The following is a 72,089-nucleotide window of genomic DNA, read 5'->3' on the forward strand; positions in this document are numbered from 1 at the left end:
CACTTCTTACACTATTGAAATGCTGAGAGTCACTACTTGTGGTGCTGGTACTATATACTGTAGGCGTGCCCCATTTGTCTAAGATGGCCATGCATGCGCACAGCTTTCTTTGTCTATATTTATGCCCGTATTTGCCATTCTACAAAACATAGTGGCGCAATGACATTTGTAACAGATTGCCAATCACCTTCACCCTTATTTACAAGCTGGCCAACGCCGTGGGCCGTTAATAATGTAAAAAGTGTAGCGCCGGTACTATTTATAGCATATTACCAGGCAGATCTGCCAGGCTCAGGAAAATTAACCGAGAAAAGTTGTCAAGCAAAAAACATTATTGTTTACCAACAGATCCATCACGTAGCGACGAGCGTGAGCTGCGCGTTCCTTTATATTGCATTTATCTGCCGTGACAGATGCTTTCAATACAAGCCGTGTTTTATTACAACGGTGAGCCGTGCCAGTCACACGATGAGTCAAATAATATTAAATCATTATTTCTGCTTTCATATCCAGCTCAACAAAAAAGCACCGAGAATATTTCTGTTTTTGTTTTATTCAGTTCGATAGTTCCGTAAGCCGACCAAAGTCGTGTAAGAGAGGAACACCACGGGCTGGTGTGACATCATGAAGCGTGATAGGGTTGGACTCACTTAAAGAGAACCCGAGGCGGTTCGAGGGGGGGCAGATGGGACAAGTCATGTTCTCTGCCTCATGACATACCTCTGTGTCCCCCCACCGCCACTCTTGCCATCACCCCCCCCCCCCATGGCCGTGCTATAGCCCCCCAAGATTAGCGACAATCAGGGTTGCTCGTAAACTACGCCAGTGCGAATCTACACGTCATAGTCTGCAACTACGCATCGTAGCTCATAGACAAAGTTTAAAAAAATTGTGTACGTATTTCCGTGTAGTCGTAGTACCGCTATGCGAAGCTTCGCCCACTACGCGTAGTTGATGTATGTATTGCGAAGTCAACTACACGTGCGGTAATTGCGGATTATTGGAGACATTTTTCCGCATAAGGGCATAAGCATCCGCATACACTACGCTTCGCACTACGCGAAGCTTCCGTATTTTAACGCGTAGTCTACGAAATGCAAACATAGCGAAGTATCTGATTTCAAAACCGTAGTTTGCGAAGCGTAATTGCGTAGAACTACGCGTAGTTCCAGCGTAGCGAAGTTGGCTGACTACGATCATCCCTAGCGACAATATTTGTTGCTATCTTGGAGGGCAATGGGAGGAGAGGGATTCCCTGCTCAAAATGTCCACTAGGGGCATTCCTGCAGGCTTTCAAGAGCTGCCCTGCCTTCCTGCACACTGCTGTGAGACAGAGATCTCTGTCCTTCCAATGTCATGACCCAGAGAATACGAAAACAAAAGTGGGGCAGTGCGGGCCTCAGGACGGTGGAGAGCAGCAGTTTTGGAGGCTACTTGATCCGCCCAGTCCCAAGACTTCCTACGGATAGAGGAAAAACACAGAGAGAGACCAAGAGCCCCTTATGGTGTAGTACATTAATGTCAAGTTCTGGATACATAAAAAGTGATGAGGTACTCACAAAGATGGGCTATGAGACCAGCAACCACAGTATAAAAACCAGTGAGGTAATCCCCAATCAGGTTCTTTGTTTTCAAATGTGTGGATCGCACTCAAGAAAAAAAATGATTGTTTGGTTAAAAAAAAAACAATTGACAGCAACCACTAATAGCTAGGGGGCTGTAAACAATATCACTGGGCGGGAGAAGGCGCCCCAAAAAATTACCATGGATGTAATAAAAATAAAATGGCTTACCTCTAAGAAGAAGGGGCAAAGCCAATATAAGAAAGAAATTTTAATAATCAGACACAAAAACAATAACGCATTTCGCAGAGCACAGTCCGCTTCCTCAGATTAAATAAAGCAGTGTCTGGGTAGGCAAGGTGCGGAGCTTGGAGCGCCTTATCATTTTTGTGTCTGATTATTAAAATGTCTTTCTTATATTGGCATTACATCCATGATTATTTTTAGGGGTGCCTTCTCCCTCCCAGTGACATCATGTAGAAAAAAAGTTTTTTTGTAATTTTATGAGCCCACCTCGGGCTCTCTTTAAGCCCAACCTCATGCACTGATGTCTTCCTGTTCCTGTGACAAGTGGCAGAGCCCATTTTATAGGTGTATTTGAGCTATACAAAAAAAGACGGACTCCCAGGAAGTCAGACCACAGTCATCTCAGAGAGATCAGTCTATGCTCCACCCCCACAATTGAACAGCATGATGATGCTGTGCTGAGTAAAGATTGCCGGTGAGAGGTTGGTAATTCTCTAATTACAGGTCAATGTAATGCAAATTCTAAATGCACAGACAGGTGATTGCTCTTTCCTCACCGCCTCCGAGATGGGCCCTGCAGTGGTGTAGCAATAGGGGTGCAGAGGTTGCGACCACATCGAGGCCCTTGGGCCAGATGGTCCCCAAGGGGCCCGCCCTCAACTGCCGTACAACCATTCACCATGTGGCTTCTGTAGCCTGTGATTGGCTGTAAGGTGCTTGTACACAGAAGAGGAGTGACGAGGACCTTCCCAACTCCAGAAGCAGGTCATGTATAATGCTCTGCTGCCCCTGCTGCTCTGCATTAAGTACAGGAGTGGGCCTCCCCAGACCACGGGCTATTGTTATGCATACATAAAATAAAAGCGCCTGGAATAAAGGACGTAGGGGATTGCGGCTAGTAGAATATTGCTAAAATCAGTGATATTGTAGTGCTGGATTCTGATAGTAAAATATCAGTAATGTTTACCGATATTTTACTATGGCCAAACCTATTCCTACTCTCACACAGAACCCCCCTCTACCGATGCCTAATTCTAATACCCCCCGGTGGTGCCTGACTCTAAACCCCCTCCCCCCCCATGGTGCCTAACCCTAAGACCCCCCTGGTGGTGCCTAACCCTAAGACCCCCCTGGTGATGCCTAACCCTAAGACCCTCCTGGTGGTGCCTAACCCTAAGACCCCCCTGGTGATGCCTAACCCTAAGACCCCCTGGTGATGCCTAACCATAAGACCACCCTCCCCCCGTTGGTACTTAACCCTAAGACTACCCTTGGTTGTGCCTAACCCTAACACCCCCCTGGTGGTGCCTTTCCCCAAGACACTCTCCCCCGGTGGTGCTTAACCCTAACACCCCCCCTGGTGGTGCCTAACCCTAAGACCTCCCTGGTGGTGCCTAACCCTAAGACTGCCCCTGGTGGTGCCTAACCCTAAGATCCCCCTGGTGGTGCCGAACCCTAAGACTGATTCCGGTGGTGCCTAACCCTAACCCCCCCGTGGTGCCTAACCCTAAGACTGCCCCGAGTGGTGCCTAACCCTAACACCCCCTGCATAGGTAACCTCAAACGTGGCACCTATGCAGCAAAGAAGGTACATCTAGCCGCAAGCAAGGTAAATTTTGGCACCAGGAAGCGCCCGGTAGAATTGCGGATGCTGGGGGGGTTTGCAGAAAAATGCAAATTGCAGCATTATATGAAGCATCTGTGTAAGCCCCTGGCGTTCAATAGAATCTATTCTATCGGGCGCCTGCTGAAATGTACTTTCTTTGCTGCACATTGTGGCTATTATAAAAGCTACGATTTGTGGCAAAGAAGGTAAGTTTCAGCGCCCGAGGGTGCTTGATAGCGGCCGCTGCCGCACCCAGACAGAAGGTATGTGAAATCTTTCCTACGGGGACGCAAACAATAACAAAAGGGACAAAAATATTCCAAAGTTACTCACACACATCCTGGACTGTCAGGTTCCCGCTGTAAGCTGACATCCTGCAACAATGCGATGCAGCAATCAGCGACGCCATACGTCCCCCTCCATAATTCACACCAATTAGATCCCCCTTTGTTTGGTTTTATTTTGAACAATAACCCGATGGTGTAGCCTAAGTAGCACCGCGGTGTCCTCTATCAGGGAGAGAAGTAGGCCAGATCTCCGAGACGGTGCACCGAAGTCAAAAGCTAACAATAGCGTGCAGCTTTCATTTCCCTATTACCTCTTCAAAGGCCTCTCTCCATCCCCGGCCTTTTATTTCATCTCCCCGGGTCCCGTTTGCGTTCACTCTGTCAACAATTATTCTGACAACTACACCCATTTTCCCTTTTAGTACACTAACAATATACAAAACGTAATATTATTACCCTAGGTGTCGAATAATAATAAGGGCTTTTTTTCCCCTCTCTTTATTTGAGGTGCCAGAAGGAGCAGAGGCTAGCGCAGGGCAAGACTGCCATCTATTGTAAGGCCGAGGTGAACGCGTTACTGAACACCAGCAATTCAAGGGTTGAAAAACAGAAGGTTTTGAGGCTTATTATGGGCTCGGTTCGAGAAGCATGTGAGGTATTTCTGAAATCATAACAATTCGCTTTTCACACCCGCTGCGTAGAATTACAATAATCCACGTTTGTTGATTAAAATAATCATAGCAAAAAAACAACAACATCAACAGAATCTCCTCCTCAGCTCAGATGTACTGTATTCATAGCTCCCAACTGTTTCTCTTTTAGAGGGACAGTCCCTCTTTGGGAACCAATTCCCTCTGTCCCTCTTTCACCCTTTATTTGTCCCTCTTTCAGGACGTACATATTTACAGATCTATGTAAATATATGTATTTCTCTACTGAAAAATGTATTGAAAGAGACTCCGAGCTCTAAATAAAAACGAAATTGGTACTCACCTGGGGCTTTCCGCAGCCCACCGTAGGTCGGGAGGTCCCTCAGCGTTCATCTGGCTCTTCTCCCAAGGCCTGGTCAGAAATGGCTCCCCGGCGGCTCCCGGCGACACTGGGCCCGAGTGTTGGGCTCCTTCTTCCTGAAACGTCACGTCTGTGGTCACCACGCCGGCCGCCTCGCGTCATCACGGCTGCCGGCGTGACAGTACTGCACATGCGCGATTAAACCGCGCATGCGCAGTACTGTCACGCCGGCCACCGTGATGACGCGAAACAGCCGGCGTGGTGATGACAGACGTGACGTTTCAGGAAGAAGGAGCCCGACACTCGGGCCCAGTGTCGCCGGGAGCCGCCGGGGAGCCATTTCTGACCAGGCCCTGGAAGAAGAGCCAGATGGACGCTGAGGCACCTCCCGACCTATGGTGGGTTGCAGAAAGCCCCAGGTCAGTACCAATTTTGTTTTTATTTAGAGCTCTGAGTCCCTTTAATGTACTCTAGATGTTATTTCTATTGCTTAAGGCTTCTTGCACACCAAGACGTTGCGGTAGGTGGCACGTTAAGGTCGCATAACGTGCACCTAACACAACGTATGGTGCTGCAAGAGCCGACGGTAGAGTGAGCCGCGTTAGGCGGCTCGATTCCTATAATGTCTCCCAGAGTGGCGCTGATTGGCATCACGTGGTCCCGCCAGCCAATCAGCGCCCGCCAGTGCAGTGAATATTAAGTAGCCATGTGCGCGGCTACTGTAGCTGGCTCTCCCTGCCTCCTCTCCGCCCCCCACTGCGCATGTGCAAACAGTCTAACGCGGCTATAGCCGCTCCAACGCCGTAGCATGCTGCACTTTGCGGAGAGCGTGCAGCGTTACATGTAACGCAACGTGGGCTGTGTGAACAGCCCACTTGTGTTACATTGCTGTGCGTTGGGGGAGCGTTACAGGCGCACTAACGTGCGCCTGTAGCGTCTTGGTGTGTAAGCAGCCTAAATTGATAGAGTTCTTATTTTTAAATTCTAAATGTAATTTCTATTGTTTAAATTGATATATTTCTTATTTTGAATTTTTTAGAATGAAGGAGAACTAATGATGATGGAAAGCCCCCGTACCCCCAATGCACAAAACCACAAACCTACGACCCTGCGGCAGAGTGCGCCAAAGGGGTCATATGCATATCGTCCCCTCCACCAGCACACCGCTCCCCTCCCAGTCATACCATACGTCTTGCTGGACAGGAAGTACATCACTGGGCTTCCTAAGTTTCCTCGTTGCATTCCCATCATGTAGTGCATACGCACTGCACTGCCACCGCCAACATTTTTCAAATGTATGCATCGCCCATTTACTTGCATTACCACCGCCACTGCATAGCCGCAGAAGTCGACCGGCAACACACTGTTCACATCCGGTGCAACGCTACGCAGTAAGGGCTTGGTTCACTAAGCCATGATAACTCAACTATCACACCTTATCAAAGATATCACACCTTATGAAAAGATATCACACCTTATGAAAAGATATCACACCTTATCAAAGTTAACACGCCTTATCAGAGTAGTACAACGAGCGCTACGAACCCGCAGGGGCTCAGTGCAGGACGAGTGCCTGCAATTAGCAGGCATAAGTTCATAGCGCTCGTTTTGCTACTCTGATAAGGCGTGTTAACTTTGATAAGGTGTGATATCTTTGATAAGGTGTGATATCTTTTCGTAAGGTGCGATCTTTGATAAGGTTTGATATATTTTCATAAGGTGTGATGTTTGATAAGGTGTGTGATATTTGAGTTATCACGGTTTAGCGAATCAAGCCCCAAGTGTGAAAGGCCCCATTGCCTTGCATTGTTGTTGTGTTACCCTGCGGTAAAGCAGGGTAATGCAACGCAGGTTTACAATGCAAGTGCAAAAGGGGCCTGAAGTGAAGAATAGTACACACTGTGGGCCCGTTCCATTTCACCTTTTCTCTTAAGTTTTCTCCATCAGGAGAGGATTGGGGAAGCCTCTGCATCATCGGCAGGCTTCCCACTACTGAGGTTAGTATGCCAAACTACCTATTGCCCAACTTTATCCCATTTCTGCTGAGTTGAATATACGTACGTGACATCATTTTACGGGTACATGGTGTCATCTCCGATGCGGCGGCATGGGATGCAGCGGCATAGCTAGCATAGTTGCCGCAGTATAGGGAGTTTAGTTGCCCAGTATACTGCCCAGTATAGCTAGTATAGTGCCCAGTATATAGCTAGTATAGTGCCCAGTATATAACTAGTATAGTGCCCAGTATATAGCTAGTATAGTGCCCAGTATATAGCCAGTATAGTGCCCAGTATATAGCCAGTATAGCGCCCAGTATATAGCTAGTATATAGCTAGTATAGTGCCCAGTATAGCTAGTATAGTGCCCAGTATATAGCTAGTATAGTGCCCAGTATATAGCTAGTATAGTGCCCAGTATATAGCCAGTATAGTGCCCAGTATATAGCCAGTATAGCGCCCAGTATATAGCTAGTATATAGCTAGTATAGTGCCCAGTATAGCTAGTATAGTGCCCAGTATATAGCTAGTATAGTGCCCAGTATATAGCTAGTATAGTGCCCAGTATATAGCCAGTATAGTGCCCAGTATATAGCTAGTATAGTGCCCAGTATAGCTAGTATAGTGCCCAGTATATAACTAGTATAGTGCCCAGTATAGAGCTAGTATAGTGCCCAGTATATAGCTAGTATAGTGGCCAGTATAGAGCTAGTATAGTGCCCAGTATATAGCTAGTATAGTGGCCAGTATATAGACAGTATAGTGTCCAGTATAGCTAGTATAGTGCCCAGTATATAGCCAGTATAGTGCCCAGTATAGTGCCCAGTATATAGCCAGTATAGTGCCCAGTATATAGCTAGTATAGCGCCCAGTATATAGCTAGTATAGTGCCCAGTATAGCTAGCATAGTGCCCAGTATATAGCAAGTATAGTGCCCAGTATAGAGCTAATATAGTGCCTAGTATATAGCTAGTATAGTGCCCAGTATAGAGCTAGTATAGTGCCCAGTATATAGCTAGTATAGTGGCCAGTATATAGACAGTATAGTGCCCAGTATAGCTAGTATAGTGCCCAGTATATAGCCAGTATAGTGCCCAGTATATCTAGTATAGTGCCCAGTATATAGCCAGTATAGTGCTTAGTATAGCTAGTATAGTGCCCAGTATATAGCCAGTATAGTGCCTAGTATAGCTAGTATAGTGCCCAGTATATAGCCAGTATAGCTAGTATAGCACCCAGTATATAGCTAGTATAGTGCCCAGTAATACGCCCTAGTATGGGTAGGTAGTGCCCGCCCACCACCGGCGGCCGTCGCTCTGGTTACCTTATGGGCTGGCGGCCGCTTGTCCGTATCCGCTCTCCTCTTAGCCGCATCTCCTATTACAGCAGCGCGTCACACGACTGCTGCAAGGAGGAAGAAAGCAGGGCGCTGCTTCTTGTAGCGGCGATATGCATCGCCGTTACCATGGGAACCGCTGCCGATTCCTTCCTCCTTTCAGCAGCCGTGTGATGCAATGCTGTTGAAGCTGCTGCAAAAAGGAGAGCGGCTATGGGGAATATAAGGAAGCGGCCCCGCTCATAAGGTAACAGGAGCGGCGGGAGGGGGAGAGGGAAAAAAGGCCAGATCCGCCGCTGCCACCCAAAAAACTAGCCACGGACTGATTAATCTCAGTGTGAACAGGCCTAATCCTTTTACTACCTGATTGACATGTACATACGCCGGACGTTTTAAAGTACTTAATTCCACAAATTTAGGAATGTACTGTAATTTCTGCCCTTTAGAGATTAAAACACGACTCTGTGTCAACTACAGCGGGATGTGAAAGTTTTGGCAACCTTGTTAATCGTCATGATTTTCCTGTATAAATCGTTGATTGTTACGATAAAAAATGTCAGTTAAATATATCATATAGGAGACACACTCAGTGATATTTGAGAAGTAAAATGTTGTTTATTGGATTTATAGAAAGTGTGCAATAATTGTTCAAATAAAATTAGGCAGGTGCAGAAATTTGGGCAACACAAAAAATAAATGAAATCAATATTTAGGAAGCCTCTGAACGTTGCCTGTAGGTTCCAATGAGAGTCTGGATTCTGGTTGAAGGTATTTTGGACCATTCCTCTTTACAAAACATCTCTAGATCATTCAGGTTTGATGGCTTCTGAGCATGGACAGCTCTCTTTAACTCACACCTCAGATTTTCAATTATATTCAGGTCTGGGTACTGAGATGGCCATTCCAGAACATTGTACTTGTTCCTCTGCATGAATGCCTTAGTGGATCTTGAGCAGTGTTTAGGGTTGTTGTCTTGTTGAAAGATCCAGCCCCGGCGCAGCTTCAGCTTTGTCACTGATTCCTGGACATTGGTCTCCAGAATCTGCTGATACTGAGTGGAATCCATGCGTCCCTCAACTTTGACAAGGTTCCCAGTCCCTGCACTGGCCACACAACACCACAGCATGATGGAACCACCACCATATTTTACTGTAGGTAGCAGGTGTTTTTCTTGGAATGCTGTGTTGTTTTTCCTCCATGCATAACGCCCCTTGTTATGCCCAAATAAATAATAATAATTATTCCAAAATGAAGCTGGCTTGTGCAAATGTGCTTTAGCATACCTCAAGCGGCTCTGTCTGTGTTGTAGGCGGAGAAAAAGCGCTTCTGTTTATCCAAGATTTTTCTTGGTCTGCCACTTTGAGCCTTAACTTGAATTGAGCCTGTGGTCTTCCATTTCCTCAATATGTTCATAACTGTGGAAAAAGACAGCTGAAATCTCTGAGACAGCTTTCTGTATCCTACCCCTATACCATGATGAGGAACAATCTTTGTCTTCAGGCCAGAGTTGTTTTGAGACCCCCATGTTGCTACTCTGTCTTCAGAGAAAATTAACCTCCTTGCCGGTTATCCCAAACTCAGTTCGGGGTAACCTGCGCAGGAGGATTTCTCAGGCCCCGCTGGGCCGATTTGCATAATTTTTTTTTTGTTACAAGCAGCTAGCACTTTGCCGCCGATCCGCCGCAATCCGCCGCGCTGAGTCGCTCCCCCCCGCCCCAGACCCCTGCGCTGCCTGGCCAATCAGTGCCAGGCAGCGTTGAGGGGCGGATCGGGATTCCCTATGACGTCCCGACGTCCATGACGTCGGTGACGTCATCCCGCCCCGTCGCCATGGCGACCAGGGAAGCCCTGCAGGAAATCCCGTTCTGAACGGGATTTCCTGCTTACTTTGATCGCCGAAGGCGATCGGAGTAGGTGGGGGGATGCCGTCGCTCAGCGGCTATCATGTGCCCTAGGCTCGCTACATGATTTAAAAAAAAAAAAAAAAACTCCTGCGCTGCCTCCTTGCCGGAGGAATTGAACCGGCAAGGAGGTTAAAAGAGGAGGGAAACTTACAATTGACCCCCTTAAATACTCTTTTTTTAATAATTGGATTCACCTGTGTATGTGTAACGATTGTGGAACTTCCTCCGTGATCAGCGCACAACGCGAGCGCTGATACGGCGGAAATCCTCCACAAGCGTATAATTGCAGGAACCCAGCAAAAGGTGCTACGCATCCGTAGAGGGAAATTCCTGTCGGCAGGTGGAGCTGTGGAGTGCAGAGGAACAGCTCCTCTGCCCTACCACACACGCCAGACAGGAATTGTACGAAGCGCAGAACGCAATCGCAAGAGAAGCGATTGCGAATGAGAACGAGCAAAGGGACAGGTTGTATGTGTGTGCACCAAACTAGTCGCCAACCCGCGACGGTGCACACACCACAGCAGATATGAAGTAGGAACGCGATCGCGAGAGGTGCGATCGCCAGACGTGACACAAGGTTACAGCAAAGCAGAGCACGAGAGTAGCAAAGGCACAGCAAATCATACAATGAGGAGATACGGAAAATAACAAACGCTAACTGAACGCGAACACCGCACTCATTCGCAACAGTGCACGCGTTCGTGCGCGGTCTCCACGTGATAAGCACAATAGAGACAAGCACGCCTAACTAACCACCGACAGACAAACATGAAACAGAGGACGCGAGCGCTTGCTTAACGGTTACCTCACCGAGCCTCCAGCAAGTGTTCGTAGCGGACAAGACAGACACACGAAAACAGGACCAAGCGAGATAGGATCCACAGCACTAGCGAAAAGAGGCCAGCGCGATCCAAGGAGACAGAACAGAAGGATCCACAGCGCTAGCGCAAGATGCTAGTGCGATCCAAGTGAGACAGATCAGAAGAGATAGCTGGTAGCAACCGCTGCACCAGCTATACTCCAAGAACAGAGATCAGAACGATTTCCTGTCGACCACCACTGGGACAGGACAATCGCAACAGAACAAACAAAACAGATAAGCAATCCTAACTGCACTAGGGAAATCTGCCTAAATGCAGTCCCAGGAATTACTCTTAAGCTGATCTTCAAACAAAGAGCAAGGCTGACACTCCTCCAGGAGTGTTTCACAGGAAGAATCCTTATGACCAGCCAAGCACTGTGGGAAACACATAGTACTTATAGTACACGCCTCCAATGAATGTGGCCAGGCAATTTGCATGACAACGTATGCAAATTCCTCAGCAAGCACAAGCTGCAAAACTGACAGAAGGTCTCCTTTCCAGAGTCCTGCAGCATGCAAACCTAAACAATGGTCAAAAAGCTGCCTGCCTGCACAGGCAGTTGAGCAGATCATTACAGTATGTAGGTCAGGGGCCACAGAGCTTACCAAGCCAATTTGTGTTCCAATAATTAGTTCTAAAGTTTTTGTTATCAATAAAATGACAACAGTGATCAAATGTATGCACCTGCCTAAGTTTATTTAAACAATTATTGCATACTTTCTGTAAATCCAATAAACTTAATTTCACTTCTTAAATATCAGTGTGTGTGTCTTCTATATGATTTATTTAACTGACATTTTTTATCGTAACAACCAACGATTTATACAGGAAAATCATGACGATTAACAAGGTTGCCCAAACTTTCGCATCCCACCGTACATAATTTTTTGTGGAACTTATCCATGGATTCCCCTTTGGCATGCCACTGTCCAGGTGTTAGGGCCTTTTAAACAATTTTTCCATCTGTTTTGTGGCCAGAAGCAGCTCTTATAGATTTTAGAATTCGCCTGGCCATTAAAGTCTATGGTGGTTTGCCCATTCGTGAACATTTGTGGAAGATTTGCATTCGCGAACCGGAAATTTGATGTTCATGACATCACTAGTTAGGATTAGGTGGGGGGGTTAGTGTTAGGAGTAGGTGGGAGACTCAGTGTTAGGCATAGGGTAGAGGGGAGGTTATTGTTAGCCATAGGTGGGGAGGGGGTTAGAGTTAGGTATGGATTGGAGAGGGTCAGTGTGATAGAAAGGTCAGGGAAGCTGATCGGCAATAATTTTCAGTTTACCGGGTCATTTTTTTTCACATGTACTTTTCCTCACTCATTCTTCCTGCGTGCAACTGAGTTAAGACATAGTATGAATGACAGAATGGCTAAGCTGTACTAAGCTGTCAAATGTACCATCATTCCTCCTGACAGCGGAGTTCCTCTTAAACCTATAAACCAGCTCAGTAGCACAAACACGGGAATGGCTCTGGGAATTAAGCTGTAACCCACGTCTGGTTAATATCACGCCATAAACATGCATTTTTCATGCATACGTTTCATTTAAAAAACAGAAAAAAAAACATCTTTGCCCCCCCGATGCTGCCGTTGTGGAACACTCTGCTGGTGATTTAAGCCTGTCTTCCACCGCATTAAAGAGACACACAATTATTCTTTGTCAAATAAATAACAATTCCCAACAAGGGTCAGAGAGCCATCACTCTTCAGCAGCATCCCGAGAAAATGGCTTTTCTGCTGCGGGGCCATTCATCACACCTGATAATAGCACCGCTGTTTTCTGCTGTTTTATGATGGCTTTTGATGCACGTCAGAACGTGAGCGAGCGAGCCAGGGCACCTGATTATCGATATGAACTAACAGAAGACGCGAAGACCCCACCGCGCCGCCATAGAGGGCTGAACACCGCTGCTGCCGCTGCTGCTGCTGCTAGGGCAGGAATGCAAATGAAAGTTAATCTGCTTGCAAATGTAAGAATACCATTAAAGGACCAATAGCATGAAAAGTTGTGAAATTTAAAGGATAACTGAAGTGAGAGGCATATGGAGGCTGTCATATTTATTTCCTTTTAAGCAATACCAGTTGACTGGCTGCCCTGCTGATCCTAATGCTTTTAGCCATAGCCCCTGAACTAAAATGCAGCAGATCAGGAGTTTCTAACATTATCGTCAGATCTGACTAGAGATTAGCTGCATGCTTGGTTCTGGTGTGATTCAGACACTACTGCAGCCAAATAGATCAGCAGGACAGCCAGGCAACTGGTGTTATTTAAAAGGAAATAAATATGGCAGCCTCCAATGTATTCTTCTCACTTCAGTTGGCCTTCAAAATACAATACGTACATCAAAAATTTGCATTTCTCCTGGAGTGAAATGCACTATAAATCACTTTTTTTTTCCTATGTTGCGGTTGCTTGCTTATAGTAGGTAACAAAAAATCTGACAGATCTGTTACATTTTGTACTAGTTCATCTCCACGCAAGAGATTCTCAGACCATGGCTGGATTTGAGGGAAGGCCACAAAGGCCATGGCCTAGGGCTTCAGAAAGCAAGGAGCAGACAGTGGGCTGGCACAGTCAGGCAGTTAAACTGCCAAACATGTTAACTGCAGCAGTCACAAATTCCCAACAAGGATCAGAGAGCCAGCTGTGATGATCCGCTCAGCTGGCTGCACAGGCAGACAGCTGTTTGTCCATTCCTCTAGTCTGTGGGCTGCAGGTCTCTGGAACAGAGACCTGTCTTTTCATTGCAAGTTTCTGTTCTGTTCTCTTGCTGGGGAATTTGCATACATTCGTTATGCAAATCCCCTACCTGCCTTCTTTGATGACTGGCACTATAAGAGCTTTATGTTTCCCAGAATGCTTTGCTGGTCATTTCCCTTCCTTGCTCAGTTCCTGATGGACACTGCTGGAGTGTCAGCCATTGCTATCTAGTATAGTTAATTCCTGGGGGTTGCTTTTGGCTCCCCTTCTAGCCCAGTCAGGTTGTATTATCTGTATTGCCTGTTCTGTCTTGTCTTGCCTGTTTGCCATTGTCCTGTCCCTATGGTGGTTGACAGGAAATGGTTCTGATCTATGTTCTTGGAGTATAGCTGGTGCAGCGGTTGCTACCAGCTATCTCTTCTGTTCTGTTTCCTGGGATCGCGCTAGCTACTTTGTGCTAGCGCTGGGGATCCTTCTGTTCTGTTTCCTGGGATCGCGCTAGCTACTTTGTGCGAGCGCTGGGGATCCTTCTGTTCTGTCTTGTCGGTCGCGATTGCGCTGTCACCAACGGCGGTTGATAGCGAATCGTTCTGTCTTGCTGAGATCGCACTAGCCGCTAGCGTTAGCGGCTGTGGATCTTTCTGATCTATGTTCCTGCTTGGATCACACTTGCTCTGGCGGAAGAGCGGTGGATCCTTCCTGCCTAGTTCTTGTTTTTCGTGTGTCTGTCTTGTCCGCTGCGCTTGCTACAGGCTCGGTGAGGTAACCGTTAAGCAAGCGCTCGCGTCCCCTGTTTCATGTTTGTCTGTTTATGGTTAGTTAGGCGTGCTTGTCTCTATTGTGCTTATCACGTGGAGATCGCGCATAACCGCGTGCACTGTTGCGAATGAGTGCGGTGTTCGCAGTTAGCTAGCGGTTGTTATTTTCCGTATCTCCTTATTGTATTTGCTGTGCCTTTGCTACCCTTGTATTCTATTCTGTTCTGCCTTGTGTCACGTCTCGCGATCGCACCTCTCGCGATCGCGTTCCTATTTCGTATCTGCTGTTGTGTGTGCGCGGTCGCGGAGTGGCGACTGGATTGGCGCACACACATACAGCCTATCCCTTTTGCTCAATCTCATTCACAATCGCCTCTCTTGCGATTGCATTCTGCGCTTCGTACAATTCCTGTCTGGCACTTGTGGAGGTACAGAGGATTGGTTCCTCTGCACTCCCCAGCGCCATCTGCCGACAGGAATTTCCCTCTACAGGTGCGTAGCACCTTTTGCTGGGTTCCTGCAAACTATACGCTTGTGGAGGATCTCCGCCGTGTCAGCGCACGCGTTGTGCGCTGATCACGGGGAAAGTTCCACAGTCGTGACACCAGCACTCTTCAGCAGCATCCCGAGAAAATGGCTTTTCTGCTTCGGGGGCCATTCATCACACCTGATAATAGCGCCGCTGTTTTCTGCTGTTTTATGATGGCTTTTGATGCACATCAGAATGTGAGCGAGCCAGGGCACCTGATTATCGATATGAACTAACAGAAGATGCGAAGACCCCACTGCGCCGCCATAGAGGGCTGAACACCGCTGCTGCCGCTGCTGCTGCTGCCAGGACAGGAATGCAAATGAAAGCTAATCTGGCTGCAAATGTAAGAATAGGAATAAAGTACGACAAAAGTTGTGAAATTTAACCACTTAAGGACCAGGCTATTGTTGTCTGATCTGTGCTGTGTGGGCTCTCCAGCCCACAGCACAGATCAGGTTTCAGCCAGGGCGATCAGACTTCCCCCCTTATTTCCCCACTAGGGGGATGTCCTGCTGGGGGGGGGGGGGCTCAGATCGCCGCCGGCTATGTTGTGTTGCGGGGGGGCTCCTCAAAGCCCCATCCGCAGCGTTTTCTGCCCTCCCTTCCTCTCCCTCCCTCTCCCTCTGGGCTACGCAGGACGGAAATCGGTCCTGCGTTGCTTAGGATAGGCTTCAGCCTATCAAGTGCCGGTGATCCCCGGCCAATCAGAGGCCGGGGATCGCCGATCTCCTTTACGGAGCTGCTGCTGCGCAGTGTCGTATGATGTAAACAGCGGGGATTTCTTCCCCACGTGTGTACATTTAGCCTGCGAGCCGCGATCGGCGGCTCGCAGACTGTTCACGGAGACACCCTCCGTGAACTGACATGGAACGGCCGCTTGTTCGAGCAGCCGTTTCCATGGGAAACCACTAACGACCTGCCGGCGCCTATCGGCGTTAGGCGGTCATTAAATGGTGTTAAAATACATCAAAAACATTTCTCCTAGAGTGAAATGCACCATAAATTACTTTTTTTTTTCCTATGTTGTGGTTGCTTACAGTAGGTAACAAAAAATTGACAGATCTGCTCAATTTTTGACTAGTCCATCTCTGCACGCAGGGCCGGTTCTAGACTTTTGCTGCCTAAGGCAAACTTGTGAGGATGCCCCTCCCCCCCCCCAAAAAAAAACTGCTCACCCTAAGTCAGCTTTCCTCCATTCCTCCTCAGTCAGGACAGCAGTGCCTCCTCCCTTCTGCTGGGCAAGTCAAATGAAACACTGCTGCTCTCCTGCCTCCCCCCTCCTCACTCACTGTCACACTCCTCACACAGCACAACAAGCTGCCTTTCCCAAATGATGACCTCTTCACCCCGCTCGCTCTCCTCTTGCTTCTCTTTCTACTCTGACTGCATGCTGTTAGTGTAAACACAGTACAAACATGCTGCCCCTGTAATCTCTGCCGACCAGATGCAAATGTTTCACCTTGCTTCATGATAGAGCCGGCTCTGTCCGCACGAGAGAGTCTCAATATTACCTTTAGACTTTGCAGGGCCAGGCTGAGGCACTGAGGGTGCACCCAAAGCACATTTAACATTTATATTGCGCTTTTCTCCAGGCGGACTCAAAGAAATTTGATCTGAAGCCACTAGGGGGTGCTCTATAGGTAGTGGCAGTGTTAGGGAATCTAGCCCAAGGACTCCTAACTGAATAGGTGCTGGCTTACTAAATAGAAAGAGCTGAGATTTGAACCCTGGTCTCCTGTATCAGAGGCAGAACCCTTACACCATCCAGCCACCCAATATAGAAACTAATCAGCTACTCACAGCTGTAAATCTTGAGATTGACTACTGTTTGGCAGCCCGCTAGTCGAGTGGTTAGTATCACCCAAAACCACTAGTCAAACTAGTGCTAGCTACAGGGGCGTATCTGGGTAATATAGCGCCTATGGCAAACACTGAAATTGCGCCCCATATCCATACTGGAGGTCTTCCTTCAGTATGGATATCCAGAGTTGTGTCCACCCCAGTATAGGTAGCAACAGGTGCCCCCCTCCCGGCATAGATATTTAGACGAGTCTCCCCCCCATGTAAGTAGCTTCCGGAGTAAAGGTTGCTAGAGTTAGCCCCCCAACTATAAGTAACAAGCGGCATCCCTCAGTATGGTAGTGGAGCACGAGAGAGGAGGGGGCAGAGGGAGGAAGGGACAGCCATGGCGCCCATGGTGCTGTGGCGCCCATGGCATGAGCCATGCCTGCACCCCTCTAGATACGCCTCTGGCTAGCTAGTAATAGTTGGCTTAGTCTAAAAGATGCCCAGAATTCTCTTCTTTCTGTTTGTCTTATGGGGTTGAATCACAAAACTATGTGAAAATTGGTGGGCAGAAGCAGCGCGCAGAAATTTTATCATTACTTATGCCAGTTACAATAGTGCAAATAAAGCAAATTGCAGAAGGAAGCTGTTATGGGGTAATGGCCATTTTCAAAATGGAGGACAGAGAATTCCATTGATCACAGTGGACAAACGGGATGCAGGAGAGCAGAAAGAGATTGAGGAGCAGATTGATTATCTACACAGGAGGTGAGTATGACCCGTGTATGTTCATTTTGACTTTTTATTTTCAGTTCAGGTTCTCTTTAAATGATCCAAAAATATATATATAAAAAAATTCTTGCATGCAGATGTGTGACCAAAGGCATATTCAAGTAAAACTGCTACAAACTGTTGCGTATGTAAGAGTTGCGGTGTCAGCAGCGCACTTTGCCCCTCGCTGGGCACCGTCGCAGTGACGTGATTGTGACCCCACAGAACCTCTTCAGTCCAGGAATCTCCAGAGAACAGTGAGTCATGGAGCTGTCCAGCTAACGGCGGACAACTATGGCCAGCATCCGTGTCTAACACAGCAAGCCATAATACACAGTGACATGGGATGACGGCTGCATCGAGGGCAATGGTGATTTACAGACTGGAAGATTTTGTGATGTCTGCACTCTACACACAGGGTGCACATTTTTATCTTTGAAGGGTATTGATGCAGGTAAAGCGTCCAATTGTTGTATCGTGCCTTCACTTGTAGTGTACACAGACCAGCTGCCCACAGGAAAACTCTGTCCTGAACACAGTCACAGCAATGGTGAATAAGCCCTGTAGCGATGTGTCTTTGTAAACAGCACATACAGTGAAATGACACTTCATACTTCTCTGCTGCTTGCTGCCAGGTATCTTCCTCTCTCTTGCCTCTACCTCCAGCCTCACAGGTTCTCAGGGCTCAAACCCTCTAGCAGCCTTTTCCAAGCGTTAGTGATGTGAAAAAGCTCTAATGCAATGCTATGGGGGATTATTATAAAATCATATCCCTCTAGTGGGATCACACCCATAGCATTACATTAGCAAGAGCTTTTCAAATCACAAGCAGGGATGGTCGTAGTCAGCCAACTTCGCTACGCTGGAACTACGCATATTTTTACGCAAATACGCTTCGCAATCTACGGCTCCGAAATCAGCCACTTCGCTACGTTAGCATACCGTAGACTAGTGTTGGGCGAACAGTGTTCGCCACTGTTCGGGTTCTGCAGAACATCACCCTGTTCGGGTGATGTTCGAGTTCGGCCGAACACCTGACGGTGCTCGGCCAAACCGTTCGGCCATATGGCCGAACTAAGAGCGCATGGCCGAACGTTCCCCGAACGTTCGGCTAGCGCTGTGATTGGCCGAACGGGTCACGTGGTTCGGACCCGAACGCGCTCTGATTGGCCGAACGGTCACGTGGTTCGGGTAAATAAATACCCGAACCACGTCATATCTCCGCCATTTGTCTGTGGGTTTAGCTTTGGGTAGGCAGGCAGGGTAGTTCGCGCTCCAGCCACGCTAGCCAGGGTCCCCCCTGTCATTGTGTCACTGCTGGGAACAGTAGTACACCGCTTGCTCAGCCACACTATATAGCATTCTGTTTACTGCCACTCTGTGTACCTCGCTCAGCCACACTATATAGCATTCTGTTTACTGCCACTCTGTGTCTGCTGGGAATAGTAGTACACCGCTTGCTCAGCCACACTATATAGCATTCTGTTTACTGCCACTCTGTGTACCTCGCTCAGCCACACTATATAGCATTCTGTTTACTGCCACTCTGTGTCTGCTGGGAATAGTGGTACACCGCTCGCTCAGCCACACTATATAGCATTCTGTTCACTGTTCTGTGTCTGCTTGGAATAGTGGTACACCGCTCGCTCAGCCACACTATATAGCATTCTGTTTACTGTTCTGTGTCTGCTGGGAATAGTGGTACACCGCTCGCTCAGCCACACTATATAGCATTCTGTTTACTGTTCTGTGTCTGCTGGGAATAGTGGTACACCGCTCGCTCAGCCACACTATATAGCATTCTGTGCACTGTTCTGTGTCTGCTGGGAATAGTGGTACACCGCTCGCTCAGCCACACTATATAGCATTCTGTTCACTGTTCTGTGTCTGCTGGGAATAGTGGTACACCGCTCGCTCAGCCACACTATATAGCATTCTGTTTACTGTTCTGTGTCTGCTGGGAATAGTGGTACACCGCTCGCTCATCCACACTATATAGCATTCTGTTCACTGTTCTGTGTCTGCTGGGAATAGTGGTACACCGCCCGCTCAGCCACACTATATAGCATTCTGTTCACTGTTCTGTGTCTGCTGGGAATAGTGGTACACCGCTCGCTCAGCCACACTATATAGCATTCTGTTCACTGTTCTGTGTCTGCTGGGAACAGTAGTACACCGCTCGCTCAGCCAGAGTATATAGCATTGTGTTTACTGCCACTCTGTGTACACCGCTCAGCCAGACTATATACCATTGTTTACTGACACTCTGTGTACACCGCTCAGCCAGACTATATACCATTGTTTACTGACACTCTGTGTACACCGCTCAGCCAGACTATATACCATTGTTTACTGCCACTCTGATTCTGCTGGGAACAGTAGTACACCGCTCGCTCAGCCAGACTATATAGCATTGTGTTTACTGCCACTCTGTGTACACCGCTCAGCCAGACTATATACCATTGTTTACTGACACTCTGTGTACACCGCTCAGCCAGACTATATACCATTGTTTACTGAAACTCTGTGTACACCGCTCAGCCAGACTATATACCATTGTTTACTGCCACTCTGATTCTGCTGGGAACAGTAGTACACCGCTCGCTCAGCCAGACTATATACCATTGTTTACTGACACTATATAGCAGACTATATAGCATTGTGTGTACACCGCTCAGCCAGACTATATACCATTGTTTACTGACACTCTGTGTACACCGCTCAGCCAGACTATATACCATTGTTTACTGCCACTCTGATTCTGCTGGGAACAGTAGTACACCGCTCGCTCAGCCAGACTATATACCATTGTTTACTGACACTCTGTGTACACCGCTCAGCCAGACTATATACCATTGTTTACTGCCACTCTGATTCTGCTGGGAACAGTAGTACACCGCTCGCTCAGCCAGACTATATACCATTGTTTACTGACACTATATAGCAGACTATATAGCATTGTGTGTACACCGCTCAGCCAGACTATATACCATTGTTTACTGACACTCTGTGTACACCGCTCAGCCAGACTATATACCATTGTTTACTGCCACTCTGATTCTGCTGGGAACAGTAGTACACCGCTCGCTCAGCCAGACTATATACCATTGTTTACTGACACTCTGTGTACACCGCTCAGCCAGACTATATACCATTGTTTACTGCCACTCTGATTCTGCTGGGAACAGTAGTACACCGCTCGCTCAGCCAGACTATATACCATTGTTTACTGACACTCTGTGTACACCGCTCAGCCAGACTATATACCATTGTTTACTGCCACTCTGATTCTGCTGGGAACAGTAGTACACCGCTCGCTCAGCCAGACTATATAGCATTGTGTTTACTGCCACTCTGTGTACACCGCTCAGCCACACTATATAGCATTGCGTACTCTGCCAGTCAGTGTGTATATTGCTGGGATCAGTAATACTCCACTCACCGTCAACCACTATATGAGCTCAACATGAGTTCCCCAGAGACCTCCGCTGTGAGCAGCACTCCCAACAACAGCAACAGCCAACGCCCCACGCAAGCTATAACATCCACCCCAGCAGCCAGTGGTCAGCAGCAGCCCTCCCCGGAGGAGAACGTTGTGTCCATCAGTCCGTCGCCAGAGCGATTAATGAGGGCTGCCATTGAGGAGATGATGGGGCCTGATGTGGAGGAGGAGGTCTGGCTCAGGCCAGCATCCCAAGTTAATGTTGAGGACGATGAGGGGTCTGTGTCTGGGGATGTTGGGGTGGCAGAGGTGGTGGGTGGGTCAGACTCAGGAGAAGAGTTGTATGATGAGGATGATGATCGGGACCATCTGTATGTGCCTCAGAGTCCGACCCCGGAAAACATGTTGTATCGTGTGTTTAGGTACTAAAATCTGCGTTCCCTCCCAGTAGTGTTGGGCGAACAGTGTTTGCCACTGTTCGGGTTCTGCAGAACATCACCCTGTTCGGGGTGACTATATAGCAGACTATATAGCATTGTGTTTAATGCCACTCTGTGTACACGGCTCAGCCACACTATATAGCATTGTGTTTACTTCCACTCTGTGTCTGCTGGGAACAGTAGTACACCGCTCACCCGCCACTGTATAGCATTGTGCTCTGTGTCACTGCTGACAATAGTGGTACACCGCTCACCCACCACTGTATAGCATTTCTGTACTGCCACTGTACTGCTGCCAGTCAGCGTGTACTTTAAGGATAAGTGAAATGAGGAAGAAATCCGGTGAAAGAGGGAGGGGCAAGGGAAGAGGTGTTTCCCCTGACGGTTCACGTACAGGCCACAGGGGAGCACCCAAGAAAACCCACTCAATACTGCCCATGTTGTCCAGGACAACAACCCTCACAGATCCAAAAGAACAGGACCAGATAATTACTTGGATGACCTCTCAAGCGTCCAGCAGTGGGTTAAGCAGCACCAGCACATCACGCACGAGGTCCGAGTCCTCAGCCAGTTAAAGTCTGGGCTTTCTTTGAAGACTGCACTGAGGATGTTACCATGGCGATTTGCAAGGTGTGCAAGACCCGCCTGAGCAGGGGGAAAAGTATTAACAACCTCTCCACCACCAGCATGAGCCGCCACATTCTATCCAAACATCCCACTCTGTGGGCAAACGCGGCAGGACAGGGTACCACCAGCAACACTGCCTCCCTTGGGTTCACCAGACTCACCACCAGACCCGCCTCAGCAGCAGCAGTAGCCCAGCCATTGCGTGGTTCACAACATTCACAAACATCAGACGATGCTGACACTGTCACTTTCCGGACTAGTGCTCTTGAGGTCTCCCAGTGTTCATCAAACACAACAACCAACAGCCCTTCGGTGTGCAGCGCTACGGTTGAGTTGTCTGTCTCTGAGATGTTTGAGCACAAGAGGAAATTGCCAGCAAATGACCCCCGGGCCGTGGCAGTAACAGCCAGCCAGCATAGCCAAGCTTCTGGCCTGCGAAATGCTGCCATATCGAGTGGTGGAGACAAACAGCTTCAAGGGCATGATGTCAGTGGCCATCCCACGTTACGTTGTTCCCAGCCGCTACCACTTTGCGCGCTCTGCAGTGCCTGAGTTGCATGAGCACGTGGTCAGCTAAATAACCCGAAGCTTGAAGAATGCCGTTGCCTGCAAGGTTCACCTCACCACTGACACCTGGACGAGTGCGTTCGGCCAGGGTCGATACATCTCCCTTACCGCGCACTGGGTGAACCTTGTGGAGCCTGGCAGCGATTCCTCACCTGCTACGGCGCGGGTGTTGCCCACGCCGCAAACAGCTGGATAACAACAGCAGCACCTACCTCTCTGACTCCTTCTCCTCCAACGCATCTCAAAGCTGTACCTCATCCGGAAATGCTAACCCAGCACCAGCAGCAGTAGGATCGTGGAAGCAGTGCAGCACAGCTGTTGGCATGCGTCAGCAAGCGTTGCTGAAGCTGATCTGCCTTGGGGATAAGCAGCACACAGGGGAGGAAATTTGGAGGGGAATAAAGGAACAGACGGATTTGTGGCTGGCACCGCTGGACCTGAAACCGGGCATGAAGCTAGACACCTGGCACGAACTGGCAATGTACGCAATAGAGGTGCTGGCTTGCCCGGCAGCCAGCGTTATGTCGGAACGCTGTTTCAGTGCTGCCGGAGGCATCATCACAGATCGGCGTATCCGCCTCTCCACAGAAAATGCAGACCGTCTGACTCAAATTAAAATGAATCAATCCTGGATTGGAAACGACTACGCAACACTCCTGGACCCCAACCAAGTAACATGACCGATGAACATCTGGGATGGTTTAGCGTTTCCGGTCCCTGTTTATTGAACCTCTCATCTGTATTACATTTATGACTGCATGGCGGCAAAAAGCATTGCTGCTATATCCGCACGCTTTTTGTCCTCATGCAAGGCCTGGGTTGTTGTGTCTCACAAAGCGTGGCCTTCTCCTCCTGCGCCTCCTCCTGTTCCATCACGTGTGCTGCTGCTGCTGCTGCTGCTGGGTTAGCGTTGCCGGTCCCTGTTTATGGAACCTCTTATCTTTATTACATTTATGACTACATGGCGGTACAAAGCATGCTATCCGCACGCTTTTTGTCCTCATGCAAGGCCTGGGTTGTTGTGTCTCACAAAGCGTGGCCTTCTCCTCCTGCGCCTCCTCCTGTTCCATCACGTGTGCTGCTGCTGCTGCTGCTGCTGGGTTAGCGTTGCCGCGTGGTCCCTGTTTATTGAACCTCTTATCTTTATTACATTTATGACTACATGGCGGTACAAAGCATGCTCTCCGCACGCTTTTTGTCCTCATGCAAGGCCTGGGTTGTTGTGTCTCACAAAGCGTGGCCTTCTCCTCCTGCGCCTCCTCCTGTTCCATCACGTGTGCTGCTGCTGGGTTAGCGTTGCCGCGTGGTCCCTGTTTATTGAACCACTTATCTTTATTACATTTATGACTGCATGGTGGTACAAAGCATGCTATCCGCACGCTTCTTGTCCTCATGCAAGGCCTGGGTTGTTGTGTCTCAAAGCGTGGCCTTCTCCTCCTGCGCCACCCTCCTCCTGTTCCATCACGTGTGCTGCTGCTGGGTTAGCATTACCGGTCCCTTTTCCTGGAACCTCTTATATGTATTACATTTATGACTGCATGCCGACAAAAAGCATGTTACCTGTGCAAAGAAAACAGACATTTCCCGCATTTAAAAGACAGTTTTCCCTTTGAAACTTTAAAATCGATTTTCTCAAAAACTATAAGCTCTTTTTGCTAAATTTTTTTTCCTCTTGTACCCACTCCCAAGGTGCACATACCCTGTAAATTTGGGGTATGTAGCATGTAAGGAGGCTTTACAAAGCACAAAAGTTCGGGTCCCCATTGACTTCCATTATGTTCGGAGTTCGGGTCGAACACCCGAACATCGCGGACATGTTCGGCCTGTTCGGCCCGAACCCGAACATCTAGATGTTCGCCCAACACTACCGTAGACTACACGTTAAAATACGCAAGCTTCACGTAGTGCGTAGTGTAGTTGATGCGACCGCTTATGCCCTTATGCGGAAAAATTTCCGCAATAATCTGCTAACTATGCGCATATATAAACTAATGTAAGCATACATTCCACCATCAAATGCGGACTTGTATGCGTATAAAGGGCAATAAAATGTCTGCGCATGCGCAATGATCCATATAGATGCAGTTACCGCACGCGTAGTTGACTTCGCAATACATACCTCAACTACGCGTAGCAGGCGAAGCTTCGCATAGCGGGACTACGACTACGCGGAAATGCGTACATGTAGTTCTTAAACTTCGCCTACGAACTACGATGCGTAGTTGCGTACTATGATGCGTAGATTCGCGCTGGCGTAGTTTACGAGCAACCCTGACCACAAGTGCTTACATAGAGCTTAGAAAAGCGCTGCTAGTGGGCTCCAGGCCTCACACATACATGAAATAAAGGCACCTGGAAAAAAAGGGTGCAGGGGATTGCCGCTAGTAGAATATTGCCACAATTACCGATATTCTACTGCTGGATTCCGATATATCGGTAATTTTTACAGATTATTTACTAAGTCTAGACCTAGACTTACATCTGCAGGTCCTCCCAATTAGGCAGTATTTGCTTCCCATTTCCGTGCTATGAGCGAGCGGGCATAACCTCTATATACAGTATACACTACAGTATAGCTCTCATCCCAGATGACGGCAAGAACCGAAACCGGGCGGACTGAGAGCGTTCACCATTGTATTGTGAAAGTATACAAGTACCACAGAGGTGGGAAGCAAGCATATACTTGCATTATCCTGCATAGGGATACTCATTCTGAATTTCCACATTTCCGACTGGAAACCGGAATTCCACAGAAATCAGACCTACCACAATTTGGTAAATTTAGCCCAATCACAGAACTCAGAAGCATTGGACCAATCAGAGAATGCAGAATTTTTCTGCAATTTTTTTCTTTCAGACCAATCACAAGATGTTTTCCGATTTTCGTTTTTCCTAATTTTTTTTTTTTCATTTTTTGCATTCTCTGATGCAAAAAATGACTAATAAAATACTTCTCGAAAATCTGAAAAATGGACAATCAGAAATCGGAATTTCTGCAGAATCGGGACTAAGCATTTTGACAATCCCTAATCCTGCAACTACTTGGAATTGGGCTAGGTCCACACTTGTCCGTTCAGGATCAGATCCGTTTCAAATGCTACATGCATATGCCCAGCCATGGGGGGAGAGGCAGCCGCCATGCTGGAGGGGTATAGCAGGCAGGATGGGGGTGGCAGCGGTCAGCGAGGAGGGGGGACGCCCCCCTCACCTGGGTCCCCCACTCCCGCAACCCCTCAGGCGGGGAGATTACCTTCTCTCCTCTTCCTCCGCTTGCCACGTCACTGCCTGCAATGCCGCCCTCTATATTTAGGAGGGCAGCATTGCAGGCAGTGACGCGGCAAGCAGAGGAAGTAGGAGGAGAAGGTAAGCTCCCCGCTCGCTGCTGCTGTACATATTAACAAGTATTGCGGCGAGCATGTAGCTGGAGGGGGTAGTGGGGACGGGGGGCCCAGGTGAGGGGGGAACTCCCCCCTTCCCGCTGACCGCTGCCACCTCTGTTCTGCCTGCTATACCCCTCCAGCATGGTGGCTCCGTCTCCCCCCACAGGCTGTGACACAGAAACGGATCCGTTTCTGTGTCCAAATCTGCCTGTGTAGAGGGGGATCCATTTTTCTATTGCCTACCACTACCCCTGCGTGTATCAGGATCCAAATCCGTTGCGTGAAAATGCAGAAGATCCGGACCTTCAGGTTTTGAAATCGGGTCCCCACAAATGCAGACGGATCCTTTTTTTTGTTATGGGTGAAGACAGCTGCTATCTAAAACACTGGTTTCCATGGCTCTGGTTTTGATCCGGCCTGAAAAACGGAGCCACGGCTATGTTTCCGGACCTAGTGTGAACATCTTACTGACCATCTTTACTGCTAAGTAGAGTCAGTCAATAAACTGCCCTCTAGTGGTGTGTATCCATGTAATGTCAGTAAAATTGCTGTTCCGGTCGTTCATGTCAAGCTCTGGCCCTCTCGCTATGGAAAAATAAACAGTCCAATCCTTAGTTATCACACTAAACCTATCAGCTATAAACCATCCTTTCTATTGGCATAGAGGTTGATTGATTGTGGATGAGTGGGGGTGTGGCTAACATGGGTTTGCTGCATATGCCGTGGGCAGCACGGTGGCGTAGTGGTTAGCTCTCTCGCCTTGCAGCGCTGGGTCTCTGGTTCGAATCCCAGCCAGGGCACTATCTGCAAAGAGTTTGTATGTTCTCTCCGTGTCTGCGTGGGTTTCCTCCGGGCACTCCGGTTTCCTCCCACATTCCAAAAACATACGGATAAGTTAATTGGCTCCCCTAAAAAAATTAGCCCTAGACTACAGTACTTACACTTCATAAGATAGACATATGGCAATGGTAGGGATTAGATTGTGAGCTCCTTTGAGGGACAGTTAGTGACAAGATATATATATACACTGTACAGCGCTGCGTAATATGTCGGCGCTATATAAATACTAAATAATAATAATAATAATATGACTCAATGTGGAGAAAAGGAGAATTTGATTTAAATGGAGGGATTGAGATCTGTAAGTGTTGGTTTACACTATGAGCGTTTTGAGCTTTTTAAAAATCGTTAGTGTTTTGAAAAGCTCTGTAATTGCGCTTGTGTAATGAAGTCCTACATGAGTCTTCTCACATGAGCCATGAGCTTTCTTTCTAATCACAAACACGGGTCCTGCACCAGCTTATGAGGGTTTGTGCTTCATTGCAAGGTATAGGGAAATTGCAAATCGCTTATAAAAGCATTTAGAATATCGATTTTGGGTGCGTTTTTCAAAAAAAGTAGCAGTATAATCACAGTCTTGGAAAACTTCATTTGAAGTCCCAGGGCCGTGACTACACGTCCTCAGTAGCGGGCGACCGCCGCACGCTCCCGTCGCTCCCGTTAGCGGGGAGATGAATGAATGGAAACGTGGATCCCATTCATTAATCTAAGTCCCCAAGTCAATGTACATCGGGCATCTATTAGATGCCTACTTCATTGTATCTTCCTGGAGTTACACTGCCACATATTACTTCCAATTCACGTACTCACGTACGCGAATCGGAATCAGAAATAATACACGAAATAGTAAAACTACATGTAAATACATTTTATTTAATAAAAATATCAACACATGCTTCTAAAATTAACTATTTCCCTCCCACACTCCACCATAGTACCTAAACATATTTTCTGTATAGAAAAAAAATAAAAATATGTACATAAAAAAATACATAAATAGTTACCTTAGGGACTGAACTTTGTTAATAGTTATGTCAAGAGGGTATATGACTGTTATTTTTTAATTTGCGGGCTTGTAAGTAATGATGGACGCAAAACTGAAAAAACGCATCTTTATTTCCAAATAAAATATTGGAGCCATACATTGTACTAAAGAAATATTTTAAACATTGCAAATGGGCAAATAAAATGTGTGGGTTTTATCCACAGTAAAACGTTTTATTTTAACACTGTAATGGGCGAAAATTTAGAAATAATAATTTTTTTTTCCATTTTTTTCTTATTATTCCAATTAAAATGCACTTAGAATAAAATAATTCTTAGCATAATGTACCTCCCAAAGAAAGCGTAATTGGCGGTGAAAAAAAACAAGATGTAGATCATTTTGTTGTGATTAGTTGTGATTAAGTTATTGGCAAAAGAATGGGAGGAGCGCTGACAGGTGAAAATTGCTCTGGTCCTAAAGGGGTAAAAAACCCTCAGTGGTCAAGAGGTTAAAATACATTCAGTGCCAGGTCAAATATTGCACTTCCAGTTTGTCTGCACACAGAAAATAGCTTACAAAATCACTTGCAACAAACCACAAATCGCACAAAAAACGCAGATAATAAATTCAAAAAATCGTTCACCAAAACACTTAGGGCCCGTTCAGATCACAAATGCGGATGGCCATGCGTGCGGAACGCATGCAGAAACGCAACGCGTACGAACGCACGCCATCCGCGTTTGTGTGCGTTGCGTGGCTGATCCCATCACTGAAAAGTGAATGGGACAGCCACGCGTTTTAGCAAAATCTGCGTGCAGCATGCGTTCCCGGACCGCACAGGTCCGGAACGCATGCAGTGTGAACATCAGACATTGCACTCTATGCAATGTCTGATGTCGTGCGTGTCGGCCACCTGCACGCGTTTCCAAAACGCGGCTGGAAACGCGTGCAGTGTGAACGGGGCCTTAGTGCTTTCTATTTGTAGAGTGAACTAGGCCTTACACTGTGGACAGGTAGCTTCTTCTCTAATGACAATCAGCTGAAACTCCACTCAGAGGCTGGAGGAGAATCTTAAAGAGAAACCATAACCAAGGATTGAACCTTATCCCAATCAGTAGCTGATACCCCCTTTCCCATGAGAAATCTATTTCTTTTCTCAAACGGTTCATCAGGGGGGTCTGTATGGCTGATATTGTGGTGAAACTCCTCCTACAGTGTGATGTCAGGGCCATGGTGCTGACATCACACTGTGGGAGCCTTGTTGCATTGTGGAAAATAACAGCTGTTTCCAACTGCCAAAAAAGCAGCATGTCCCTCCACAGACATCACCTGCCAGCAGTAAAAATGTCGCCATGTGATAAATGTCAGAATGTATATCAGGAAGAGGAAAGATTTTACAATGAGCAAACACTGACTAAATCATTTATACATTATTATTGTAAAAATTAAGCACTTTTGGTCACTACATTATTTTCACTGGAGTTCCTCTTTAACCTCTTGAGCACCAAAGTGCTAAACCCCCCTAAAGACCAGTCTGTTTTTTTTGTTTAATTGGCCACTGCAGCTTTAAGGCCAAGCTGCAGGGCCGCACAACACAGCAAACTAGTTATCCCCCCTTTTCTCCCCACCAACAGAGCTCTCTGTTGGTGGGATCTAATCGCCCGCTAGTTGTTTATTATTATTTTTTTATAAATATGTATTTATTTCTTTTGTATTATTTTTTAACATTTACGTATTTTTTTTTTTTTTTGACAAACCCTCCCTCCCCCCCCAGCCGGCCAATTCTGGCGATCGGCTGTCATAGGCTTCTGCCTATGTAAGCCGATCTCTCTCTAGTGCCCCAGGGGGTGTGACACGGCTGTCCCCAGTACAGCGCTGCCGTGGATCGCACCGCTGTACTTGGTTAAAAGACGGCGATCACCGCTCAGAGTCTGAAGGCGGGCCGGAGCTCCGCCCCCCAAGCAGCCTGTGCACCATGCTACTGCAGTAGCCGACCCCAGGACCTGACGCCAATTGGCGTTAGGTAGTTAAAGGATGCCCGAGGTGACATGTGACATGATGAGATAGACATGTGTATGTACAGTGCCTAGCACACAAATAACTAGGCTGTGTTCCTTTTTTTTCTTTCTCTGCCTTAAAGAGTTAAATATCAGGTATGTAAGTGGCTGACTTAGTCCTGACTCAGACAGGAAGTGACTACAGTGTGACCCTCACTGATAAGAAATTCCAACTATAAAACACTTTCCTAGCAGAAAATGGCTTCTGAGAGCAGGAAAGAGATAAAAAGGGTCATTAGTTCATAGATTTTAGCTCTGGCATGCTTCAATAAATGTGTCATTGAGAAAAAACAATAAAACAGTTAAAACTTAAAAAGTAGATTTAAACATAAAATCAAACTGTGGAATATCTTAAAAAGTCATTTTTAGGAGAAGGAAGATAGATACAATTGTTTATTTAATTAGTTTCTTTCCGCCTCGTGTGTCCTTTAAAGGGAATAGGCCTAATCCATTATGAAAGTTTACCTGAGAATGCTGGATCTGTGTGACTCTAGAAGCGATTAGAGGCAGGGGGGATTATGGGAGCAGGTCAATTGGTTTAGCTGGGTAAGCACAGCAGAAATGATTACTCTTTGCCTAGCTAGACCTCACATGGTCCTCCATTCCACAGACTGCTAATGATAATGATAATGTGCTCAGGGTTAAACTGCTCCTTCTATAGGGGAGCATGCTGCTTTCCATGCTGACCTGCATTGGCAAGCTCAGGTTCAAGGTTTAATCTGATGGCTGAGAAAGCACTGCTGATTGGAGATGAAGACTACAGAGGGGGGCTCAGTGCGGAAAAGATGCCGTCACAAGCACTTTTATTGGAGTCTTCTAAAATGATGCTGTTGTGAAAATGAACAAATCCTTTTTGCAGTATAACTTTAAAACAAACCTGTGAGGTTTGTTAGATACTTACCTTCCCGTCTACCTCAACCTCACCGCTCCACATGTCTAGATTCTGCTGAAATTCCGATTTCCGACAATGCCAATTACCGATTCTGCAGATTTCCAAGGAGTCTTTTTTTGGGGGGTCATTTTTTGCATTCTCTGATTGGCCAAATACTTCCGAGTTGACTCTGCATTTTCTTATTGGTCCAATGCTTCCGAGTTCTGTGAAAATTACCAAGTTGCGGTAATGCAGTATTTCTGCAAAATTCCGATTTCTGTGTTCCGATCTCCATGGAGTCTTTATTTTATCATTTTTTGCATCCTCTGAAATCTATCACAGATAGTGACAATCTTAGTCCCAGGGCTGGGCCGAGGCAGAGGCGAGAGAGGCTCCAGCCTCAGGGCGCAGTAGGAGGGGGCACACAACTTACTCAGCTATCATTCCCCTATTGTGTTTGAAGCAGAGAGAAATAAGAAAAGTAGATACATGGCAGTGACTGCAAGACAGATAACTAGAGATTAGGGTGTTGGGGGCCCTGGGGTGCCTCTTAGTCTAATAGTAATCAGTGTGTGGCGGCTGGGGGGGAGGGATGGAGGGGCGCAATTTGGGGTCTCAGCCTTGGGTGCTGGAAAACTTTGTCCCAACTATGCTTAGTCCTGTCAGGTGCAGCTCTGTGGAATGTTTGTTTCTGAGAATACCAAAGGTCAGGTCTCCCAGAATGCTCTGGTAAAAGAATTTTGCATAGCTAAACAGCCTAGGCTGTGACATCACTGGGTGGGCAGGGCTACATAGTAATATACAGCAATATATAGTTATAGGAAGTGTCTCTGATGCTGAAACCAGGAACATTACCATAAAGGTGGGGATCCTGAATAATTTACTGCATTCTACTATATGTCACTACAGGGCCTCTTTACTGCATTCCGCTATATGTCACTACAGGGCCTCTTTACTGCATTCTACTATTTGTCACTACAGAGCCTCTTTTTTGCATTCTGCTATATGTCACTACAGGGCCTCTTTACTGCATTCTGCTATATGTCACTACAGGGCCTCTTTACTGCATTCTGCTATATGTCACTACAGGGCCTCTTTACTGCATTTTGCTATATGTCACTACAGGGCCTCTTTACTGCATTCTGCTATATGTCACTACAGGGCCTCTTTACTGCATTCTGCTATATGTCACTACAGGGCCTCTTTACTGCATTCTGCTATATGTCACTACAGGGGCTCTTTACTGCATTCTGCTATATGTCACTACAGGGGCTCTTTACTGCATTCTGCTATATGTCACTACAGGGCCTCTTTACTGCATTCTGCTATATGTCACTACAGGGCCTCTTTACTGCATTCTGCTATGTGTCACTACAGGGGCTCTTTACTGCATTCTGCTATATGTCACTACAGGGCCTCTTTACTGCATTCTGCTATAAGTCACTACAGGGGCTCTTTACTGCATTCTACTATATGTCACTACAGGGCCTCTTTACTGCACTCTGCTATATGTCACTACATGGCCTCTTTCCTTCATTCTCCTATATGTCAGTACAGGGCCTCTTTACTGCATTCTACTATATGTCACTGCAGGGCCTCTTGTCTTTACTGCATTCTACTATATGTCACTACAGGGCCCCTTGTCTTTACTACATTCTACTATTTGTCACTACAGGGCCCCTTTACTGCATTCTCCTATATGTCATTACAGGGCGGTTTTACTGCATTCTACTATATGTCACTACAGGGACTCTTTACTGCATTCTGCTATATGTCACTACAGGGCCTCTTTACTGCATTCTGCTATATTTCACTACATGGCCTCTTTACTGCATTCTCCTATTTGTCAGTGCAGGGCCTCTTTACTGCATTCTACTATATGTCACTACAGGGCCTCTTTACTGCATTCTACTATATGTCACTACAGGGCCTCTTTACTGCATTCTACTATATGTCACTACAGGGCCTCTTTACTAGAGTTGGGCCGAACGGTTCGCCGGCGAACCTGGTTCGCGCGAACCTAGGTGGTTCGCGTGCGGGTACCGCACGCGAACTTTATTGCGGAAAAGTTCGCCCCATTGCGGTTCGCCCCATAATGCACTGAGGGTCAACTTTGACCCTCTACATCACAGTCAGCAGGCCCAGTGTAGCCAATTAGGCTACACTAGCCCCTGGAGCCCCACCCCCCCTTATATAGGCAGGCAGCGGCGGCCGTGGCCACTCGTGTGCCTGCATTAGTTAGAGTAGGGCGAGCTACTGCAGTCTCTCATAGGGAAAGATTAGTTAGCCTTAGCTTGTCCCTGGCTGCATACCTGTTCATTGATCCTGCCACTGCATACCTGTTCATTGATCCTGCCACTGCATACCTGTTCATTGATCCTGCCACTGCATACCTGTTCATTGATCCTGCCACTGCATACCTGTTCAGTGATCCTGCCACTGCATACCTGTTCATTGATCCTGCCACTGCATACCTGTTCATTGATCCTGCCACTGCATACCTGTTCATTGATCCTGCCACTGCATACCTGTTCATTGATCCTGCCACTGCATACCTGTTCATTGATCCTGCCACTGCATACCTGTTCATTGATCCTGCCACTGCATACCTGTTCAGTGATCCTGCCACTGCATACCTGTTCATTGATCCTGCCACTGCATACCTGTTCTGTGAACCCACCACTGCATACCTGTTCTGTTCAGTGGACCCGCCACTGTATACCTGTTTAGTGAACCCGCCACTGCATACCTGTTCTGTTCAGTGGACCCGCCACTGTATACCTGTTCAGTGGACCCGCCACTGCATACCTGTTCTGTTCAGTGAACCCGCCACTGCATACCTGTTCTGTTCAGTGGAGTTTGGTGTGTCAGTGTGAAGCAGTACCTTAATTACACTCCCTGATTGATGTATACACATGCAAGATGTTTTAAAGCACTTTAGGCCTGTCATTTAGCATTCAATGTGATTTCTGCCCTTAAAACGCTGCTTTGCGTCAAATCCAGATTTTTCCCGGTGACTTTTGGCGTGTATCCCACTCCGCCATGCCCCCCTCCAGGTGTTAGACCCCTTGAAACATCTTTTCCATCACTTTTGTGGCCAGCATAATTTTTTTTTTCTTTCAAAGTTCGCATCCCCATTGAAGTCTATTGCGGTTCGCGAACTTTAACGCGAACCGAACCTTCCGCGAAAGTTCGCGAACCCGGTTCGCGAACCTAAAATCGGAGGTTCGGCCCAACTCTACTCTTTACTGCATTCTACTATATGTCACTACAGGGCCTTGTTTAATATTAGTCTAGTCCTGTGGTGCATTCAGTGTCAGAGTTCTGTTTTTATCTGTGTCCAAGCTCCTTTATTAGCTCCCTTGAAATAAGTCATTTAGATCGACAGGTCAGGAGGGAGCCCCTGTACCAGTCACATTTTCCAGTGCTGACTTCCAGTGCAGCAGGCTGTCATCTTTATTATTATAACTAGCTGATTGCCAGGAGTAGCCCAGGTATGTATTTGGCTGGTGTTGGCTTCACCCAGTTTTTCTAACTCTAACACACAATTACTCAATTACTCAATTACCTAGTTTGTAAGCTTTGCGGTCTTTGGCATCAATGATTTGCATTGAAATGAAACAAATATGATTGGCTGTGGCTCCACCCCCTTTTCTGAATTTGAACCCCAGTCACGCAATGACCAACTGTACCAGGTTTGAGGCTTGTGCCATTAACACAGTGCAAGAATGGCAGCAATTATATATTTAATATATAATATTTTGTCAGAACTGAAATATACCAGTTGCTGTCAGTTATATATCAGCAGCTGTCAGTTACAACTGAATGTGCAGGGTAATGTCCATGTTTCCCTATGGCTCAAGTGGATGATGATATTACAGTTTAACAGTGTGCTGACCAGGAAGCTGTTATGGGGTAATGGCCATTTTTAAAATGGAGGACGGAGAATTCCATTGATCACAGTGGACAAACGGGATGCAGGAGAGGAGAAAGAGATTGATGAGCAGACTACATGGGAGGTAAGTATGACCTGTGTATGCTTATTTTGACTTTTTATTTTCAGTTCAGGTTTTCTTTAAATTAGATCAGTTAGAGGTGATAAAAATAAAGTCCTCTCGCTTGCACTCTACGTCAGTTACTCCAGCCAACTAACAGTCACCAGATCGGCTTCATTAACTGCTTGCTGTGACTTTCCAACAAACATCTGTCCCGTGTTTGGGAAATGAGTTTACATGAGGCATCTTTGATTGGAGATCTTAACCACTTTACCCCCGCGCGTACGGATTTCTACGCCCCTTTTTCCATCCTTTCACCCCCAGGGACGGAGAAATCTGTACTTTGCGCACTCCCGCCGCTGTCCGCGCTCCCGTTCGTAAACACAACGCCCGCCGCTAGTAAACACGCCGCCGCCCGCTCGCCCAGAGATCAACAAACGGGAAAATCCATTCCCGTTCATTGATCTAAGCCCCGCAATGATCTGCTGCCGCTCGGCTGAGCAGCGCGATCATTGTGAAAAAATAACAAAGTCCCAGCCTCTTTCTACTTCCTGCAAGCGTCCGGAAGGACGCTTGCAGGTCGCATGAAACAAATTGGTAATGTTGCCATCTTGTGGTCAAATAGTAAAACTACACCCTAACCATTTTTTACACACAAATAAACTTGTTTTATACAAAAAATTAACTCCTTACCTCCCACACTCCCCAATTTTTTTTTTTGTAATTAAAAAAAAAATAAAAAATTTACAATTTAAAAAAAATACATAAATAGTTACCTTAGGGACTGAACTTTTTAAATATTTATGTCAAGAGGGTATAACACTGTTACTTTATAAACTATGGGCTTGTAATTAGGGATGGACGCAAAACTGAAAAAAATGCACCTTTATTTCCAACTAAAATATTGGCGGCAAACATTGTGATAGGGACATAATTTAAACGGTTTTATAACCGGGATAAATAGGCATATACATTTAATGGGTTTTAATTACAGTAGCATGCATTATTTAAAAACTATAAAGGCCGAAAACTGAAAAATAAATTTTTTCCCACATTTTTTCCTATTTTCCCATTAAAACACATTTAGAATAAAATAATTCTTGGCATAATGTCCCACCTAAAGAAAGCCTAATTGGTGGCGAAAAAAACAAGATATAGTTCATTTCATTGCGATAAGTAATGATAAAATTATAGACGAATGAATGGAAGGAGCGCTGAAAGGTGAAAGGAAATTGCTCTGGTGGTCAGGGGGTAAAACCCCTCAGTTGGGAAGTGGTTAAAGGATACAAGAGTCAAATGGTATATTAAAAACGGGGGAGCAGGCATGTGTTAGGTGTCCACCGCTCCTCCCCCGTTCTCCTCCGCCGCCCCAGTCCAGGCGTCTGCGGTCAGGAGCACCCTGAGCGTGCACATGACAGTGCAATGACGTCATTGTGCTGTTCTGCGCATGAGGAGAGTGCTCCTGGCCATGCGTGCCTGTACACTACTGGCCAATTCCAGCAAACTGGACTCAACAGTGGATGGTCTACAGTATAGAGGAGGGGGATGATGGATGTCATTTTTAAAGGGAACCTGAACTGAGTAAAATTATTTAAAATAAACACATGACGTAGCTGCAAATGACTTTTACAAACTTACCTCACCGTCAGTTTCGCTCAGAAGCTCACCATTTTCTTCTAACAGCGATCCCTTTCAATTCTGACAAGATTTTGTCAGAACTGAAATGTATCAGCTACTGTCAGTTATAACTGAAAGGACAACTGATGTACAAGCTAATGTCCACGTTTCCCTATAGCTCAAGTGGGCGATATTACAGTTAACCAGCCGGACGGTATGGACGAGCTCAGCTCGTCCATCACCGCCGGAGGCTGCCGCTCAGGCCCTGCTGGGCCGATTTTCATCAAATAAAGAGCAGCACACGCAGCCGGCACTTTGCCAGCCGCGTGTGCTGCCCGATCGCCGCCGCTCTGGGCTGGGGCGATCCGCCGCGAGCAGCGGCGAAAGAGGGTCCCCCCAGCCGCCTGAGCCCAGCGTAGCCAGAACAAAAAGTTCCGGCCAGCGCTAAGGGCTGGATCGGAGGCGGCTGACGTCAGGACGTCGGCTGACGTCCATGACAGCACTCCGCTCGTCGCTATGGCGACGATGTAAGCAAAACAAGGAAGGCCGCTCATTGCGGCCTTCCTTGTTTATTCTGGGCGCCGGAGGCGATCGGAAGAACGCCTCCGGAGCGCCCTTTAGTGGGCTTTCATGCAGCCAACTTTCAGTTGGCTGCATGAAATAGTTTTTTTTTTATTTAAAAAAAACCCTCCCGCAGCCACCCTGGCGATCTTAACCACTTCAGGATCACAGGTTTTCTTCCCTTAAAACCAAAACAACTTTTACATTTCAGCGCTCCTCCCATTCATTCACTGATAACTTTATTGCTACTCATCACATGTGAATGATCTATAGCTTGTTTTTTTCGCCACAAATTAGGCTTTTCAAGGGTGATATTTTATTTTAGTAATAATGTTATTCTCTATGCATTTTAAAGAGAAAAAAGAGAAAAAAATGAAAAGATACACTATTTCTATATTTCCAACCACTGTAGTTTTAAAATAGACAAAGATACCATAGATAAAACCAACACATTTTATCCGCCCACTTGTCCCGGTTATCACAACATTTAAATAATGTTCCTAGTACAATGTATGGCGACAATATATTATTTGGAAATAAAGGCACATTTTTTCAGTTTTCTGTTTTCTGTTTTTTCATTGTCATCTATCAGTAATTAAAAGCCCTTATCTGTAAAAGTAACAGTAATATACCATCATGGCATACATATTTAAAAAGCTGAGTGACTAAGGTAGCTATTTATGTATTGTATTTTCAATTATGTCACTTGTGGGTTTTTTTACAAGCGTTTTATTTTGGTGCCGAGTATATGAAAATAACAATTTTATTGCTTTTCATTCAGTTTCTTGCTAAAGAAAATTCACATGACATAGGTTTCAGTTGTCAAATATCCCAAATTATATTCTCTCGCTTGTCACGGTTAAAATGATACCCTATATACATCATCAGATAGCTTCTTGGGCACACCACACACTGATAACCACAAGTAGCACCATTGGATTTTTCAAGGCCATTTTTTGCAACAAAAGTAATACAGTAATTCTTTCTTGGCAAAGCCCCTGGTGTCTCAGAACATTCAGTACAGGTCATAAACCAAACCATTCTGAAAACTAGATACCTAGGCCTACTCAGATAAACATATTTTGTAACATTTGGATTCATGCCTTTTTGCTGAAATTGTACCAGAAGTTTGAAAATAGCATTTTTTTACAGTTTTCTTCAGTTTGGCGAGAAAAAAAAAAATCACATGACATAGACTTCAACAATACTACATCCCAAATTATATTCTCTCGCTTGTCACGGTTAAAATGATACCCTATATACATCATCAGATAGCTTCTTGGGCACACCGCACACTGATAACCACAAGTAGCACCATTGGATTTTTCAAGGCCATTTTTTGCAACAAAAGTAATACAGTCATTCTTTCTTGGCAAAGCCCCTGGTGTCTCAGAACATTCAGTACAGGTCATAAACCAAACCATTCTGAAAGCTAGAGACCTAGGCCTACTCAGATAAACATATTTTGTAACATTTGGATTCATGCCCTTTTGCTGAAATTGTACCAGAAGTTTGAAAATAGCATTTTTTTACAGTTTTCTTCAGTTTGGCGAGAAAAAAAAATCACATGACATAGACTTCAACAATACTACATCCCAAATTATATTCTCTCGCTTGTCACGGTTAAAATGATACCCTATATACATCATCAGATAGCTTCTTGGGCACACCGCACACTGATAACCACAAGTAGCACCAACAGCTTTTTCAAGGCCAATTTTCTCCCCAAAGTGTCATTCTTTTTTTAAGTCCAGTACACACTTTCAATTAAGATTGGCCAATCACTGACCAATTGTACCACCTTACCATGTAGTATGAGAGTCAACAAATATTGAATAGTATGAGCAGATTGTGCAGGTAAACGCTCATACTGTAGTATGAGGGTTTACCTACACAATCTGCTCATATTATTCAAGATTCAATAGTAAAATTGATCAGTGATTGGCCAATCATACTTGAAAGTGTGTACAAGGCTTTAGCAAAGTATACTGAGGGCTTCACAATGTCTTTAAACATACACAAATTGGTACTCACCATTGTAGAAGCTGTAGAAAGGTGGAAGTCAGGAGGTCCGAAGGTGTCCGGCAGCCATGCCAAGGGTCAGAGTTTGGTAGATCAGCCATGCCAGAGGTCAGAGGGTAATTCGGCAGCCATGCCAGAGTTCAGAGGGTGGTCGTTAGTTATGCCAGGGGTCGAATTCCATAGAGTGGTTGTCAGCCATGCCAGAGGTCAGATCCGGAGAGTCAAATACAGTTCAATTATACCATAAAAAAAAAGGGCAGTGAAAGGGTAAAAAAAAAAAAAAAAAAAAAAAAAAAATAATAATGAAGGACTGTATGATAGGTCTCAAAGCAGGGATTAAGGCATAGTGCTGCTTTGGACGGACATTTCGGACAATGATATCGTGTGTCCCTTCGAACGTGATTTTTCCTGCAAACTCTGCACCTTTTTTGGGGGTATGGTTTTGATGCAGTTGGGGGGAGTGGGGCAGGAAAATGATTTCCCTCAAATCTGGCAACATTTTCTGCACGAAGTTGGTCTGGGTTTGGGGCAGGTTGTCCAGATTCAAAAAGGAGACATGTAATTATTGCCAGCTGGAACTTTAAAAAAGAGTCCCTGTTACCTGATTTTTTGTACAGGACAAAGGCGTTTTGGAGGCACATCTGGAAAAAATATAGAGCCACTTTTTTGTACCAGATCTTCCTCTTCCTGTTGAGCCTGTATGGTGCCAAAACCTGGTCGGACAAGTCCACTGCCCCCATGAACTTGGTGTACTCAGCGATGGCCAGTGGTTTTACTACTTCCCGACTACGAGTCCTCACAGTTGTTGTTGCCTCGGTGTGGATGGTGGTGAGGGCTAAGACATCGCGCTTATCTCTAAATTTTAAAGCGAGCGGCTCGTTGCTCCGTTGGCTGCAGGTCTCCCCCCTCTTCAGTTTTTTATGAACGACCTCTGATGGCAGGCCTTTGCGATTTGCCCTGACAGTTCCGCAGGCTGGAGTCTGGACTGAAAATAAATGTTTGAACAGTGGAACACTCGTGTAAAAATTGTCCACGTAAAGGTGGTAACCCTGGTGGAGTAGAGGGTTGAGGAGGTCCAGTACTATCCTCTCTGTTGTACCCATGTAGGGAGGGCATCCAGGAGGCTGTATTAAGCTGTCCTTCCCTTCATAAACTTTTAGTGAATAGATATAGCCACTCCCACTTTCGCACAACTTGTACAGTTTTATCCCATACCGTGACCTTTTGTTGGGTATATATTGTTTGATTGCCAGCCTCCCGTGGAAAGGGATTAAGGACTCATCGATGGCTATTCTTTGCTCTGGCATGTATTTTTCTGCAAAAGTTCTATTTAAATGGTCGATCAAGGGCCTCAATTTAAATAGTCGGTCATGGGCTGGGTCGTCAGGTGGGAGGTGGTCTGCATTATTGCTAAAATGCAAGCAGGTTAGCAGCATTTGGTAGCGGCGTCTGGACATTCTGGACGAATAAATTGGGATGCAGAGGATTGGATTTTTTGTCCAGTACAGTTGCTGTTCAGGTAATGGAGAAAGGGCCATATCGAAAGTCAATCCCAAAAAAACTTTCAAATCACGGGTAGTTGCAGGGGTCCAGTGGGAAGCTAACACACAGGTGGGATGGTCTGCTATGCGTTGCTGGGCATAGATATTGCTCTGATCGCAGACATACTGCAGAGAGCTCTCTGGCAAAAAAAGTTCAAAAAAGTCAATGGGCTGCATGTTGCTGGTGTCCACTAATAGGCCACTCCTGGCTGTGAAGGGAGGGAGGTTAGGGGTCTCCATATTAGATGCTGACCATTGTGGGTGGCTTAGATCATAGGGTAGCGGTTCCCTCTGTGGTACCCTTGCTGGCATGCTCTGCCTTGGCCTGGCAGCCCTCTGACCTCTTGGGATGGCATTGCTGGAGGTAGCTATAGGTGACCCTCTTTCAAAAGCAGTGTCAGTGTCACTAATGCCCCTTGCCTGCTCCGCGCTCCTAGATGGCTGAGCTGTGGATGGCCCAGCAGACTCAGAATCGCTGTCCGTTGAGTCGCTTTCTGACTCGGACGGCAGCCAATCAATATCTGTGGACTCCAAATCATCCTCAAATTCGCTGCTGCTGTGACTGTCACTGTCACTGTCACGCTCCAGAATGGCGAACGCCTCTTGCAAAGAATACATTCTCTTTGCCATCTTTATAGAAAATGTATATAGGATATACACTATAATTGTATAGAGGCAAATTGTAAAAAAAAAAAAAAGAGAGAAAAAAAAGAGTCCACAAAAATACAGCAGAAATAATATTCTATAAAAAAAAAAGCAAGGGAGGCTAGGATTAGATCAGGGTTGATCAGGGTTGATCAGGGTTGATCAGGGTTGATCAGGGTTGATCAGGGTTGATCAGGGGTATATAGTCCTGGTATATTTATTTATCAGTCCTGGTATATTTATAAAATCCTCTAGGTGGCAGTCAGAATACAAGAAAAGAAGATCCAGTTACCTTGTAATCCTCTCAGGAGTGATTACAAGGTAACTGTATCTTCTCAAGTGCTGGCAACATTGTTTGTAAACCTCACAAATGAATGAGCACTGCTATTGGCTTATAGCAGTGCTCATTCATGGTTACAGGCATCTGATTGGTGATGGGAGTAATTACTCCCATTCATCAATCCCACCCAGAAATAAATGAAGCTGGTGCACGTGCACGTGCACGCACGGGGGCGCGCACCCGCGGGCGGGAGCGCGCGGGAGCGGGGGCGCGCGGGAGCGCGCGCGTGCACGCGCGCGATCGTGCCCGCACAGCACAATAGCGGCAGGGGCGTTTATAAACGCCCCTGATCCGCTAATTAAGTCAATAGGGGCGTAGTTATGCGTCTGGGAAATCCGAAAGTGGTTAATAGAACGCCAGGGTGGTTAAACAGTGTGCTGACCAGGAAGCTGTTATGGGGTAATGGCCATTTTCAAAGTGGAGGACAGAGAATTCCGTTGATCACAGATGACAAAAAGGAGAAGGAGAAAGAAATTGATGAGTAGACTACACAAGAGGTAAGTATGAAGTATGTATGTTTATTCTGACTTTTAATTTTCAGTTCAGGTTTTCTTTAACCACTTGCCGACCGCGCACTCATAACACGCGTCGGCAAAGTGGCAGCTGCAGGACGTCGCCGGCTGCAGGCTAATTAATCAGGAAACAGCCTCTCGCGCGAGCAGCTGCTTCCTGTCAATTCACGGCGGGGGGCTCCGTGAATAGCCTGCGGGCCTCCGATCGCGGCTAGCAGGCTAAATGTAAACACAAGCGGAAATAATCCGCTTTGTTTACATTTGTACAATGTGCTAACAGTAGCAGCGTTGTACCAGATCAGCGATCCCCGGCCAATCAGCAGCCGGGGATCGCTATCACATGACAGGCAGGAGCCTGTTAGAGGCTGCACAGGACAGATCCGTTCCTGTGCAGCCTCCGATCTCCGGGGCAGGGAGGGAGGAGAGGGAGAGGGGGAATCCTGCGGTGGAGGGGGGCTTTGAGGTGCCCCCCCCCCCTGCCAGCCACACGCATGCAGGAGCGATCAGACCCCCCCCAGCACATCATCCCCCTAGTGGGGAAAAAAGGGGGGCGATCTGGTCGCTCTGCCTGGTGTTTGATCTGTGCTGGGGGCTGTAGAGCCCACCCAGCACAGATCAGCAAAATCAGCGCTGGTCCTTAAGGGGGGGTAAAGGCTGGGTCATCAAGTGGTTAATATATCGTTTGGCTCTGGTATCCTTTAAAACTGATCTCCAGCTAAAAAAGAAAAAAATATATATCCCAAATGATTCGAGTTATGAGTTCAGTAAGGGATATTTAGAGGTGCCATACAGCTCACATAAATATCTGATGCCGTCTTGATATAGACTTCATCCCAGAGTCTAGTGATAAGCAGAAATTACGCAGAAATTACGCCCATGCGTAATTACGCATCGTAATACGCAATTACGCATCATAATCGTAATGTGTCATTTCAGGAGTGTACAGTGTAAGCAATTTCGTAGTTAATTGTTGCCATTCGTAATTACGCATGAATTTACGCGTAATTTACGTGTCATTTCGTGCCGACTTTGGGGGTGAATAGCAAGGCTCCCACACAGGCTATTGCTGCCAAAATTGCTACATATATTAAGAAGAATAGTGGGTACAAGTTACAACAATAATTGTTCAAAGACTTTGTCGTTTTTGAGAAAATCGATTTTAAAAATACAAAACAAATGGTTTTGAAACTGTAATTTTTCTAGGTTTAAAAACCATTTTTCTTTGCATTTTTAAAATCCATTTTTTTTTAAAAACTACAAGGTCTTTTTGAAAAAAAAAATTTGGACTTGTGCCCAATATACTCTGTAACATATGTAGCAATTTTGGTAGCAATAGCTATTCACCACCAAAGTCAGCACAAAATTACGCGTAATTACGAATTATTACACAAAGTCTATTGAATTACGAATACGTGTAATTGCGAAAATGTCCGCATAATTTTGCGTAATCGTAGTTAGCAGATTACGACCATCACTATCCTAGACCCCCACATAGCAGCAGTCTCACTGGATCGCAAGGAATCAGCATTGGGAGCTGGCCAAGCCCCTTCTGCATGCACAGTGCTGTACTTCTCTCAGTAGAAACTCTGTAACAACAACCACAAAACATTTGTAAAGCTCTTTTCTCCCGTAGGACCCAAATCGCATAGGCTTGTCTCAGATCAGATACATAGAGATGTGTACAGGGGGAAATGTTATGTGGTCATAAACGCCAGACTAAACAGGTAGCTTTTCTGTTTTTATTTAAACATGTCCAGGGTTGGAGCTGTCTTGAATAAGTTTGGCAAGGCATTCCAAAGGGTAGGGGCAGCATGGCAGAAAGCTGTGGCTCTAAAGGTTTTTAGTTGCACTCTGGGGATGGTCAAGTTATTGGATCCTTTTGATCTGAGGTTGGGGAGGTGTGATGTGGTTGCAATAAATCCTTCAGGTATCCGGGGCCTAGGTTATGTAGGGATTTGAATATTACCATGCCAATTGTGAAACAGAATTTTCATTTTATAAGTAGCCAGTGTAGTGAGCAAAGGATTGCTGCTATGTGCCAATGGCGGGGTTGGCTTGTTAGCAGTCTTGCGGCAGCATTCTCTACTAGCTTGCTGCTAGCAATATAGGTCTTTATTTCAGTGCTGGGCCGAAATTACGCATGAGCGTAATTACGCATCGTAATTCAATGTAAATTTACGCGTAAGCGTTACGCGTAACTTACAGTCTTACGCGTAATTATTTACGCGTAAGACCGTAAGTGGTATTGTAATTACACTGTTTACCGTAATTGCTAGGCATGCGTAATTTTACGAACACTTACGCGTAATTTTACGCGTAATTACTAACGTAAAATCTCCCATTTTCTAAGAGTAGCCAATCAGTCAACATCCTAAGCAACCAATAGTATCTTCTCCCGCCCTTCAGTATAAGCGTACGTTTTGACGCATACGAATGATATGCACGCAATAACTGTCACATTGACGGCTATTGCGTACATATCGTCCGCATGCGTCAAAAAATACGCATTAATGGGATTTACGGCACTACGCGTAACATCGTAGTGTAAGCGCCTTCATTACGGTATCCTTACGCGTAATTGCGTAAGTTTGCGCGTAATTACAGTGATGTACCCTAGATAATTTCCTACGCCGTAACCGTAATTGCGTAATGCGTAATAGCGTAAAATTACGCGTAATGATCCGTAAGCGTAGATTTTTCCATTACGAGCAGCACTGCTTTATTTGGAAGGCCTGTATAGAAAACACTGTGGTAGTCCAGCCATGATGTGCAGAAGGTGTGAACTAGGGTTGGCAGATCTTCTGGAAGTATGAGGTGCCTAATATTGGCAATATTCCGTAGGTAAAAGAAGGAATGTTTCACCACAGCTGAGATTTGATTCCTGAAGTATAATTCCCCATCAATCACTAAACCCAAGCTGCTCACAGTGTTGGAGCTAGTTAGATTTGGGTTTCCTACCCTCACTGGTGTTGACTGTGTCAGGAGCTACCTTTGCTGTTAGGTGCTGAACTCTGATGACAAGAACCTCCGTTTTGTCAGCATTTAGTTTTAGCCAGTTTTCATTCATCCAGTCCTGAAGCTCAGCAAGCATGTGTTTATTTTTGAGATGGGGTTTGTCATGTTGGGTTTGAATGACATATATAACTGGGTGTCACCAGCATAGCAGTGGTATGTCAGACTGGGGTTTTGGATGATTTTTCTGAGTGGCAGCATGTATATGGTGAACAGCTAGGGATGAGCGTAATGACCTAATTACGAATTTCCGAAATTTCGCGAAATTACTACAATTACGATTTTAGCAGTAATCGAAATTTCGTAATTTTCGCAAATTACGCAAATTTTCGTAATTACGATTACGAAATTTAGTATTTTAAAGTTTGCAAAGGTTTCTATCCCTCTAGATGCCTTCGTAATCGAAATTTCATTCCCGTAATGACGAATTTCGTGTCTCCAACCGAAATTTTACTGTTTCAGGTTTGTAAGGGTTTCTATCCCTCTAGATGCCTAAAATGAATAGCACAGCCAGCCCTCCTCCCTCTCCCTCTCCCTCTCCCTCTCCCTCTCCCTCTCCCTCTCTCTCTCTCTCCCCAGAGATCTGTAGTATTTCAAAACCATACTCACATTCATGACATGTCCAGGGATCAAACCCAGGCCAACCACATGGAAGACAGCTATGCTCACCACCATACCACCAAACACACACTAAATAGACTGCTAACCTAAATCTTACTTGTAGACAGTCATATGAGACACATGCTGGGTGCAGGGCTTTGTGATTGGACCATGCGATAGAGTGAGGTGCAAAAATGAAATCATGCCTAGCAGAGGATGGTTTCACAGTGCTAAATGCTAGGCTGGCTGTGGTGCAATTGGTTAGTGTGTCTGGCTGGTAACAGCAAGGTTACAGGTTCAATTCCATCCAGGCATGTCTTTTCCTTTTGCGTTCAACAGTTGTCCAAACAGAGTCAACAGAGCCCCAGATAGCCATGTAGAGTTAGGTCACAGCTAGCCTGGCTGTGGTGCAATTGGTTAGTGCGTCTGGCTAGTAACAGCAAGGTTACAGGTTCGATTCCATCCAGGCATGTCTTTTCCTTTTGCGTTCAACAGTTGTCCAAACAGAGCCAACAGAGCCCCAGATAGCCATGTAGAGTTAGGTCACAGCTAGCCTGGCTGTGGTGCAATTGGTTAGTGCGTCTGGCTGGTAACAGCAAGGTTACAGGTTTGATTCCATCCAGGCATGTCTTTTCCTTTTGCGTTCAACAGTTGTCCAAACAGAGCCAACAGAGCCCCAGATAGCCATGTAGAGTTAGGTCACAGCTAGCCTGGCTGTGGTGCAATTGGTTAGTGTGTCTGGCTGGTAACAGCAAGGTTTGATTCCATCCAGGCATGTCTTTTCCTTTTGCGTGCGCGCGCTGCGCCATTGAACCCCATGGGGTATTTTGCGTGCGTAAAACTTTACGCATGCAAAACTTTGTGCTCGGTGTTTGGACAACTGTTGAACTCAAAAGGAAAAGACATGCCTGGATGGAATCGAACCTGTAACCTTGCTGTTACCAGCCAGACACACTAACCAATTGCACCACAGCCAGGCTAGCTGTGACCTAACTCTACATGGCTATCTGGGGCTCTGTTGGCTCTGTTTGGACAACTGTTAAACGCAAAAGGAAAAGACATGCCTGGATGGAATCGAACCTGTAACCTTGCTGTTACCAGCCAGACGCACTAACCAATTGCACCACAGCCAGCCTAGCATTTAGCATTGTGAAACCATCCTCTGCTAGGCATGATTTCATTTTTGCACCTCACTCTATCGCATGGTCCATGGTCCAATCACAAAGCCCTGCACCCAGCATGTGTCTCATATGACTGTCTACAAGTAAGATTTAGGTTAGCAGTCTATTTAGTGTGTGTTTGGTGGTATGGTGGTGAGCATAGCTGTCTTCCATGTGGTTGGCCTGGGTTTGATCCCTGGACATGTCATGAATGTGAGTATGGTTTTGAAATACTACAGATCTCTGGGGAGAGAGAGAGAGAGAGAGAGAGAGAGGAGGAGGAGGAGGAGGAGGAGGAGGAGGAGGAGGAGGAGGAGGAGGAGGAGGAGGAGGAGGAGGAGGAGGAGGAGGAGGAGGAGGAGGAGGAGGAGGAGGAGGAGGAGGAGGAGGGCTGGCTGTGCTATTCATTTTAGGCATCTAGAGGGATAGAAACCCTTACAAACCTGAAACAGTAAAATTTCGGTTGGAGACACGAAATTCGTCATTACGGGAGTGAAATTTCGATTACGAAATTGTAAATTACGATTTGAAAATTAATTACGAAATTACGAATTTGGGTCGTAATGTTAAATTTCGCATTCGTAATAAAAGCAGTTCGAAATTTCGAAAATTTCGGCTCATCTCTATGAACAGCAAAGGGAATAGTATCGAGTCCTGGGGCACACCATATTTTAGTGGTACAGGGTTAGAGAGGAAGGTCCCCAAGGCTACCCTTTGTGTTCTGCCAGCCAGGAAGGAGGAGAACGGTGGTAGGCATAAATTTCCAATTACGCATCATAATTGTAATGCGAAATTTCAGGGAAAACCGTATTTAATTTTTTATGTAACAGTTATATTTCATAATTTTGCGTAATTTTTACCTTCATTTTGTACCAAATTTAGTTGTTAATAGCACAGCCCCCATACAAGCTATTGCTACCAAAATTGCTACATATGTTAAGGAGAATAGTGGGTACAAGCTAAAAAAATAATTTTTCAAATAGACCTTGTAGTTTTTGAGAAAATCGATTTTAAAAGAAAAATGGTTTTAAAGTTGTCATTTTTCTGAATTTAAAAAAACATTTTTTTCTTTGCATTCTTAAAATACAGTAGATTTTCTCAAAAACTACAAGATCTTTTTGGCAAATTGTTTGTTTTGACTTGTACCCTTTATTATTCTTAACATATGTAGCAATTTACGTGTCAATAGCATGTATGGGGGCTTTGCTATTCACCGCTAAAATAAGCACAAATTATGCGAAAATTTAGCAAAATTTTACGCAAAATTACGAATGGCTATGTATTAAATGTACAAATCGTAATTACATATAGGCGAAATTGCGAAAATGTACATGAAAATTTGCGTAATCGTAATTAGCTGATTACGATCATCACTAGAGGAGAACCATCGAGGGACTAAACTATTAATGTTATGCCCTCTGGCTTCCCTGCGCACAGCATCCAGCCATAATCAGTTAAAGCGGTATTGTCACCATAAAAATCAAATTTCAACAGCAGCTGGCCTGAGTGTATTAAGTGATAAAGATGCTAATCCTGCATTCAAAACTTTCAAAACTTTCCTGCTGTTATTATTTGGAGTTATCACATACTTAAGGAGCACTGGCCCTTTAAAAGCCATTGCCATTCAGTTGCATGCTGGGGGTTCTTTTTATCTATAATATATTCCTCCTTCCCTTTATTTCGCTACCTAACTGCTTATCTAAAACCTGATCCCCTGCTTATTTGTGTTTACAAGCAAGGCTGAGGTGACTCAGCGATTGGAGGAGAAAAGAAAAAAAAGTTAAGGGAAGAATGACATCAGGATTTAGCCTTAACTGTGGGCAAAAGACATGGCCCGCATCGGAAAAGGAGGGGTTGAGGGTTAGGAGTCAGGAAGGGGGTTTTAGGGTTAGGTGTCAGGAAGGGGGGTTTTAGGGAAAAGCATCAGGAAGAGGGGGGGGGGGGGGGGTAGGGGTAGGCATCAGGAAGGGGGGGGGGGTTAGGGTGAAGCATCAGGAAGGGGGGGTTAGGGTGAAGCATCAGAAAGGGGGGTTTTAGGCATCAGGAAGGGGGGGGTTTAGAGTTAGGCACCACCAGGTGAGTCTTAAGGTTAGGCATCGGTAGAGGGAGGGATTCTGTGTGAGAGTAGGGTTAGGTTTAGTTGTAATAAAATATTGGTAATATCACCAATTATCAATGTTTTGCTGGCTACGGCTGTAAATATATTTTTGTTTTCATTGTTATAGATGATAGTTTGCAATTTCGGCTTCACTTGCACTTTTGTTTTTACCTTTAACATATTAATTATTCTATCTCCGATAAAGAAACAATAAAAATATTGTTATAGACAATGGCCTTGATTCATTACTATGTACTATGTATAGTAACTATGTTAATTAACATAGAAGCAGCCGCTAATAAAGTATTGCGGTCGTGATACTTCACAGGAGCACCCACATTTAAAGTTACGCACGCTGCCATGTAAGACACGGATAGTGGCCTCTCGTTCATTTTTACAGGTGCTTCCCCACATTAAGTTGTGCTGCTTTAGCGATGATGATGAATCAAGGCCAATATTTTAAAATTTTGGCTTTACCCTGCACCCTTTTTTCCTGATGCCCTTATTTGATGTATACACAAAAGCTTGCCTATATATCTTACTAATATTATAAAGGGGAAAGTTTAGATGTTTGAATGTTTGTTACTCGATCACTCAACAATGTCTGAACGGATTTGAATGAAATTTGGAACACATAGTATATTACCTGGAATACACCAGCTGATGACCCGACATTGTCGGGGTATGTATTTGGCTGCTGTTGGCTCTGCCCACTTTTTCTAACCCTAACACACAAACACTCAGTGACCACATTTGTGAGCTTTGGGGTCCTTGGCATCAGTAATTTGTATTTTCCCATTGAAATAAAAGCAATCTGAATGGCTGTTTGTGTCTCCACCCCCTTTTCTGAATTTGAACCCCAGTTACCCAAGGACCAGCTGTACCAGGTTTGAAACTTGTACCATTAACAGTATAAGAATGTCAGCAATTTAAATATTCACCTTGAAAATCAATAGGTGAAGTTTGATTGGCTTTTGTAGTCTCCATCCACTTTTCTGAAAATTTCTCTCAGTCACCCAGTGACCAACTGTGCAAAGTTTGAGAACCCTGCCATTAACAGTGTAAGAATGGCTGCAGTTTACATTTTCCCAGTGAAATTTGTATTTGTCTCTGCCCACTTTTTTATTATGGGGATAAAAAGTAACATATAGGATACTTTTTATCCCCATAATAAAAAAGTGGGCGGAGACAAATACAAATTTCACTGGGAAAATGTAAACTGCAGCCATTCTTACACTGTTAATGGCAGGGTTCTCAAACTTTGCACAGTTGGTCACTGGGTGACTGAGAGAAATTTTCAGAAAAGTGGGTGGAGACTACAAAAGCCAATCAAACTTCACCTATTGATTTTCAAGGGGAATATTTAAATTGCTGACATTCTTATACTGTTAATGGTACAAGTTTCAAACCTGGTACAGCTGGTCCTTGGGTAATTGGGGTTCAAATTCAGAAAAGGGGGTGGAGACACAAACACCCATTCAGATTGCTTTCATTTCAATGGGAAAATACAAATTATTGATGCCAAGGACCCCAAAGCTCACAAATGTGGTCACTGAGTGTTTGTGTGTTAGGGTTAGAAAAAGTGGGGAGAGCCAACAGCAGCCAAATACATACCCCGGCAATGCCGGGTCATCAGCCCCTTCTAAACTTTTGCTGACTTGTGAGGATGTGTGCCCCCCCTTATCACCACTAAAACACAAACATATGTGTTTTAGTGGTGATAAGGGGGGGGGGGGGGGGCACACATCCTCGCAAGTCAGCAAAAGTCTAGAAGCTGCCCTGCCATTAGCCTCCTCAATTCAGGACTCAATTAATTTCTTAAATTAATATTTTTAGCCGGAGAAGCCTCATTTGGCTCAAAAAGGTACCATTCGGGGGGGACTCCGCTTACTAAGCCAACAGATGCTTTGTTTAGCGCTGCTCTCGTAGTCGAGCTTCCGAACCGCTCCATCCCTAAACAATTAGTGGAAAACAAATTTGTTGATGGCGTGCAAAGTTTTGTCATTAAAGTAGAGTGGAAGCTCTTTTTCATCATTTGCCTTCCGTTCCCCGAAAAAAACCTTTATGTATTGCGCAATTATTCCAGAACGTAATTTGCATTTTTTGTGTTTTTAATAATTACTAATTCTTACAGAGCACTTTGCATAATTGAAATTAAAGTCACATTAAGACCCTTTTCATATAATTTAATTTTGTTAGCAGAGGAACACGGAGATAATGGCTTGTCTCAAAACTCAAATGACTGACATTGTTTTTCAAAACAAGTTCCCTTCCAAAAAATTGGGCTCCTTCCTAATCGAGCTTCTTGTTTACTTGAGATTCGCAACATCCCCGGCATAAACAAGTCACTACATTTATTAGTTTTACTTGTTATGGCAAAATAATTACTGCTTTGCGCCGCGGCTTTGTCATGCATTTACACGGGCCGGGTACGATTTTAAGGACAAACTTTTTTGCTGGTCTCTCGAGGCGTAACATTACTAAATTGCTAAGAAATGAATTCCACTCGTGAATTAATATTTACTGTCAGAGGGCTGTTCAGAGATAACATCGGCTTGTAATTCTCCTGAACGTAGGCTGAACTGTGCGTGCTGTTACACGCTGTTTTACCCTTTGGGGATTGGCTGCCTAACGCCATGATTTTGCATCATGGGGGGATCAGGCAGCCGGATCCCCAATGTGGCTGGGTAGGTGTGTGGTCCCCAGTGTGGCCAGGTGTCCCCCCTGCAGCCAGCAGCCTTAACTCACCTCCCAGGCTCCAGCGATGAGCAGCTGTGGACCCCTCCGCTTTCACCAGCATCCCCGCTCGTACTGCCGCTCAGTTCCTGGTAGTGGCTTGATGATGTCAGAGCAAGTGGGGATGCCGGCGAGAGCGGAGGGGAGCGCCGATCACCGGGGGGGAACATAAGGAAGGTGAGTGGATCTTCTTCTTTCCCCTACCGCCGCATCACTACAGTGATCACTATCATCCGCCGGCGATCATAGTGATCACGTGATGAGGAGACATACGTGATGGCTTCTGATCACTGAGGGGAGATGTAAGCGGTCATATGACAGTTTAATCTCCTCTCTCGGGTGCTCACTATCATGCCGGGAGCAGGAACGGTGGGTGGCGTAGATCCTACGCCACATCGGGCTAGAACAGCCACAAGTGCGGCATAGAATCTACATTACGCGGTCTGAAAAAGGTTAATGGAGGACTATAGATGAATTTTACTGGTAGCATCTACAGTTCATTTATACTCACATTGGTATTAGCCAAAACTCAGCATTTAAGTACACCTGACCCAAGACTACCTAAGGTAAACACAGATTTATGTTTATGCTGGAGCCACATACCTCTGTGCATTGTCCATTCCTCTCCTCATTCCCCCGATCCCCTTAACTGCTCCTTGAAAAATTTGACTTTTGGCTCAAGTTACATTTTCAAACAGGAAGACCTTCTCATTCCCTCCTCTTCCCCTCCCCATTCGCTCCCCTTAAAATATACCAAAGTCTGAGTTAAATAAATCACATACTTACCTAAGGAGAGGGAAACCTCTGGATACGGATGCCTCTGCGTCCTTCTGGCCCTCACCAATGTCACAAGTGAACCCTGAGATCATATCTGACAAGAGCTTGTGGGATAGGTTCATGCACTGAAGTACAGAGTATGGCATATATGAGTGCCTTTTGCTAAGGGCACAGGCGCAGCCATACTTGCACAAGAGCAGTATGGCCACGCTTGTGTATGAAGAGGAGGGGGAGGGCAAATTTCACAAGGGTCTCTCAAGCAATTATGATGTAATATATAATAGCAAATATATCGGCGCCAAGGAACAATGGAACCGCCGCTGAGAAGAGCAATGTCCAAAAGTTCAGAAGTCAGGCATACATCAAAGGTCAGCGCAGGTTTAGAAAGTCATATGTAGGGAATGATAAATTCTTCACCACAATATATCAAATGCTCAGAGGTAGGTAATCGCCAAACATCAAAACAAGAAAAGGCTTACCAGCTCCCAACAACCCACATTATAAGGTTGTAAAATGGCTCAGGTCACAGATAACGTCCAGGGAACATCAGATGTCGTGAAGATCCAGTGGACATCCGTATGGAGGTAAAGTTTCAGGAATTTATATAGGAAAACAACAACGGCAATATCTAAGTGTAACCCGTTTATTTATATTCAATTTCTTTAAAAGGCAGTAGACATAAAAACAATAACTCACATACGGGGCCCATAAACTGGGAACCCCTGAAGATTAGCGCGCATGTAATGGTCAATCGTAGATCAATAGACAATGGTGCCACCTTGTATGGTGAAGAATTTATCATTCCCTACATACAATGACTTTCTAAACCTGCGCTGACCTTTGATGTAAGCAACTACGATGGTCTGGAGGAGGACATGAGAAGCCCCTGTAGGATGGAGAGGCTTCCATCTTCTATTTTTTTTTATTGTATGCTACTTTGGGTTCTCTAAGGGGGTTGGTGATAAGAGATAGCATCACAGCGAACCTTCCTCTTCCTTTTCGGAAATTCCAATTATAGCCACAAATCAGATTTTTAAGGAGTGATTATGAAGACTGAGGGGAGTGAGGAGAAGAACGGACAATTCAGCCAGCTATGTGGATCCAGCATGAACATACCTCTGTGTTTATCTTACGTAGCTTTGCCTCAGGTCAGAGAAACATTGGGTTGGGCTGCGGAAAGGGTTCTCGACTGAGAGAGTTAAAATGTGGTAGATGGGGGTAGACCATTTTAAAGAAATGTGTTTTGAGGGCTTGTATGAAGGTGTTAAAGGAGGGAGCAAGTCTGAGGTGGTGGGTGTGGCTCTTGAGAAGTCCTGTAGGCGTGCTTGGGTGTTAGAAATGCGTAGGGCTGTCAGGAAGAGATCATTGGAGGAGGAGGTAGACAGGTTTATATCTGTGAACAAGCTCAGCGGTGTAGGTTGGGATGGTCTTGTGCACAGATTTGTGGGCCAGGTACAGAATGCTAAAACTGATCCTGAAGCAGATAGGGAACCAGTGTAGGGCTTTGAAGAGGCGATATGTGTTGATAGGGAACCAGTGTAGGGCTTTGCAGAGCTGAAGAATGTATGAGACTAGCTGCTGCATTAATGACTAATTGAAGGGGTGCAATGTGATTCAAGGGGAGGCCTGACAGTAGGGCATTGCAATAGTCAAGGCGGGAGATAATGAGAGCATGGATGAAAAGCTTAGTAGTATCCAGGGTCAAGAAGAGGTGGATCTTGGAGATGTTGTGGAGGTGGAAATTGCAGGCTTTGGTAAAATTTGGAATGATAGGGCTGAAGGAGAGAGCAGAGTCCAGGGTGAGGCCCAGGCAGCGGAGATGGGAGGAAGGGCGGATGGAAGTGCTGTTGATCTTGGAGTAAATATCCGGGAGGGGTGATGCAGCTTGGGACAGTAAAATCAGGAGCTCAACATTATCTAAGTTCAGCTCCTGGAACCTGGCTGACATCCAGGAAGAGATAGTCAAAAGGCAGGAGAAGGCCATGGTGGAGAGGGAGAGATCGGGGGTATGGAAATAGATCTGGGTCTCATGGGCATATAGGTGGTATTTGAAGCCCCGATTTCAATCAGTTAACAGTTTGCATACAATCTGTATGCCAGCCAGTGATGTGGGGATCACCATAGCCGCCATAGCAGCTTCTATGGAGCTTGCAGCCAAGGGAGGTCCATCTTAACCTCTTGAGGACTGCAGGACTAAACCCCCCTAGTGAGCAGGCCATTTTTAGTGAAATTGGCCACTGCAGCTTTAGGGCCAAGCTGCAGGGCCGCACAACACAGCACACAAGTGATTCCCCCCCCCCCCTTTTCTCCCCACCAACAGAGCTCTCTGTTGGTGGGGTCTGATGGCTCCCCCATGTTACATAGTAACATAATTACATAGTTATTTTGGTTGAAAAAAGACATACGTCCATCGAGTTCAACCAGTACAGTAATGTTTATTTTTTTATTTTTAATAAATATTATTGTTCGTGTTTTTTTTTTAAAAAAACACTGTTTCTTTAAATCCCTTCCCTCCCTCCCTCCCTCCCTCCCCACAGCCAGTCAATTACTGCGATCGGCTGTCATAGGCTTCTGCCTATGAGAGACGATCGCTCTCTTGTCCCCCAGGGGGACAGCCGTGTCACACGGCTGTCCCGAGTGCAGCGCTGCTGCTGATCGCAGCTCTGCACAGTGTAAATGGATGGCGATCACGCCGTCTAACAGTCTCCCAAGCGGCAATAGCTCCGCCCCCCAAGCAGGAGATGCGCGCGCAGCCTGCACGCGATCTCCTGCAAAACAGAGCCCCAGGACTTTACGCCAATCGGCGTTAGGCGGTCCTGGGGCTGCCGCCGCGGCCATGCCCATCGGCGTGACGCGGTCGGGAAAAGGTTAAGTGGCTGGTGACAATAGAGGGGATCACGTTTGGCCTCATGGAGACCCATGATGGCCCCCCTGAAGTGCAGAGTAGCACAAGTGAAGTGCAGAAGAGAACTCACAGGTGTCCTCATCTCCATGATTACAGCTAGAGCCGGCGCTACCATAAAGGCAAAGGGGGCAATCGCCCCAGGGCCCCAGAGCCTGTAGGGGCCCCCAAGGTATCCCACATCTTAACTGTTGCTCCCCAGAACTCTGCATACTTTTTGGCAGAGTAGAGTCTCATCTGTGCTGCTGGGCAGGTGAGACACTACACTGCCAAAGACTCTGCAGAGCCCCGGGGAGCACAGTTAAGTTTGAAGGGAGCAGCTGGCTTAGGGGCCCGGAAGGGAAATTTGACTGCAACAAAGGGCCTCTATTGCCGCTTTTTGGCCAGGGGGTGTCTGTTGGGGGTCCCCAGGCTAATTTTGCCCTGGGACCCCACGGTTACTAGAACCGGCCCTGATTACAGCACCGTCTCCCGACTTCTGGCATCCTATACTGGGAGTCCCTCTGGCTACCTATACTGGGGGCTACTTCTAGCTATATATAATGGTGGGAGCTACTTCGTGCTACCTATATTGGGGAACCCCGCCTCTGGCTACCTATACTGTGACGGGGCCCACACTGGCAGGCTACCTCTGATTAATAATGGCAGATACTACCTTACACTGGGGGCCCCTTTGGCTACTCTATACTGGGGAGGGGGGGCATTTTTGGCTACCTATGCTGGGGCACTAACTGGGGCTATCTTATACTGGGGATACCTCTGTCTACTGATATTGGAGGTCTGCTTAATACTGGGGGGCACCTCTGGCTACCTAAAATTGGTGTTTGTGGAGGAAGAGGGGGGCATAAAAGTGCCTTATAATTTTATTACATGTATTGAGGGGGCCCCAACTAAAATCTTGCTATATGGCCCCCTCATTTCTAGTTACACCCCTAATGCCAGCCAGACTTATCAGCCTCTCATTGACCTTCTCTTGTTGTTACCCTCCAGAGGTCATTATGAGCCTCCCATCATTTTTCCCATTGACCTCAATAATGCTGGTACTTAGGACCTTTTAAGAAAGCCAGAACATCTCGATTAATTTGGGAGAACTGACCTTGAACCAAACTGAGATATATTTCAGCAAAACTACTGTAGTTACTACTGTAAAAAAATGCTAGCCGCAGCTGCTCCGTTCTGCTCGGCTGAGATCTGATTAGTGTAAGAACTTCTGCCTTGAGGTAACTGGGGCTTTCCAACCAGGCCAGGAGGTCTGAGGGGAGCCATTACCCAGGAAGTTTTGTATCAACTCACCTAGCTTTAAACAACCTTTTCCATTTTGTGCAGGGAGATAAGAGTTAACGCCTCCGTCTGAATCTCTCTTTTTTCCGGTAGGGATGAAGTTTGTCTCTGGCAATATCGCTGAGCTAATATTTTAAGCTACCTTGGCACTTGTGAGAGATATTACTCTGCAACACCTCATGGGTGAAGGCATAATTATGTAATATTATAATTTTGCTCAAGGCAAGAACCTTCAAACCACTTGAGTGAAAAAAAAGGTATACAAAATGGCTAATAGCATTCCATAAATACACGGCGCTCTGTAATGTGTCTATCCGCACTTCTCCCGGAGCAGGTTCCTTCTAGCCTGTTTATGATAAAATTGGGAAAATTGTACTTAAAAAAAAAAAGTCTTAAAGTTCAGCTCCAGCCCAATTTTTTTTTTTTTTTTTTTTACTTTTTAAGGATTAGGAGGACAAATCCAAAATATACACCAGCAAGAGCCAATTAAAAGCAGTCCAGAAAGAACACCAAGGGCTACAGGTAAAGGGGCACTGCCCCTCTAAGCTCTTTGTGTCCAGAGGCGTAGCTATGGGGGGACAAGAGGGAACATGTGTCCCCGGGTGCAGCACTGTAGGGGTTCTCAGTGCAACCACCGCACCCCCACGCAGAGCCGGGACAAGGTCCTCCAGCACCCAAGGCTGAGACACCAAAGTGCACCCCTCCATCACTCCCACCCCAGCCATCACTGATTGCTATTAGACTAAGAGGTGCCCCTGGGCCCCCTCCAACCTCCCCAACACCTCAATCTCTAGTTATCTGGCTTCCAGTCACTTCCATGTATCTCCATTTATTATTTCTATCTGCTTCAAACACAATAGTTTAATAATAGCTGAGTGAGTTGTGCGCCCCCTCCTACACTGCGCCCTGAGGCTGGAGCCTCTCTAGCCTCTGCCTGCCCTGCCCCCACGTGTATGAGAGGCGGCTTGCTGGCCTGCTATCTAAAGGGGTGCACATCTGGTTATCTGAACGGGCGGAAGTGGGCACATTTGGCTATCTATGGGGGGAAGATGGGCACATCTGGCTATCTAAACAGCATTTGTGCATTTGGCTCCACCCATGACCCCGGCTACACCTCTGTTTGTGCCATATGTTTTTAAGCCTGTATAGTGAGAGGCAGTGATGCTCAAATCCGAACTTTGGGTGAATCCGGACAGTTGCTATCCAGATATCACCCAGATACCTGTGCGGGGTTGGCTGGGGGGTTAAGCTTACCTGTCGAACGTCTTCTTCATCCGTCCCTGGCGCCTCCCACAATGCGTTCCATGTGCGTCACGTGAGTACAAACACTTCCTCCTTCAACCCGGAAGGAGGAAGTGTTTGTAATCACGTGACCGCCGCTTGGAGCGCATCGTGGGAGGCACCGAGGGACGGATGAAGATAGGTAAGCTTGACCCCCCTCTGCCCACCCCGCACAGGTATCTGGGTGAAATCCGGATAGCAACTATCCGGATTCACCCAAAGTTCGGATTTGAGCATCACTGGTGAGAGGCAGGCAGTGATAATGGCATCAGTATTGTCTGAATCACACGTCTGAGGCAAACATGTGGCTAATCCAATTGGAGTTTTGGAGTTAAACAGGAACTTTACCGAAAGATAGTAGAAGGGAGAAAATAAATTAATATATTGCAAAGTGAGAAGTTAAAAAATAGACTATAGATCAAAAAATAATTGATATTCACCATGTAATTGGTTCATTATGTTTGATCCGCAGTGAGCCACCAGATCATCATCTTTACTGCTGGCAGTCAAGAAAAAAAGACCTGGACATCACAAACTGGAATTATCTATAAACACACCCACTAACAATGTGATAGGCTGAAAGGTTGCTTTTTTTTATATATGTATATACATGCAAAGAAGGAGATACTGGCTGCTTGGCAGTTGGAAACAGCTGTTATTTCCTACAGAGCACCAAGGTTTACAGACAGGAATTTGTTAGGAACATGGTCATGACATCACACTGTGGGAGGAGCTTCACCCTAATACCAGCCATACAGACATCTCTGATGATCATTTCAAGAAATGGTGAAGATTACTTGTGGGAATGGGGGTATCGGCTACTGATTGAGATTAAGTTCAATCCTGGGTTAAAGTTCCTCTTTAAAGGACCTACAATCGCGAAAAAGGTGAGCAGTAAAAATCTGCCAGAACCGACAGGTTTTGGGCCCGTCTATCTACTCATGGGGGATTCTCAGGGTTTTCTTTGTTTTCAGCAGCATTTTCTTAACAGCAGTTTAACTGCCAAAATAGTAAGATATCAGCCGGCCTCCCTAATCACTTGTACACTATTTTGTCAGTTCGACTTTGCAACTGATGTTCAGGAAATGCTGTTGAAAACAAAGAAAACCTTGAGAATCCCCGATGAGGAGATGGACTTGCCCAAAAACTGTCAGTTCTGGCAGATTTTAACTGCCTACTTTTTTCGTGATAGCGGTCCTCTATGTAAGGAATAGTTGATCTGCCTGCTCGTTCATGGTCTATGACTGAGAGAATTGGAAACACAGTATTAGGAGAACAGTCAGGAAATTTGTATTGTTTAAAAGGAAATACTTATGTCAGTCTCTGCATTCCCCTCACCTCAGGTTAGCATTAAAATCACTCTTATGTGGTCCTCCTCATTGCACTAAACATTGATTTCCATATTCCATCGTAATTTCTCCATTTCCTTGGAGATATCAGGGGAGTGCATTTCCCAATTCTGGTCACCTGTTACAGTGAGAGGATGCACTCCTCTCTCATTTACCTTGTTGCTTCCCCTCCTCTCTTCCATCCTGATTAGTGACCAGAAGTCTCTGTTGTGCAATCTGACAGCTATGAGTCACTTTCTTTGAATTGATAAATGTAACTGATATTTTACTACAACTAAACCTAACCCTACTCCTGACACCTAACCCTAAAACCCTGCTTCCTGACGCCTAACCCTAAAACCCCCCTTCCTGACACCTAACCCTAAAACCCCCCTTCCTGACGCCTAACCCTAAACCCCCCTTCCTGATGGCTAAACCTAAACCCCCCCTTCCTGACACCTAACCCTAAAACCCCCCTTCCTGACGCCTAACCCTAAACCCCCCTTCCTGATGGCTAAACCTAAACCCCCCCTTCCTGACACCTAACCCTAAAACCTCCCTTCTTGGTGCCTAACCCTAACCTCCCCCCGCCCTTTCTGACACCTAACCCTAAAACCCCACTTCCTGGTGCCTAACCCTAAAACCCCCCTTCCTGACACCTAACCCTAAAACCTCCCTTCCTGATGCCTAACCCTGAAACCCCCTTCCAGACGACCCTGAAACCCCCGTTCCTAATCTCTGACCCCAAGCCCAGAGATCTCTAACAGTAATCTCATGTGTTTTCTCATGGCTGGTGGGATAATCTCAGGGGGTTGAAACTTGGTGGATGCCTACAGCAAAGTAGTTCATTGCTCAAGTGAAGTGGCATCCCACTTGTGGACCACCTGCAAAGTATGGTGGTGATGATTTGTTGTCCATTTGGGCTTTGTGCCTTAAAGTGAACCTAAAGTCAGTAAAAAAAAACGAGATTAACTCACCTGGGGCTTCCCTCAGCCCCCTGCAGACGATCGGTGCCCTCGCAGCTCCGCTCCGATGTCCCAGGACCCGCCGGCGAGCACTTCCGGTTTGGCCGTCACCGGCCGACAGGCATGGGAACGCGAGTGATTGTTCGCGTTCCCTGCCTGTATATCGCCCCCTATGCTGCTATTGCGACCTCCTGGCCGCAATAGCAGCATAGGGGGCGATATACAGGCTGGGAACGCGAACAATCACTCGCGTTCCCATGCCTGTCGGCCGGTGACGGCCAAACCGGAAGTGCTCGCCGGCGGGTCCTGGGACATCGGAGCGGAGCTGCGAGGGCACCGATCGTCTGCAGGGGGCTGAGGGAAGCCCCAGGTGAGTTAATCTCGTTTTTTTTTACTGACTTTAGGTTCACTTTAAGAGAGTCTATGCTAACAGCTCAACCATTAGGAGAAAAGCGAGAGGACACTCAGGACAGGCCTCCAAAATGAAGTGCTAGACATCCCCCATCTTACTGTACTATTAGGGTTGAGCTTTTGGATCGGAACAGTTCCGATGATCCATGTCGGATTTTAGCTGTTTCGAGTTAAATGATACTCGGAATTGTGGGAGTGTGGGAAATGTAAAAAAAAATTACGTGGAATCCCCCTGAGCCTCTTTAATACTTTGTCCCCCATGTAGGCTGGGATATCCAGAATGTGGTTAGGGGCTCTGCTTTGGACATGGGAGACCAGGGTTCAAATCCTGGCTAGGATCAGTACCTATTCAGTAAGGAGTTCAAGGCAAGACTCCCTAGCACTGCAGGGTGGCCACGTGAGCGCGTCCCAGTGGCTGCAGCTCTTGAGCGCTTTGAGTCCAACAGGAGAAAAGCACTATACAAATGTTTGGATTATTATTAATTAGTTCTATGTTAATTAACCACTTAAGGACTGCAGTCATAAAACCCCTTAAGGACCAGAGCCTTTTTTTCCATTCAGACCACTGCAGCTTTCACGGTTTATTGCTCGGTCATACAACCTACCACCTAAATGAATTTTACCTCCTTTTCTTCTCTCTAATATAGCTTTCTTTTGATGCTATTTGATTGCTCCTGTGATTTTTACTTTTTATTATATTCATCAAAAAAGACATGAATTTTGGCAAAAAAATGATTTTTTTAACTTTCTGTGCTGACATTTTTCAAATAAAGTAAAATTTCTGTATACATGCAGCGCGAAAAATATGGACAAACATGTTTTTGATAAAAAAAAAACCATTCAGTGTATATTTATTGGTTTGGGTAAAAGTTATAGCGTTTACAAACTATGGTGCAAAAAGTGAATTTTGCCATTTTGAAGCATCTCCGACTTTTCTGACCCCCTGTCATGTTTCATGAGGGGCTAAAATTCCAGGATAGTATAAATATCCCCCAAATGACCCCATTTTGGGAAGAAGACATCCCAAAGTATTCACTGAGAGGCATGGTGAGTTCATAGAAGATTTTATTTTTTGTCACAAGTTAGCGGAAAATGACATTTTGTGACAAAAAAAAAGGGAAAAAAAAAATTCCATTTCTTCTAACTTGCGACAAAAAAAAATGAAATCTGCCACGGACTCACTATGCTCCTCTCTGAATACCTTGAAGTGTCTACTTTCCAAAATGGGGTCATTTATGGGGTGTGTTTACTGTCCTGGCATTTTGGGGGGTGCTAAATTGTAAGCACCCCTGTAAAGCCTAAAGGTGCTCATTGCACTTAGGGCCCCTTAGCGCAGTTAGGCTGCAAAAAAGTGCCACACATGTGGTATCGCCGTACTCAGGAGAAGTAGTATAATGTGTTTTGGGGTGTATTTTTACACATACCCATGCTGGGTGGGAGAAATATCTCTGTAAATCACAATTTTTTGATTTTTTTACACACAATTGTCCATTTACAGAGATATTTCTCCCACTCAGCATGGGTATGTGTAAAAATACACCCCGAAACACATCATACTACTTCTCCTGAGTACGGCGATACCACATGTGTGGCACTTTTTTGCACCCCAACTGCGCTAAGGGGCCCAAAGTCCAATGAGTACCTTTAGGATTTCACAGGTCATTTTACGACATTTGGTTTCAAGACTACTCCTCACGGTTTAGGGCCCCTAAAATCCCAGGGAAGTATAGGAACCCCACAAGTGACCCCATTTTAGAAAGAAGACACCCAAAGGTATTCCGTTAGGAGTATGGTGAGTTCATAGAAGATTTTATTTTTTTGTCACAAGTTAGCGGAAATTGATTTTAATTGTTTTTTTTCACAAAGTGTCATTTTCCGCTAAGTTGTGACAAAAAATAAAATCTTCTATGAACTCACCATACTCCTAACTGAATACCTTGGGATGTCTTCTTTCTAAAATGGGGTCACTAGTGGGGTTCCTATACTGCCCTGGGATTTTAGGGGCCCTAAACCGTGAGGAGTAGTCTTGAAACCAAATGTCGCAAAATGACCTGTGAAATCTTAAAGGTACTCATTGGACTTTGGGCCCCTTAGCGCAGTTAAGGTGCAAAAAAGTGCCACACATGAGGTATCCCCGTACTCAGGAGAAGTAGTATAATTTGTTTTGCGGTGTATTTTTACACATACCCATCCTGGGTGGGAGAAATATCTCTGTAAATGGACAATTGTGTGTAAAAAAATTAAAAAATTGTGATTTACAGAGATATTTCTCCCACCCAGCATGGGTATGTGTAAAAATACACCCCAAAACACATTATACTACTTCTCCTGAGTACGGCGATACCACATGTGTGGCACTTTTTTGCACCCCAACTGCGCTAAGGGGCCCAAAGTCCAATGAGTACCTTTAGGATTTCACAGGTCATTTTGCGAAATTTGGTTTCAAGACTACTCCTCACGGTTTAGGGCCCCTAAAATGCCAGGGCAGTATAGGAACCCCACAAGTGACCCCATTTTAGAAAGAAGACACCCCAAGGTATTCAGTTAGGAGTATGGTGAGTTCATAGAAGATTTTATTTTTTGTCACAAGTTAGCGGAAAATGACACTTTGTGAAAAAAAACAATTAAAATCAATTTCCGGTAACTTGTGACAAAAAAATAAAATCTTCTATGAACTCACCATACTCCTAAGTAAATACCTTGGGGTGTCTCCTTTCTAAAATGGGGTCACTTGTGGGGTTCCTATACTGCCCTGGGATTTTAGGGGCCCTAAACCGTGAGGAGTAGTCTTGAAACCAAATGTCGCAAAATGACCTGTGAAATCTTAAAGGTACTCATTGGACTTTGGGCCCCTTAGCGCAGTTAAGGTGCAAAAAAGTGCCACACATGAGGTATCCCCGTACTCAGGAGAAGTAGTATAATTTGTTTTGCGGTGTATTTCTACACATACCCATGCTGGGTGGGAGAAATATCTCTGTAAATGGACAATTGTGTGTAAAAAAATTAAAAAATTGTGATTTACAGAGATATTTCTCCCACCCAGCATGGGTATGTGTAAAAATACACCCCAAAACACATTATACTACTTCTCCTGAGTACGGCGATACCACATGTGTGGCACTTTTTTGCACCCCAACTGCGCTAAGGGGCCCAAAGTCCAATGAGTACCTTTAGGATTTCACAGGTCATTTTGCGAAATTTGGTTTCAAGACTACTCCTCACGGTTTAGGGCCCCTAAAATGCCAGGGCAGTATAGGAACCCCACAAGTGACCCCATTTTAGAAAGAAGACACCCCAAGGTATTCAGTTAGGAGTATGGTGAGTTCATAGAAGATTTTATTTTTTGTCACAAGTTAGCGGAAAATGACACTTTGTGAAAAAAAACAATTAAAATCAATTTCCGCTAACTTGTGACAAAAAAATAAAATCTTCTATGAACTCACCATACTCCTAAGTAAATACCTTGGGGTGTCTCCTTTCTAAAATGGGGTCACTTGTGGGGTTCCTATACTGCCCTGGGATTTTAGGGGCCCTAAACCGTGAGGAGTAGTCTTGAAACCAAATGTCGCAAAATGACCTGTGAAATCTTAAAGGTACTCATTGGACTTTGGGCCCCTTAGCGCAGTTAAGGTGCAAAAAAGTGCCACACATGAGGTATCCCCGTACTCAGGAGAAGTAGTATAATTTGTTTTGCGGTGTATTTCTACACATACCCATGCTGGGTGGGAGAAATATCTCTGTAAATGGACAATTGTGTGTAAAAAAATTAAAAAATTGTGATTTACAGAGATATTTCTCCCACCCAGCACGGGTATGTGTAAAAATACACCCCAAAACACATTATACTACTTCTCCTAAGTACGGCGATACCACATGTGTGGCACTTTTTTGCACCCCAACTGCGCTAAGGGGCCCAAAGTCCAATGAGTACCTTTAGGATTTCACAGGTCATTTTGCGAAATTTGGTTTCAAGACTACTCCTCACGGTTTAGGGCCCCTAAAATGCCAGGGCAGTATAGGAACCCCACAAGTGACCCCATTTTAGAAAGAAGACACCCCAAGGTATTCAGTTAGGAGTATGGTGAGTTCATAGAAGATTTTATTTTTTGTCACAAGTTAGCGGAAAATGACACTTTGTGAAAAAAAACAATTAAAATCAATTTCCGCTAACTTGTGACAAAAAAATAAAATCTTCTATGAACTCACCATACTCCTAACTAAATACCTTGGGGTGTCTCCTTTCTAAAATGGGGTCACTTGTGGGGTTCCTATACTGCCCTGGGATTTTAGGGGCCCTAAACCGTGAGGAGTAGCCTTGAAACCAAATGTCGCAAAATGACCTGTGAAATCTTAAAGGTACTCATTGGACTTTGGGCCCCTTAGCGCAGTTAAGGTGCAAAAAAGTGCCACACATGAGGTATCCCCGTACTCAGGAGAAGTAGTATAATTTGTTTTGCGGTGTATTTTTACACATACCCATCCTGGGTGGGAGAAATATCTCTGTAAATGGACAATTGTGTGTAAAAAAATTAAAAAATTGTGATTTACAGAGATATTTCTCCCACCCAGCATGGGTATGTGTAAAAATACACCCCAAAACACATTATACTACTTCTCCTGAGTACGGCGATACCACATGTGTGGCACTTTTTTGCACCCCAACTGCGCTAAGGGGCCAAAAGTCCAATGAGTACCTTTAGGATTTCACAGGTCATTTTGCGAAATTTGGTTTCAAGACTACTCCTCACGGTTTAGGGCCCCTAAAATGCCAGGGCAGTATAGGAACCCCACAAGTGACCCCATTTTAGAAAGAAGACACCCCAAGGTATTCAGTTAGGAGTATGGTGAGTTCATAGAAGATTTTATTTTTTGTCACAAGTTAGCGGAAAATGACACTTTGTGAAAAAAAACAATTAAAATCAATTTCCGCTAACTTGTGACAAAAAAATAAAATCTTCTATGAACTCACCATACTCCTAAGTAAATACCTTGGGGTGTCTCCTTTCTAAAATGGGGTCACTTGTGGGGTTCCTATACTGCCCTGGGATTTTAGGGGCCCTAAACCGTGAGGAGTAGTCTTGAAACCAAATGTCGCAAAATGACCTGTGAAATCTTAAAGGTACTCATTGGACTTTGGGCCCCTTAGCGCAGTTAAGGTGCAAAAAAGTGCCACACATGAGGTATCCCCGTACTCAGGAGAAGTAGTATAATTTGTTTTGCGGTGTATTTCTACACATACCCATGCTGGGTGGGAGAAATATCTCTGTAAATGGACAATTGTGTGTAAAAAAATTAAAAAATTGTGATTTACAGAGATATTTCTCCCACCCAGCACGGGTATGTGTAAAAATACACCCCAAAACACATTATACTACTTCTCCTAAGTACGGCGATACCACATGTGTGGCACTTTTTTGCACCCCAACTGCGCTAAGGGGCCCAAAGTCCAATGAGTACCTTTAGGATTTCACAGGTCATTTTGCGAAATTTGGTTTCAAGACTACTCCTCACGGTTTAGGGCCCCTAAAATGCCAGGGCAGTATAGGAACCCCACAAGTGACCCCATTTTAGAAAGAAGACACCCCAAGGTATTCAGTTAGGAGTATGGTGAGTTCATAGAAGATTTTATTTTTTGTCACAAGTTAGCGGAAAATGACACTTTGTGAAAAAAAACAATTAAAATCAATTTCCGCTAACTTGTGACAAAAAAATAAAATCTTCTATGAACTCACCATACTCCTAACTAAATACCTTGGGGTGTCTCCTTTCTAAAATGGGGTCACTTGTGGGGTTCCTATACTGCCCTGGGATTTTAGGGGCCCTAAACCGTGAGGAGTAGTCTTGAAACCAAATGTCGCAAAATGACCTGTGAAATCTTAAAGGTACTCATTGGACTTTGGGCCCCTTAGCGCAGTTAAGGTGCAAAAAAGTGCCACACATGAGGTATCCCCGTACTCAGGAGAAGTAGTATAATTTGTTTTGCGGTGTATTTCTACACATACCCATGCTGGGTGGGAGAAATATCTCTGTAAATGGACAATTGTGTGTAAAAAAATTAAAAAATTGTGATTTACAGAGATATTTCTCCCACCCAGCACGGGTATGTGTAAAAATACACCCCAAAACACATTATACTACTTCTCCTAAGTACGGCGATACCACATGTGTGGCACTTTTTTGCACCACAACTGCGCTAAGGGGCCCAAAGTCCAATGAGTACCTTTAGGATTTCACCGGTCATTTTGCGAAATTTGGTTTCAAGACTACTCCTCACGGTTTAGGGCCCCTAAAATGCCAGGGCAGTATAGGAACCCCACAAGTGACCCCATTTTAGAAAGAAGACACCCCAAGGTATTCAGTTAGGAGTATGGTGAGTTCATAGAAGATTTTATTTTTTGTCACAAGTTAGCGGAAAATGACACTTTGTGAAAAAAAACAATTAAAATCAATTTCCGCTAACTTGTGACAAAAAAATAAAATCTTCTATGAACTCACCATACTCCTAAGTAAATACCTTGGGGTGTCTCCTTTCTAAAATGGGGTCACTTGTGGGGTTCCTATACTGCCCTGGGATTTTAGGGGCCCTAAACCGTGAGGAGTAGTCTTGAAACCAAATGTCGCAAAATGACCTGTGAAATCTTAAAGGTACTCATTGGACTTTGGGCCCCTTAGCGCAGTTGGGGTGCAAAAAAGTGCCACACATGAGGTATTCCCGTACTCAGGAGAAGTAGTATAATTTGTTTTGCGGTGTATTTTTACACATACCCATGCTGGGTGGGAGAAATATCTCTGTAAATGGACAATTGTGTGTAAAAAAATTAAAAAATTGTGATTTACAGAGATATTTCTCCCACCCAGCATGGGTATGTGTAAAAATACACCCCAAAACACATTATACTACTTCTCCTGAGTACAGCGATACCTCATGTGTGACACTTTTTTAGCAGCCTAGTTGCGCAAAGGGGCCCAAAGTCCAATGAGCACCTTTAGGCTTTACAGGGGTGCTCACAATTTAGCAACCCCCCCACATGCCAGGACCGTGAACAAAGCCCACAAATGACCCCATTTTGGAAAGAAGACACCCCAAGGTATTCCATGAGGGGCATGGTGAGCTCATAGAAAAAAAAATTTTTTGTCATAAGTGAGCGGAAAATGACATTTTGTGAAAAAAAACATACAACAATTTCTGCTAACTTGTGACAAAAAAATAAAATATTCTATGAACTCACCATGCACCTCACGTAATACTTTGGGGTGTCCTCTTTCCAAAATGGCATCATTCGTGGGGTCTGTCCTGGCATTTTAGGGTCTCTGCAATCATTACATGTATGGCCAGTATTAGGAGTTTCTGCTATACTCCTTATTTTGGGCATACGGGTACTGCACTCTGGGCTGAAAGGAAAAATGACAGTCAATCAATCAATCAATGTGGATGAAAAAATATCTGCCAAAAAAATGTGAAAAAAAAGAGGGGAAGGCGTCTGCCAGGACATAGGAGCTGCCACCCAAAAACGTCCACCCACTCAGCTCGTATGCCCTGGCAAAGCCGATTTATCCATTCACACCGATCGATGTGGATGAACAAATCATTGCCAGAGTTCTTTTTTGATACAAAGTGCTTGCCAAAGCATAGGAGCTCCAACACCACCCCTCAGCTCATATGCCTCGGCAAACGTATCTTTTTTACTGCAGAGGAGAAATCTCGTCCTGCAGCGCTGCATGCACCGACTTGTGTGTAATCTGACAGACACACAATGCTTCTGTCAGGATGCACCATCAGTGCTGCAGCTGGTTGGTCGGTCGGTCGGTCCACCTGGAAGGGTAAAGGATGGAAAAAAGAGAGAAAAACACACACAAAAAAAACAAGCAAGCAGCAAAGCAATAACTTCATTAACATCAACTTTTATAAACTTTAATGAACATTTTTAACCCAAACATTAACATTGGGAACCAAACATTAACTTTTTTGCTTACCTGTTTTTTTTATTTGTTTTTTTTTTTCTTACCTTTCTGAGGACAAACCTCTCGTCCCCCATGGGACAATATGCAAAGTGCAAATCGCACAGAGATGTGGCGAAGTACATTATGCACTTTGTCCCAAGTGAAAGGAGAGGTTTCTGGCAGCACTGTGTATTAGGGTCTCTGGAAACCTGATGTCTGGGTTCACACTGCATATTGGCGTATCCGGTGGGTCGCGCGCACCGCATCGCCCCAAACAGACCTTCAGAGAATACCGCTAGAGTAGCATTCGACAGTAATCGCATTCGGCCTAGTAAGTAACTGCGTCGCCGTAGACTAACATGACTTCCGGGCCGACCCAAATTGCCACAGAAGCCACCCAGTAACGTAGGCAGTAGGCATGCACTAGCGTTAAGTCAAGCACTTCCGGCGTAGGGGGGGGACCGCAAAGTGTGACTTTCGCTAGGCAATTTTCCCTAACGCATCACGCCAGTGTGAAATAGCACAGAGACCCTTGTGTGCCTACTGCTATGTTTGGAGTTACCTACTCTCTAAAAGTGTATCTGCTCATGATACCTCTGGAAACACTCCCCTAGGCATAGACCAGGCTGGTCAGGACACATGGGACAGTAAACAGAGGTGTCACGCCTTGTTCCAGCCCTGCTGCAGACACGACAACGTTTTCTTGGGGTGCGTTGATTTGGGCCACACGGAATGGGAAAGGCGTAGTGCCTTTCATGCAGCCGGCTAACTGCATTTTGGGGTTGGGCCACGGCACCTCCTGGATACAGGAGTTCCATAACGATGTCTTCCTGGAATTTAAGGAACGCTCCAGTTCTCCCAGCCTTACTGTAGAGAACAAAGCTGTTGTAAATACCCAATTGAATTAGATAAACAGACACTTTTTTATACCAGCGTCTGGTTTTGCGGGAAACTAAATAGGGCCCTAACATCTGGTCATTGAAGTCCACCCCTCCAATGTAAGCATTATAGTCGTGGACGGCGAGAGGTTTTTCAGTGACCTCAGTTGCCCGTTGAATTTGGACTGTCGTGTCTGTGTGAATGGTGGACAGAAGGTAAACGTCCCTCTTGTCCTTCCATTTCACCGCGAGCAGGTCATCTGTACACAAGGCAGCCCTCTCCCCCCGTGCAAGCCGGGTACTAACGAGCCGTTGGGGGAAGCCCCGGCGACTAGGCCGCACGGTGCCACAGCAGCGGATCCCTTCTATCTTTAAATGCTGATAGAGGGCCACACTTGTGTAGAAGTTGTCCACATAAAGATGGTACCCCTCCTGGAACAAAGGTGACACCAAGTCCCACACAATCTTGCCACTGCTCCCCAGGTAGTCAGGGCATCCGACCGGCTCCAATTTTGAGTCTTTTCCCTCATAGACCCTAAAACCATAAGTATAGCCTGTGGCCCTTTCACAGAGCTTATACAGTTTCACCCCATACCGGGCGCGCTTGCTTGGGATGTACTGTTTGATGCCAAGGCGCCCGGTAAAATGTATGAGGGACTCGTCTACACAAATGTGCTGTTCAGGGGTATAAGCATCTGCAAATTTTGATGACATGTGGTCTATGAGGGGCCGAATTTTGTGGAGCCGGTCATAAGCAGGGTGGTCACTCCGATGACAGGTTGTGTTGTCATTGAAGTGCAGGAAGCGCAGGATCATCTCAAACCGTGTCCTGGACATGATAGCAGAGAACATGGGCAGGTGATATATTGGGCGCGTAGACCAATAAGACCGCAATACATTCAATTTGACTAGACCCATGTTAAGGAGAAGGCCCAAAAAAGTTTTAAGTTCGGAAACTTGGAGTGGTTTCCACCGGTAAGCCTGGGAATAGTACTTATTCGGGTTGTCGGTGATGTATTGTGTGGCATAACGGTTGGTCTCAGCCACAATTAAGTCGTAGAGATCCTCGGTGAAGAACAGATGAAAAAAGTCTAGGGCCGTTACTAGATTATCTGTCTCCACCTGGACTCCAGACTGGGCGGTGAAAGGGGGCAGTACGGGTGCGGCGGAACCAGGGGATTGCCAATTGGGATTTGCCAGCACCTCTGGAAGACTATGGGTAGTACGGGCCCGTTTTCTTGGTGGCTGCGACTCGGGTCTTAATGCACGTGCCACCGAACCAGTTTCAACTTCCCTTCTGGTGCTCACCACTTCACCAGGGTCTACGGAAGTACTGGTGCCAGGTCCAGGAGATGCTGCGCTGCTGGTGTATGCCTCACCATGAAACCTCAGACCAGCGCTAGCACCACTCTGCTGCCCTTGAGGCAGATCCTGCGCCACCTGCGGTCCAGTGACATGGGGTGTGGTACGCCTGGCTCTAGCCGGGACCTCAACCTCGTTATCGCTATCGGTCAGCGAGCCACTGCTGTCCACAGGTTCGTACTCTGACCCAGAAGATTCGTCGGATGAGATGTCCCAATCGTCCTCATCCGACTGGGCCATGTACCTGAGAACCTCATCATCGGAATACCCCTTTCTTGCCATGGTGGGCTGCTAAATTTAGGGGGTATTCCTCTGAGACTACCCAGGAAAAAGAGCACCTACCTAGCAAAAGGGAGTACTTGCGGAGCAGAAAGCTGTGGTCACTGAGTTTTGGAAAAAAAAAAATCAAAACTGATCTTTACAGTGCCACAGCTATTGTACAGTGTTTTTTGCAGTGATCAGAAAAAAAATTCTGTCACTGCGGTGGGGCAGGCTGAACGCAAGTGCAGGCGAACGATCAGGCCTGATCGGCAAACACTGCATTTTTAGTGGATCCTAATGACCCCAATATAGATCTGTGTGCGATCAGTAATGATCACTTACAGATACTATATAGTACCAATGCTGATTAGCGACAGTGATGACGCTAATCAGCGACTAATTAGTGACTGTGGTGCGGTGGGCTGAGCGCTAACTGACACTAACACAGGGGCCTAGCTAACTGGCCTAACTGTTAACACTAGTGATACTAAAAACACTATTTTTAGATCACTAGGATAGTGACCGGGGGGGGGGGGGGGGAATCAGGGGGCAATCAGACAGCAATGGGGGCAATCAGAAACAATCACAGACAATCAGAGGGCAATCAAGGCAATTACAACACAATTAGAGCCAATAAGAGTGATTAGAGGGCAATCACAGCCAGTCAGCGCAATCAAAGCCAATCGCGGGGCAATCGAAGCCAATCACAATACAATCGAAAACCAATCACGGGACAATCGAAGCCAATCACGGGACAATCGAAGCCAATCACGGGACAATCGAAGCCAATCACGGGACAATCGAAGCCAATCACAGCACAATCGAAGCCAATCACGGGACAATCGAAGCCAATTACGGGACAATCGAAGCCAATCACGGGACAATCGAAGCCAATCACAGCACAATCGAAGCCAATCACAGGACAATCAAAAACCAATCACGGGACAATCTAAGTCAGTCACAGGGCAATTGAGACAATTGGAGCCAATCAAAGCACAATCAAGCGTTACAGACAGGAGATTAGATATACACAATGGCAGGGGGGTGATCTAGGGCAGGGTGGAGTGATCAGAGGGAGATATAAGGGCAGGGGGGAGGGTGATCAGGAGCCTGCAGTGACAGGTGGTGACGGGGTGATTGATAGGTAATTACAGAGGAGAAAATAAGCAAGCAATGCACTGGCGGGGGGTCTGTGGGCGATCTGAGGGTTCGGGTGGGTGATTGGGTGCCCGCAAGGGGCAGATTAGGGTCTAATCTGATGGGTAGCAGTGACAGGGGGTGACGGGGTGATTGATA

At 45.8% G+C, this 72,089-nt stretch overlaps 1 protein-coding gene across 1 annotated transcript; it reads right to left on the reverse strand.

Moving 5' to 3' along the window:
* Positions 1–9,329: 9,329 nt before the first annotated feature.
* LOC137544047 (piggyBac transposable element-derived protein 4-like) lies at positions 9,330–40,933 on the reverse strand. Its single transcript, XM_068265120.1, has 2 exons — positions 39,364–40,933; positions 9,330–9,460 (listed from the first exon to the last, which is right to left on the reverse strand). The coding sequence occupies exons 1-2, from the start codon at positions 40,931–40,933 to the stop codon at positions 9,330–9,332; spliced, it is 1,701 nt and encodes a 566-aa protein (XP_068121221.1).
* Positions 40,934–72,089: the final 31,156 nt, after the last annotated feature.

Source organism: Hyperolius riggenbachi, chromosome 1, assembly GCF_040937935.1.
Source record: "Hyperolius riggenbachi isolate aHypRig1 chromosome 1, aHypRig1.pri, whole genome shotgun sequence".
Lineage (NCBI taxonomy): Eukaryota > Metazoa > Chordata > Amphibia > Anura > Hyperoliidae > Hyperolius > Hyperolius riggenbachi.

Bases quoted from the DNA above. Each gene is read 5' to 3' on its own strand.
- LOC137544047 (XM_068265120.1), bottom strand. From the start codon at position 40,933: ATGGCAAAGAGAATGTATTCTTTGCAAGAGGCGTTCGCCATTCTGGAG. The intron at 9,461-39,363 runs GTAACAGGGACT...CTTTTTCCACAG, and splicing joins TGTCCTGTACAAAAAATCAG to TTATGAACATATTGAGGAAA.